This window comes from Rosa chinensis, chromosome 4, assembly GCF_002994745.2.
Source record: "Rosa chinensis cultivar Old Blush chromosome 4, RchiOBHm-V2, whole genome shotgun sequence".
Lineage (NCBI taxonomy): Eukaryota > Viridiplantae > Streptophyta > Magnoliopsida > Rosales > Rosaceae > Rosa > Rosa chinensis.
In genome coordinates, this window is record NC_037091.1 from 8515628 (window position 1) to 8587453 (window position 71826).

At 39.1% G+C, this 71826-nt stretch overlaps 4 protein-coding genes, 3 long non-coding RNA genes and 1 pseudogene across 11 annotated transcripts in view; 4 read left to right on the plus strand and 4 right to left on the minus strand.

The window, feature by feature from the left end:
• LOC112198066 (malate dehydrogenase) overlaps positions 1–158 on the minus strand; it is a 2726-nt gene extending 2568 nt beyond the window's left edge. The window contains exon 1 of the mRNA XM_024339084.2: positions 1–158. This exon is cut by the window's left edge and continues 5 nt beyond it. Within this exon, the coding sequence (XP_024194852.1) occupies positions 1–38 (38 nt within the window). The 5' untranslated portion in view covers positions 39–158.
• Positions 159–4342: 4184 nt separating this feature from the next.
• LOC112200330 (pre-mRNA-splicing factor SLU7) lies at positions 4343–9043 on the plus strand. 4 transcript variants are annotated; one of them, XM_040517619.1, is made up of 10 exons: positions 4343–4508; positions 4855–5030; positions 5128–5240; positions 6309–6722; positions 6825–6960; positions 7062–7361; positions 7899–8115; positions 8396–8499; positions 8594–8662; positions 8812–9043. In XM_040517619.1, the coding sequence occupies exons 1-10, from the start codon at positions 4493–4495 to the stop codon at positions 8887–8889; spliced, it is 1623 nt and encodes a 540-aa protein (XP_040373553.1). In that variant the 5' UTR covers positions 4343–4492; the 3' UTR covers positions 8890–9043. The 4 variants fall into 4 exon arrangements, with proteins under 4 accessions (XP_040373553.1, XP_024197121.1, XP_040373554.1 ...); XM_024341353.2 differs by having other exon boundaries at positions 4867–5030; XM_024341354.2 differs by lacking the exons at positions 4343–4508; positions 4855–5030 and adding an exon at positions 5464–5530.
• Positions 9044–9414: 371 nt separating this feature from the next.
• On the plus strand, positions 9415–10209 carry LOC112198737. Its single transcript, XM_024339858.1, has one exon. It carries the CDS (start codon positions 9415–9417, stop codon positions 10207–10209), a length of 795 nt encoding a protein of 264 aa, XP_024195626.1.
• Positions 10210–26078: 15869 nt separating this feature from the next.
• On the minus strand, positions 26079–27868 carry LOC112200954 (anthocyanidin 3-O-galactosyltransferase F3GT1). Its single transcript, XM_024341966.2, has 2 exons — positions 27264–27868; positions 26079–27175 (listed from the first exon to the last, which is right to left on the minus strand). Exons 1-2 carry the CDS (start codon positions 27763–27765, stop codon positions 26304–26306), a joined length of 1374 nt encoding a protein of 457 aa, XP_024197734.1. The 5' UTR covers positions 27766–27868; the 3' UTR covers positions 26079–26303.
• Positions 27869–28583: 715 nt separating this feature from the next.
• On the plus strand, positions 28584–29792 carry LOC121052686. The gene is made up of 3 exons (XR_005809795.1): positions 28584–28713; positions 28930–28994; positions 29659–29792. It is a non-coding gene; the product is annotated as an uncharacterized LOC121052686 (long non-coding RNA).
• Positions 29793–32177: 2385 nt separating this feature from the next.
• On the plus strand, positions 32178–34523 carry LOC112196022. The gene is made up of 6 exons (XR_002934882.2): positions 32178–32255; positions 32569–32638; positions 32749–32836; positions 33459–33705; positions 33811–33916; positions 34169–34523. It is a non-coding gene; the product is annotated as an uncharacterized LOC112196022 (long non-coding RNA).
• Positions 34524–39280: 4757 nt separating this feature from the next.
• LOC112198586 lies at positions 39281–44226 on the minus strand (annotated as a pseudogene).
• On the minus strand, positions 40218–42701 carry LOC121052580. 2 transcript variants are annotated; one of them, XR_005809522.1, is made up of 2 exons: positions 42296–42701; positions 40218–40924 (listed from the first exon to the last, which is right to left on the minus strand). It is a non-coding gene; the product is annotated as an uncharacterized LOC121052580 (long non-coding RNA). The 2 variants fall into 2 exon arrangements; XR_005809521.1 differs by having other exon boundaries at positions 40218–41104.
• Positions 44227–71826: the final 27600 nt, after the last annotated feature.

Sequence of the window (71826 nt, forward strand, 5' to 3'; positions counted from 1 at the left end):
GCTCCGGTAACTAGGACGCGAGCTGGTTCTTTCGCCATGGATTCAGATGAAGAAAACGAAACGATCTGAAGATGCTAAAGTTGATTTGAGATCGAGAGAGAGAGAGAGAGAGAGAGAGAGTTAGAGTGAGAGTAGAGAAGTTAGAAGGCGGGGGGTATTTATGGGCGAGGAAATGATGTTGCCGAGGATATGGATACGTGTCCGAGGGGATAGCTTGAAACGGCGTCGCTTTTGGAGCCTACGAGGGGTGGGGAATGAAACGACGACGTAGAGCGGTTTGGAAAACAAGGAGACGCTTTGACGGCGTCATGACTTGGGGTTGAACGGGAGGGATATTCCGTCTAGATTCGGACTCGTGATTTGTCGTTGGGACAATGGTCATGAACCATGCGTAGAGCTAGAAAAAGGTGTTTTAAAGTTTTCTAACCATTGGTCCTCGTCTGATATGATAGGTGGAGCTTGATGTTTCTATCTACTTTAATTTGTTATCTGGGTTGAGGCCCCCTTTGGGCTTGTCCCTTTAATGGATTTATCCGTTTCTCCAAAAAAAAAAAAAAAAAAAACCATTAGTCCTCGTGGGAGATGACGTTGGTTAAGCGATACCAAGTCAAATTGTGAGAGAAAGAAAAATCAAGTGATAATAGAGGCTAAAAATGTATGTCCAAGACAAAAAAAATTCAGGCCAAGAGAATAACAGATATTTCAGATTAAATTGATTAAAAAAATGATAATTAATTTGTTCAAAGTAGATTGAATACTAATGTAAATAGATTGAGAAGACAGATGACAGATAAACCCAATTGTAGTCATCTGCATGAATCTATGCTTCATCTTTTTAGGGATTGCAAAAAGGCTAAGGAAGTTTGGAAAGATGCTAGTGTTCCTGTTACTATGCAAAGAACTTTCAACCTTTATGGATTGCTGTTAATCTTTACCAAAGCAACTAAGCATTTTGGCTTTAATTGGTCTCAATCGTTTGTGTTTATATGTTGGTTTAGGGGTCATCATTTGGCCCTTAGGCCCTAAACCCGCCCCGCCCGTAAGGCCGAAGCCCGACCGGGCCCTTACATTAGGGCGGGCCGGCCCGACCCTTTTTAAAATAGGGTAGGGTATGTGCCATGAGAATGAAACCCGGCCCGACCCGTTTGAGCCCTTTAGGGCCAAACCTGGCCCGCCCGAATAAGCCCTAATAATTTTCTATTTTTTAATTATGTTTTTCTTTTTTCTATAAGATGCAATTTATCTCTTTCTTTGCAATTGATTTCTTAAGCTTTGTTTTCTTTAGTTTTTATTTTCTTTGTTACATAACAATTAATATTAGGAGATTTAGAGAGATAGTTAATTGAATATAACCACCTTAACTAATATTAATAAATGTTATAAGTTAATTCCTACACACACACATATTAAAGGGGCCGTGACCACTTACCCAATTTTAACCTAAAAATTGCCCACTTGCTTCACTAAGAGTTTTTTGACCCCATTTACCCAATTTAAACGCAAGTGACATTTTTACCCCCAATCAAATTATTAAACTACAAAATTCTCTCTCTCCTTCTATCAGACTCTCTCTCTCTCTCTCTCTCTCTCTCTCTCTCTCTCTCTCTCTCTCTCTCTCTCTCTCTCTCTCTCTCTCTCTCTCTCTCTCTCTCTCTCTCTCTCTCTCTCCTCCTCCTCCTCGTTGGAGCGTCGGAGGACAAGAATCCGATCCAGGGCGGTGAAGACTTCGATGCAGAAGTCGTCGCCCGGCGAGTCGATGACGGTGACGAAACCTTTCCGGCTGATTTTGGGCCAACTCGGATCTGTTTCTCCATCCGAATCTTGGCCGGGTCTTCCTTGGGAACCCGACGGCGACGAAGACGTAAGGTGGTTGAGGTTGAGGTCGGCGGTGGTGCGGTGGAGGAAGAAGCCGCGGGAGACGAGCTCGTCGGCCCAAAGCTTCAAGATCTACCTGTCCGATATCGAGTTTCTTCATCCCCAGTCATTCTGATCTGGTGCCCAGATCATTTTTTTTTTATAGTGTGAACTCCGAGAATGGTGAAGGAAAAAAAAGTTAACGTGTACAATTGAACATATAAATTGATCAATTGTGTTTTTAGTGTATTCATTTTGGTTCACTTGAGGGCAATAATATGATTATTAGGAGACAATAATATGCGTATTGGGGGGCAATAATATGATTACTGGAAGGTAATAATATGATCAATTGTGTCTGTAGTGTATTCATTTTGGTTTTGGGAGTTTATACAATTCACTGGACGGAAATAATATGATTATTGGAGGCAACAATATGATTTTTGGGATGCAATAATATGAGTATTGGGGGGCAATAATAACATTACTGGGGGGGCAATAAATTCAGACACTGGAATCCCGACACCAGTCCTGTAGCCGGATTCCTGATTCCTGTCACCGGCAGCCGGATTTCGGTCACCGGAGTCGGCGGCCGGCCACTGGTCACCGAAGTCCGGCAAAGTGGAGGATGACTTCTCCCTCTAAGTGAGAAAGAAGGAGAGGGAAAAAAAGTCCCAAAAATAAATAAAAAGAATAAAAAAAGAATTAATTGGGTAAAGGGGAAATAATCCCTTAGAGTGTTTTGAGTAAATGGGGTTAAAAAACTGTTAGTAGAGCGAGTGGGCAAATTTTAAGCTAAAATTGGGTAAATGAGCATTTCCCCTATTAAATATGATAAACTAAAAACAATGTCTTATATTACCTATATAACCATTGAGCCACATTTTGAGGAAAAAAAAATAATGTAAGTTTTTTTTTTTTTATTAAACAAAATAAGGCCCTTTTCGGTCCTATTTGGCCATATTCAGAAGGTCGGCCCGATCCGGCCCTTTCGGCCCTAATAGATCGGGCTTTTAGGGCGGGTAAGGATCAGCATATTTAAGTCCCGGCCTGACCCTACTCGGCCTTAAATTTTGTTGACTTTGACTAGGCCCGGCCCGGCCCGACCCTAAGCCCTAAAATTTAGGGTAGGGCCGGCCCTAGCCCGGCCCATGATGACCCATATGCTCGTTTATTTGGAAATGGAGAAACAAGATTATTTTTATAGTGATTTTAAAGGTCCTCATAATACTTCCACCATTATTCTTCAATATTTGCTGGAATGGAACAATGTTAATATGAAGCAATATGGAGACTCTAGTACTAGGGTGGAAATGATTGGTTAGAAGAAACCTAACAGAGACCACTTTAAACTTAATGTGGATGGTTCTAGGAATGAGAAGGGTTATAGGTGCTAGTGGAGTTATTAGAAATAATGAGGATGTTCGGTGCAAGGGTTTTGTGCAGAATAATGGTTATGGGGAGATCTTGCAAGCTGAAGCTTGGGGCCTTATGAGTGGTCTTCGAGTTGTGGTTAATATGCAAATTAAGCATCTGGATGTGGAATCTGATTCTGCTACTCTCATAAATCTTATTCAGAGTAATGATATTGATTTACACTCTTTAAGGACTCATATTAAACTGCAGATCCTTGATAAATCATTTTGAGTTCTGCTCCATCAAGCATATTCATCGAGAAAGAAATATGGTGGGAGAGATCTCACCTAAGCATAGTTTGGACAATGAATTAGGAGTTTGCAGACCGGACACAAACCCTCCTTTTGTTAATCAAGTTTTGATGGATGATATTGATGGCCTAGTAAGGCCTAGAAATATTGTAACAGCTATGGCTAAGTAGCAGTTGTTTTTTTCTTTTTTGTTATGCTCTTAAATGGCTCCATGTGACAAAAAAGAAGAAGATAATTAATGTCCATTATTATTTTGGTCCAGTGATATAAATTTTTTATTCGTAAGTGAGAGGTTTTGAGTTTGATTCACAAAACTAGTTGTTGTAATATTCTTCTCTAATCTCTGGTTAGTTAATGGTTAGAGATCGATATCGTTAAATATTTTTTTATATCTGAGTTGTTTTAATTGTTTTTCACACTTGATTGACCATTAATTTTCTTAGCAACCACTGAGTGAACTAAATGAACACTACTTAGAAACTAGTCTTTTATTACGTAGAATTGGTTTATCATTTCGTGCCACTAACATATTTATCAATGTTTTACATAGAAGCTGTTACAAATGTTTTTGTAATAGAGAAATCATTTACAAAAGTGAAACAATAATGATTTAGGAAATTCATTGTTGTTTAAATTTTCTGTTTTCAATATTTGAGAAAGCATTTGCTAATTCTCAAAAAAGAGAGAAAGCATTTGGTAGAATGATTTGTGAATAGGTTTGGGTCTACGGGCCCGAAAACAAATCCAACCCGTAAACATACCGACCCGGCTCAAATTTGTAACCGTTCGTGTCACTATATGATTCTGCGTCGTCTAGAAACATCCACAGCATTCTCCCATATTCAAAAAACCACCTGGTCCTCCATCCGCGGTGTTTCCAGACCTCTCCTTCAAAACTCTCCATCGCTCCCAAAATCGCTTCTGGCGTCCCAAACTCTTCATCCTCCGGTGATCGATCACAGTCTTCAGTTATGGCTACGGCGTCAGGTAAGGCCTCCGATTCCCTTTGCCGCCAATTTCCGGAACCGCTAGCTTCATTTGAAAGTGACATTGTTACTGGATTTGTTTCGGCCGGAAACTTCAATTGTTATGTTGAAATTGAGCGAAAATACTCAATTTAGGATTTTTTATTTATATATATATATATTAGGATTCTGGCATGAGATGTATACATTTTATTTATAAACTTGTATCAATTAGAGTTTAAGACTGACAATACTAAACTTTTAATTGAATATACTGAGTGTTTACGCCAGATTAAGCTAGTTGCATAGTTAGATAAGACTATACCAACAATGTTATATTAAAATATGTAATTTGCATCATTCTATGGGTCTTATTGCAGTGGCCTTCAAATCGAGGGAGGATCATCGAAAACAGATTGAATTGGAGGAAGCACGTAAATCTGGGCTAGCACCAGCTGAAGTTGATGAAGATGGGAAAGAGATCAATCCTCATATTCCTCAGTATATGTCATCTGCTCCTTGGTATCTTAACGCTGAGAAGCCGGTAATCTCATGTTCGAAGATTCCTGCACCCTTTATTATATTTATTTTTGATGTTAGAATGCATAACTTACATGATCTTCCTTTATATTTTTCTTTAGAGCTTGAAACATCAAAGAAAATGGAAATCAGATCCAAATTATACAAAAGCCTGGTATGACAGAGGTGCAAAAATATTTCGGGCTGATGAGTACCGGAAAGGAGCTTGTGAAAAGTATGTGGATCGCTTACTGCTTGTAACATTGGTTCCTGATTGTTTTTCCTGCAATCACCTCATATCTAGCATGCTATCTGTACTAAGATAATGCTAATAAGATCCTCAGTTATTATTTTCTGTTGCTTATTAACTGTAATGGCTGTTAGATGATCATGGTTTTTACAATTGGTAAGCCATTTTATGCACAGTTGATAATTTGATAAATTGTTTTTCATTATAGGGAATTACAAGATTGCTGATGATGTTATGAGCTATTGACGTTGTGTATCCACCCATGTCCTACACTGGTTTGTTAGCTCATCAAAGAACTTACTATTTACTTAATAATTTTAAATTTACCAGGGTGTCTCATAAATAGGAATACTTTAGCAATAGTACTTTATACTCGGCTCATCATTAACTGGACAGGTTGAAAATATTGATAAAGAAGTTTAGTCTGGTAACTAACCAAATGCGGTCTGATTTCTAGATTGGATTTATAAATACATTAATGGCATGTTTTTCTGTATCAAACTGCTAAAGTATTGTCGTGTCCAGCATTCATTGACAATTATAAAAGTTCCTTGTTCAAGAAATAACTGGTACCTAGAAATGCTGTGTAGAAATTTCTTTGCTCTAGACTGTGAGGTCATTCACATTGGCGTTGCCTGTTGAGGCTTAAATGTCTTGAATTTAGGACACATGCTTCTATTTGATTGACTGAATTTATAGGTTCAGTTAAAAAAATTTAATCTACAATTCAGTGAGATTGGATGCGAGAGGAAGTAGAGAGCTACAAGAGTGGTCTGCTCTCTCCTAGCCTTGCTTATTACGGGAGTAGATAAAGCTTCGAGGGCTTAATTAGCTTTCACTTCTTCAGCATACTATGTTTTGCAGAGTTATATTTTTGCTTGCAAGCAAAGTTTGTTCTCTCCTTTTTTACTGATCGGATTGATGTATTTTAGCTCATGAAAGGAAAAACTCAACTCTTCAAAATAAGACTGGCCTCCTTATTGTATTCTGTTTTATAGTTGGGTTATATGTGTTATAAATTTACCCTGGGTTTCTAAGATTTGCTTTTGGCAGCTGTGGGGCCATGACACATAATGCAAAGTCCTGCATGGAGAGGCCTAGAAAGAAAGGAGCAAAATGGACTAGCATGCACATTGCACCTGATGAAAAGATAGAGATCTTCGAGCTGGATTATGATGGCAAAAGGGATAGATGGAATGGTTTTGATGCTGCAACTTATGCTCGTGTCATTGAGAGATATGAAGCAAGGGATGAGGCTAGAAGGAAGTACCTGAAAGAGCAGCAGCTGAAAAGGTTAGAGGAGAAAAATAGTAAGCAGAATGGAGAGGGGGAGGTCAGTGATGACGATGAGTATGAAGATGCTCTGAAGGTTGATGAGGCCAAGGTTGATGAAAGCAAACAAATGGATTTTGCAAAGGTTGAGAAGCGTGTTCGCACAACCGGTGGTGGAAGCACAGGAACTGTCAGGTATGTACTGGGAGTTGTCAAAAACACACTTAATTTTATGTATATTCTTCCTCCGAAAGATGATACAAGCATTGTTATAACTTCAAATGATCTTTGGTTCAGAAATTTGCGTATTCGGGAGGACACAGCGAAGTATCTTTTAAACCTTGATGTCAACTCTGCTTATTATGATCCCAAAACTCGGTCCATGCGTGAAGATCCTCTTCCTGATGCTGACCCAAATGAGAAGTTTTACGCAGTAAGTGCCTATGGAAATTGTGGATGATTTTTGGCATATCTTTTCAGCTTATTTATTTTTATAATGTAGTGAATTACAATGACATTTGATTATTGTCACAGGGAGATAACAAATACAGAGTGAGTGGGCAAGCTTTAGATTTCAAGCAGCTTAATATTCATGCATGGGAGGCATTTGAAAAAGGACAAGACGTGCACATGCAAGCTGCTCCATCTCAAGCGGAATTGCTTTTTAAGAACTATAAGGTCATTAAGGAGAAGTTGAAGTCAAAAATGAAAGATGCCATTATGGAAAAGTATGGGAATGCTGCAACTGTAGAAGAACTTCCTAAGGAGCTTCTTTTTGGACAAACTGAGAAAGAAGTTGAATATGACCGTGCTGGAAGAGTTATAAAGGGCATGGTATGTATGAAATCATATTCATTTTCAAAAAGTCCCTCGCGTTTTGTGATTTGTCATTACATTGTTTATTTATATTTATGCAAGAAAAATAAACAAACAGATGAAAAGGCTTTGCTTTCGGACTGTTGAACCCAAATGTAGTTTTTTTTGGAAAGGGCTTGCAAGTGTTTTGCTGTATGTAGTTTTAGCTTAATCTTTTAGGAATACTGGAAAAAAAAACAAAAAATTTTGTTCGCATAATTCTATGATGCAAGTGTAATTACTTTGCATCAGAAAAGACTATATAAAAATTTAGGAATACTAATAATTTACCTTTTGATTATACTCATCATTGTGTATGATTCTTTTCACTGTCGTATGTTTCACTATTGTTTGCTTGATTGCACTCGTGAACTTATCAGATTAATTGATCTACCTAATTGTCTCCTTGGTCAGTTTTTCCTCTTCAAAACATAGATGATAGTCCTGATAGCTCCCTAAACCTTAATCATTGAATGCTTGTAAAGTCAATTTAACAATGTCTTATGGTTTTCCTAGGAGACATCCTTGCCGAAAAGCAAGTATGAGGAGGATGTTTACATCAATAACCACACAAGTGTCTGGGGGTCATGGTGGAAGGATCACCAATGGGGCTACAAGTGTTGCAAGCAAACAATTCAGAACAGTTATTGCACTGGTGCAGCTGGAATTGAGGCATCTGAGTCAGCTGCCAACCTAATGAAGGCAAATATTGACCGCAAAGCAGCATCTGAAGGTTTGTATCTTGATATACGTTTCTATTTATCCTTTGGCTGTTTAAGAACACTATTTTTTTTTTTTGGTTCTTCCAGTGTACTCTTAACAAGGAATTTCATTTTGATTTCCTTTTTTATGCTTGCGTTCAGCACTTCCTTTATATTGACTGCAGTTGTGTGGTTATGATATTGTTCCAGTTGTTTACCTTCATCTCTTTATAAGTCTTGCTACTCTTCGTTTTATGTTTTGATATAAATATTTACAATTTCTTTCTAATTGGATTTTCGATATTGGTCCAGAGACCTCCTCTCCAACAGAAGAGAAAAGGCTTGCTACTTGGGGAGCTGATATACCTGAAGACTTGGAGCTTGACCAGAAAAAACTTGGTGATGCTCTTAAGAAGGTAATTTTGATACGATTCATATTCATAATTTAGCATAAAATAGCTTTTATGTTTCTGAACCTTACTTGATTTGCTGATCTGTGTTGCTTGTCAGGAGGATGAGAGAAGGAAGGAAGAGAAGGATGAAAGAAAGCGTAAATATAATGTTACATGGAATGATGAGGTCAAACTTTCTTATTATGCTTGAATTGTTGATACTTCTTTTACATGCCTAGTTTTTTAGTCTTGGCATGTCTCCCTTTTTTTCCCCCTCTTTCTGGAGTATTGGGCTTCTTTGATAAATCTCTTGACACGATGAAATGTCTTTTGTAGGTTACTCCTGAGGAGATGGAGGCATATCGGATGAAAAAGGTACATCATGATGATCCGATGAAAGATTTTGTGCGCTAGGATTCATAGCTGTCATGTGGATACTGTAAGCTTCAAAGACTTGATTAGAATCCTATCGACTAGAGAAACATTTATCCAATTCTGCCGAGCCATTGTCATATTGTGAATGCCCGGAAAAGGAAAATGAATTCAACCCTTTCTCATTGATATTGGATTCAAATCTTTCCTGAACCAAATGCTTCTTTGTTTTTGGTAAACTTCTCAGTTATTGAGCCTCAGTGTGTGTCACATTGTGCATAAAACCCTGGTTATTAATATTTAATTGAATGGTATTTTAGTTACTATGGGAATGGGGAAGCTAGGAATATACATGATTTTTATGATTTCACGTTGTTACCACTTACCATAAATATACCAACCATATATTGGAAGGACCAGATAATAAAATATCTGTTGCTACCATAAATATACCAACCATATATAGGAATTAAGAAGGACACATTGAATAACTAAAGGGCCGCCCAGCACCGCTAGGGTTTGTGTGCCGCCACCAAGCAAGCTTGCAGCTTAATCTATTCTGTAGCCATGCTACAGGGAAACATTTTGATATGGAATTGCAGAGGCATAGTCTGCAATGAGACACAACGAGCCCTTATCGACTTGGTCCAGTTGAAGAAACCGAATCTGATTTTTTTGGCTGAAACCCTTGCGAAACCGTCTTGCATAGACTCTATAACAAGCCGGCTTGGCTTTGCTGGAAGTATATGTTATACACACGAAGAGGGATCCCAAGGTCTGGCTTTACTCTGGAGCAATGGGATTCATGTTGATCTGCGCACAAAATCTCCTCATCACATTGATGTTGAGGTTTGTGAACAAGGAAGCCATGCTTCTTACCGTTTCACTGGAATTTATGGCTTCGCTGCACGGGGAGAACGCAATAGAACATGGGATTTAATTCGAACCCTAGCGGCTGAAAGATGTGATCTGGCTTGGCTCATGGCAGGTGATTTTAATGAAATCATGTGCCAGGCTGACAAGTCCGGCGGAGTACCACGAGCTGTTGCACCCATGGCTTCATTTAGACATACGATGGTGGATTGTGGCCTCGTTGATATGGGATTCAGTGGCAGTAGGTATACTTGGTCCAATAAGTTTACCAAAGAACGTCTTGACAGAAGTTTTCAATCAATTCAATGGAGGGATTCTTACCCTTACAGTAGGACAATCACACTACCACCAAATGAGTCTGATCATTGCCCCATCCTTGTTGAAGTGCGATCTGAGCAACATCATTTCAGGAAAGCTAGCAGAAGATTTAGGTTTGAAGAAATGTGGCATGGCAATGAACAATGCCATGCCATCATTCAAAAGAACTAGTCAACCCCTACAACCGGCAACATGGTGCATCAAATTGGATAGAAAATTTCTAACACAGGTACACAACTCTTGCGCTGGCATACCACAAAATTTGAGAAGCAAAAGGTAGAGCTATGTGTAATTCGAGAGAAGCTAGAGGATATTATGAAGCAACCCTTCTCTTCAAACCAATATGAAGAGCAACGTTTGTTGCATGTTAAGCATAGTCAGATTCTCTCTCAACAGGAAAAATATTGGAGACAACGTTCTCGAGCTGTTTGGTTAAGAGATGGTGATAGGAACTCTGCCTTCTTTCATCGAAAAGCTTCAAACAGAAAAAGCAGAAACTCAATTAAAGGGTTAGTCAATGAAGCAGGCCTATGGCAGAATGAACCAACTGAAATTCGAAGAATGATTCTAGAGTACTACAAGGGAGTCTTTACTACATATGGCATTGACGATGCTGCCCTCTCTGAGTTCTTTCGTGCCACCCCAATGAAGGTTCTGCCACACATGAACTCGGACCTATTACTACCATACACAGATGATGAAATAAAAGGTGCTCTTTTTCAGATGCATCCTTCAAAAAGCCCGAGACCGGATGGTATGTCTCATTTCTTCTTTCAAAAATATTGGGATATTGTTGGTATGGATGTTTGTGTGGCAATCAGAAATTTTCTAGAAGCAGGTGATATTTGGGAAGCTTCCAATTTCACGCACATCTGCCTTATTCCAAAAGTTAAAACTCCCACAGAAGCCTCTCACTTTAGACCTATAGCTTTGTGTAATGTAATTTATAAAATTAGCTCAAAGGTCATAGCCAACAGACTGAAAAGGTGGCTCCCTGAAATCATCTCTCCACTACAAAGTGCTTACGTCCCAGGAAGACTGATATCTGACAACACTCTTGTTGCAACAGAAGCTGCTCATTTTATGTATAAATTGAGGACTCAAGAGGAGGGTTTCTTTTCTCTCAAATTGGATATCTCAAAGGCCTATGATCGTTTGGAATGGATTTTTTTGCAGACCATGTTAACAAAATTGGGATTTCATCCACGGTGGATTCAAATGGTGATGAGTTGTGTCAAGTCTGTCACTTATGCTATCTTGGTTAATGGAGAACCAACTGAAGTGATCACACCAACAAGAGGCATCAGATAAGGTGATCCGCTGTCACCGTATTTGTTTATTCTTTGTGCAGAGGGTCTCTCTGCCCTCCTGTCTCAAGCAGTGGAAGCAGGCGCACTTCAGGGACTGAAAATGTGTCCAGGGGCTCCCACTCTACACCACTTGTTTTTTGCAGCTGACAGTTTTCTCTTAGGAGCTGCAACTGTAGAAGAATGTCAGACGATTAGACAGATTCTCAATGTCTATGCGCAAGCATCAGGTCAAAAGATTAATTTCCAGAAGAGTAGTGTGGTGTTTAGTAAAAATGTACTAGACACTTTACAACATGAGTTGGCATCCATTCTAGCAGTGAAGAAAGTTGATGAGCATGACAGATACCTAGGTCTTCCTTTAAGGGTTGGAAAATCCAAAACTGCAAAGTTCCAATACATACAAGAAAAGTTGAAGAAGAAATTAGTGAATTGGAAATCCAAAATTCTCAGTAGTGCAGGTAAAACAATTCTTATCAAAGCAGTTGCGCAAACAATGCCACTCTATGCTATGAATTGTTACCTATTACCTAAAGGTCTATGTGATGATATTCATAAACTTTGTGCCTCTTTTTTCTGGGGTGACTCTGATACAAAAAAGAAAATCCACTGGAGAAGTTGGGAAAAGTTATGCCTTACTAAACAAGAAGGAGGTATGGGATTTAAGAACATTTATGCTTACAATTTGGCCATGCTTGCTAAACAAGGGTGGAGAATTATTTCCAACCCTCAGTCTCTAGTTGCTCAGCTCTTTAAAGCCAGGTACTTTCCCAATTGTTTTTTCTGGGACGCCGAGTTAGGTGTGGCACCTTCATTCTCATGGAGAAGCATTATTGAGGGCAGACCAGTGCTAAAAGCAGGAGTCAAATGGAGAATAGGTGATGGTCAGCTAGTAAGCATCTGGAACGATGATTGGATCCCAAATTGTCCAAGATATTTAATCCAAAGACCGTTGAGCTCTCCTTTTGATAAGGTGGCTAACTTGATAAATGAGCATGATTGTTCCTGGATTTCCACATCAGTTCATATGCTTTTCCCTACTGATGTGGCTACACGCATCCTTGCTATTCCCTTAAGCAAAAGAAGCACATGTGACAAACAGTATTGGCAACCAGAAAAGAAAGGTATCTTCACAGTGAAATCGGCTTATTGGGTGGCTAGGGCTCATGTTCTTGGCAATGCTTTAGCTACTACATCAACCGGGGATCCCTTCCAAGAGCTGTGGAAAAGACTATGGGGAGCCAAAGTGCTGGGGAAAGTGAAAATATGTGTGTGGAGAGCATGTCAAAATCTATTGCCCACAAGGGCACGTCTTCTCACCAAGGGCTATGAAGGTGACTTGAGTTGTTTGCTTTGTAAGCATAGCATGAAAGACACTGTGCATCTTTTTTGCAAGTGTCCTGTTGCTGTTGAGTTCTTCTCCATATTATCTTTTCAGCTTCAAAATTCTATTCTCTCCAACATGGTGTTTAAAGAATGGATGCTTGAATGAGCCCTACATCTCAAGCAGGAGGGGTTTGAAGGACTTCTCATGGGCATCTGGTCCTTATGGAAGAACAGAAATGAAATGTTATGGGAGAACACTTCGAAACCTGCTTCTGCTCTTTTCCTAAGCTCTATGACATGGTTAGATGAGTACAAACAGGCTAGAACTTCTCCTATTGCACCTCAACTGAAGACTAAAGCTTGCTGGCAGCTTGCACAACATGGTGAAGTAAAAATTAATGTTGATGGAGCATTCTTGCCTACTCTAACTCAAGGGGGTCTTGGCGGGGTAATCAGAGACTATAAAGATCAATTTGTTGCAGCTTTTGCACACCCTATTCAGTTTGTTTCTTCAGCCAAGCAAGTGGAGCTTTTAGCTATCAGGGAAGGGCTGGATTTCATTCAGCATTTGCAGCTCACGCATGCTACTATAGAAACTGATTGTCTTGCAGCAGTACAAGAGATCACACATGAGGGTGTTGCTCTCTTTGAGTTTGGTAGTATTGTTGATGATACATGTACAGCCCTACACAACCTGCCGCAAGTCAGGATCACTTTTGCCCCACGGACATGTAACCAAGTAGCACATAGACTAGCCAACCATGGATTCGAATCTGATCAGAAACAAGCCTGGTTTACCCAAGCTCCTAATTGCATTAGGGATGTACTACATCATGATTGTAACCTATTGCCATAGTTTGCAATAAAATCAGTAGCTTCTTTCAAAAAAAAAAAAAAAACAAAAGAAGGACAATTACAGGGACAAGATAGCAAATTATTGAATGGACCATTCATGAATTAAACTCGGCTACCATCATGATGCCATCTTTAATTTTCCATAATAGAGATTCTTTTTTCACTCGCGGTCTACTAGCATAAGTTTTCTCTTCGTTACAGGAATTTTGAGAAATCTTGAATTTGGACTCAAAGATGATGAGTTGTCGGCAGCTGATTAAAAAAATAAAGATTTTTATTTAAACAACGGTTAGAGATAATCTAACAATAGCCTTATAGGGCTTCTCCAACCATTAAGCTATAAGTTAAAATGGCTTTGGCTTTTTGGGTGAGCCATCTCCAACCATGCTCAATGTGGAGCCATTTTGACTCATGAGCCAAAAGCCGAGTCAAAATGACTCAACTTTGTAGAATGAAAGCCATTTCTGTGAGGGGAGAGAAATGGTGGGCCCCAGCTGCATGTGCTGCAATTGCAGCTGAAGAAATCTAACGGTTAGAAATCGAACGGCCCAGATTCAACTTCATTAATTCTATTTAAAATGAAAGGCCCAGATTAATTCTTCCTAAACATAAAAAAGTATATATATATATATATATATATACTGAATTTGGCTTTTGACTAAAGATTGTTGGAGATGCAAAATAAGAATGAATGGTGATGACTTTAGGGGAGTCAAATTTTGCAAATGGTTTTGGCTTTTGACTCCATTATTGGAGATGCCCTTACTTGGAACGAATTCTTAAGGCCAATAAAATGATTTCAACAAGTTTCATACAGTCATTCCATCAAATGAAACAATACACCCCACAATAGTTGAATTTTGAAGATAAATTGGGATTGAGGTATCATTAGCCGAAGAAGGTTCTGGCCAACCTACAGGGCCAATTTGACGAATGTCAACGAGATAGCTAAAAGTTTGAATTTATCACATCAACAACATATCCACTACATATATATCACTAGAATAATAATCTGAAAAATCTTTATATGATTCATAGTAAGGGCATTTCTAATAAAGACCACTTTAATGAGGACTAGTTGAGTAACGATTTGAGAGACCCACTTTTTGATTAGATTACGGCAAATGAATCGTTAGATGTTTAAGTATACATGAGTAGATCACTTCAAAAATTTTCTTCCAAATTGCTAATCATTAAAGTACTGCATATCAAATCAATAGACCAACCAAATCTGTCAAACATGAACCGTTCATGTTCATAACTGATAAATCACAATTATGAATGCCTTAACGATTTTCAATGTGGTTGAAAAATTGCACAAATGATCTACATATGAATATCTAAACATCTAACGGTTGATTTGCGGAAATGTGATCGAAAAGTATGTATCACAAAAAAGTCATCAATTAGTCTTCATTTTAATGATAACCTTTCCCTCATATTATGTATACCTTTTTGGTACACAAAACTTTTCCAAAGAATCTTATTTTACTTGAATTTTTCCAAAGAATCTTATTTACTTGAATTATTGCTCTGTTTGTTAGTAACTAAACCAGTGCTAGAAGGATTCATTCTACATGACGGGTAGAAGCTGTCTTTGTTGATGAGCGGTCCTTCTACTCCATTGAGAAGTACAAAGGCATGCTAAGAAAGGTCCTTACTTGACTAGTTGACTTTCAGCTCAAATGGTCAGACTGCTTTTCATTGGCCACAATGCGAGAAGGTCTTAGACTTTCCCATCCTCCATCACAGATTTTCTAAAAGTAGAGATTGATCCACGCCTTTTTGTTGGAGCACCTGTAAGGACTTGCGATTCTTGGGAACTCTCTGCGTTTGCATCTAGCCTACATGCCACACTGATGTAGGACGAATGACAGTCCAAATTGAAGAGCAGTTCGATCGTGCAAAATGAGGAAAACCCTAGTTACTATTGCAACTTTTGCATTCCGTGTCCGATTCGATCGTGCCATAGCTTTCTGAAAAGGGAATCGCGCCAGGAACAAAACTCGTCGCTATGCCACGACATGTGGGCTTTTTCGGGCTTTCGGGGCCGTTTAGGGCCTCAAAATTGCAATTTACTATTTTTTAGAATTTTCAGTTTCCTAGTTTGTTTTGGGTTTGTTTTATTTTTACCCGTGGGCTTTAGGGTTTCATTGTTAGTGGCCCTAGGGTTTCTTTTCTCATATATAAGTAACCTTAAATGGCTGCAGAACCTATTTTTTTTTTCATATTATCAATCAAATTGAGATTTATCTCTTTTATCTCTGGTGGACTTCAAAACCTTTGTTCTAGGTTTATTGCTTGTAAACCTTAAGTGATGTTTCCGACTGCGTCACACATAGGCAATTTTGTAACATACGTCTTTTCATTTGTAATAGCATAAGCCTTCTCTATGTGACATCTCTGATATAGTAGCATAAATCTTCCTTTAGTAATATAAATTACGAGGAGGTCCTAAGTTTGACTAAAATATATGAGTTGTTATTGTTTTAGGGAAATGATATTTGAGAGAGAATTGATGTGTCTTTTCATTGATAATAGGGGCCTCTTTATATAGAGGATTACAATGCATAGAATCCGAATCATACAAGGAAAGATAATCATACATTAAATAGGAATCCCTAAGATTCTCTGAGATTATCTAATTAAACCATATTACCACTAGGTCAAGTAACCTAGAGTTTGGGCCAGACACACAAATAGGGATTTACTTGAACACTCCCCCTTGTGTCGTCCAAACGTGATGCTTCTCTCGTTGCCTCGCTAAAAACCTTGCCGAGTAACAAAAACCCAGTGGGACAAAAATAACCTCGGTCGAAGGGGAAAAAGAGCACAACACACCCTTCACGTTTCGAGATCATAGATGTAGACACCTCCCCCTGATGTCTGCATCTCCCCCTGATGACAACTGTCATTGGAGTTCGGATAACTTCCGCAAACGATGCTACAAACATGTTTCTCGAAAGTGGAATTTAGGTAATGACTTAGTGAGCAAGTCTACCATATTCACTACTAGAATTTACCCAATTGGTGTCAAACCATTTTTGTCACCTATTTTGAAAATTCCGTCACCCAAAAAGTATGGGTGACAAAAAAAGTTCGTCACCAGTTTCATCACCTATAGTGCGTGACCAATTCCTTTAGGTGACGAAATGATAAGTTCGTCACCAAAGTAAGTTTAGGTGACAAAATGCATTTGTCACCCAATCCATGATATTCTGTCACCCATTGTACTTCGAAATTGGATTGATTTCAAAAATTGGAGCCAAATTTTTTGGTAACCACCAAATCTCACTCAATGGGTGACGGATTTCATTTCGTCTCTATTTTTAGTTTCACTGATTATTTGAAAATTTATTTCATATTCATCAATTTTATAGCTTGTTGCATGGCCTAGCATAAATTTCAATTCAACTGTCATATATTGCATTTCAAGGTGGATACAAACTGAGTATTCTAATAAAAAACAAATATGTATAAGTGTTGGACCTTACTTTACATCCAAAATGTGAAACTCCTAATACACATTCCAATCCTTTCTATCATTCTCTTGCTCATTTCATCAATATTATCATCCTCATCGCGACTAGGAAGGTGCCTTTGAGTCTCGACCTTGCAGCAATACAATGTAGCTCAAAAAGTTTGCCAAACTGTTGTATAAGTTGATACAAAGTTAAAGAAGATTATACAGGTACCTATAATATCCCAAAGAAGAGGGTTTGTCAACTAACATGAAATACAAAACACTCCCATATCATCAATCTCAAAAGATGAAACTTGAAGCTTTCAAAAATATAATTCCTTGACTGAAAGTGATACAAATTATAAGGAAATATATCAGAACCGACCTTTAATGGAGGAAAATACTTCATATGCAGATGATAACAAATGATGAAGATGATGACAAATAATGTAAGTGAAAAAAATAAAAATATGTTCAAAATTATCCCAAACTTGTTGCTTGACTTGTGGCAAAAAGATGGAAGTTCAAAATTATCCAACTGTGGATAATCTCAGGAGACACACACACACACACATAAAGCATTAGATCCTTAGGAAGTAAGCACGTCCAACACACACACACACACACACACACACACACACACACACACACATATAAAGCATTAGATCCTTAGGAAGTAAGCACGTCCAAATAGTCGGCGGCAGCAGGCAGCAAGAGCCAACTGGAAACCACAACAAAGATTACAACATTACAATACTTTTCAAATGCTAATAATAAGATATAAAGTTTATATAGAGAGTCATATGACTGACCTCCGAAGGACCAAAGAAAACTTTCAAGTTCCCATCACCTAAGAGTTGCAATCTATTGCAACCAACACAAAAATACTTAATCATTGATGTGATAAAAGAAACTGTATCAAGATAATCATCTATTGAGATATACTGTAAGCTTGCTTCCATCCATCCAACACTGTCTACACTGTAAACCCTCCCTCAAACTTCACCATATATATCAACAGACTCACTGATTGATAAACCCACTACTAAATGAACCAAAATATCAAACTGAATTAGCACATACTTTTATATCTGATGGGAATCAGCACAATACTTTACTCAATCGTAGGCATGGAAAAAGCTGAACGAATAAAATATAAAAGCAATTACTGTTTTTTGAACTCCATATTAAGTATAGAACCTTGGCATCATCTGTGGGTGATGATCAAACTGTATTAAGTTTTTAAAACTCCATATTAAGTTCCTTCACATCCACTTTAGCAGAACAAGCTGAACACTTAAAGTGCTCCAATTTTTTTGCTGCTTCCATTGACATGTTCTCGCAAGCTGGATGGTACCTATAAGTTCAGTTGTAAAGTAAATTCATGAGGATTCAGAAAATTTAAAAAAATTAAAAAAAAAAGTTGAGTGAGGAGATCAATCCATCAGGATGTTCAAAATGAAAAGGAGGAGGTTCTACTATATTGCAACAATAACTATGTTTCATCCCTAACAAGATTCAACTATGATAACATGAGCAGTGGATCATCATGGAGATGGAGTTTTGAAACCACTTCTCAAGCATAACCAATAACTTCGAAGAAACACATTTAAAAACTCAAATCCACAAACTCCAATTTGCCAAGAATTACTTAGAGAAATTACTTGTTTGTGCATTTCATACAACGCAACATGAAGTCGTCCAGATTAATAGGCATCTCACACTTGCAATACCTTCAAACCCAAAACAGGAAAAATAGAACCATCATAAACCACATTCACAGCCACCACATTCTCACTAAAACCACAACAAGAATCAAAGATTAAGGCCCTCACATAGCAATATATACAATTGCCAGAAGCCGCTGCACAAAAAAAATTCCCAAAACCCCAATTTTTTCAGATAACAAAACCACATATATATACCCTCAGATTTGAGACAGCCATTTCATTAACACAGACACTTAATTTGAGAAATACCCATCAACAATCTATGCAAACCCAAAAGAAAACTACAATAAGAAATTGAAATAAACTAAATCTTCCAAAAGTAAACTTAAATCATAAAGAATCTAAGCTAAAGTTACTTACTTGATGTGGGAGTAGTCGGAGCCGAAGAAAATTAGTGATGCGATGCAATCAATTTCCTTACCTCACTTTGTCGACTCAGTCAAGCCTCAGGAGGAGTCCAATGAGAACCCATACGCCAACAAACCGAATCGGAAATTGTTCGAGTAATGAGCGATTTGATTAGAAGGCGGAAGGCTACTATTTGATTAGGGCTCGACTTACGGATGGTGGTGGTGTCGAGAGAGAGAGAGAGAGAGAGAGAGAGAGAGAGAGAGAGAGAGAGAGAGAGAGAGAGAGAGAGAGAGAGATCTAGAAAGTGAATGGATGAAAAGCTATTAACTAGAGTGGCTCTCAAACTTGGTGGATAATTTCATAACATTTACCACAACGACATAGTTTTGCATTTGTTTCACTTTCACTGACGGAAACATACATCACTAATTCTATATTGTTCGTCACCAAAATATATGCAGCGTGGTTTCTCAACAGAGCAAAAAATTTAGTGACGAATTCGAAATTTTGTCACCAAACCCCTTATGGGTGACATATTTTTGGTTTGTCACTAATACTTTCGTGACTAATTGGGTAATTTCTTGTAGTGATTGTCCTCAGATTGAACCTAGTTCACTTTGATCTTGAGGAGAGTCTGTTGTTGTTGATTATCCTTGGTGTTATCGTTTTAGATGTAGCCTTACTTCATTCGTTCAAAACAAGCAGCATTATCCTGAATGCTTGTTGGCTCATCTGTGGTAGACTTCAAACCTCAATTATTCGAACATACGTAATTATTTATCTAATCCATATATATTCACGAACCACTTTGTGAAGAGCAATGATCTCTGCATTGTTCGAAGATATAGCGACTAGGGTCTATTCTATAGACCTCCAAGATATCATGGTCTTTTCCCATGGTGAACACTTAACCGGGAATGACCTTTGTGTGGGTCAGAGAGATACCCAATATCAGCAAAACCTTCCAAAACACTTATGTCGATTTAGGGTGGGGATAGGGAACGCAGGCCAACGTTGGCGGCGTTTCTGGTGTGTGATGGGTCCAAATCCATCATCTTTCTGTAGGGATAGAACAAGCCCATATCAATCGTACATCTCAAGTACTGAAAGATATCTTTTACACCAATCCAATGACATCGTGTTGGCGCAAAGCTATATCTAGCTAATAAGTTCATTGCAAACGAGATGTCTGGTCTTGTGCATTTAGTTAAGTACAATAAAGCGCCTATTGTACTTATGTAGGGCACTTCCACCTCTAGCACATCTTCGTCATCATCTTTCGGACGAAGAGGATCATTTTCAGAATCAAGATTACAGACGATCATGGGGGTGCTTGAAGGTTTGACCTTGTCAAAATGCCTAAGCATCTATCAACACGATGCTCAAGTTTCAAACTGAGACATAATCATGTTCTCCCAAAATCCTTCATCTCAAACTCGGATTTCAAGTGTTCAGCAGTTTCCCTTAACTCTTTAAGGGCTTCCAATGAAGATCATGTCCAACATGAACCGCTATAGAATCCGAAACTTGTTATGGAAACGAGTGAGCATATCCTTTTCCAATCAAGTAGTCATCTTAGTGAGCGTTTCAACCTTATTGCAAACGCGCTCCGTGGTCTGGAGCCACTTGACTTGGGTAAATGAAGTTCACCATGAACCTTCATGTACATTCCGTATCTAGATCCCCATAGAGATACGTAGTGACCACATTTGTAAGCTGCATGTTCAGTTATTCGGAAACTACCAAACTGACAGGGTAATGGAGTGCAATGATATCCATTACGAGAGAATATGTCTCATCGTAGTTGATTCCAGGGCGTTTTGTGAGAAGCCTTGCGCCATAAGGCGAGATTACCATATCTTTTTCTCACTATGCTTTCTAACAAAGACCCATTAGTTAACATGTTTTATGTTAGGAGGTGTTGACATCATTGGCTCAAAAACCTTCCTCTTCGTTAGAGAATCCATCTTAACCTGGATCACATCTTTCCATTTAGGCCAAATTTCTCTACGTTGGCATTCATTCATCAACGGAGTGTGTTTCGATGTCATCAGACTCAACAAACTCATGCGCAACGAAATGCGCAACTACATCTTCAATCATGATGAAGTTTCTATCCCATGTCTCATGTACACTAGTATAATTTTCAAAGAGCTCTATATTCTCAGGAATAGGTTCTGACATTGAGGCGTCCCCCAACGATAACCATAATCCGGAAGATTCTCATGAGACGGATTTTGAGTCTTGATGATCAAAGGATTGGAATGTGCCAAAGTATCTTTCGAACCCATGGGCATCCCACGCATCCTAGTTGGGGCCATGACCTGTAACACCAGAGTGCCACTCTTTTTGGCGTTGGCACCATGCTTACCTCCGTGTAGGGTGGCGCTACGTCCTCTCATAGGGACATCCATCCTTGCAGGCATGTTTGCAGCATATTTGTGTGATCTCATCACTTTAACGGGGATCAAGATGAGACATAGTGGGGACAGGCCACGACAATTCCTGTCGTTCCTGCTGAACATTCGTGTTCTTATCTGCCCCTAACGACGGGAAGATTGTCTCATTAAAGTAACAATCCGCAAATCTAGCGGTAAGGAGATTGCCTAGCAAATGCATTAAGTGGCGGACGATTGTTGGAATCTCAAATCCAATGTAGTTGCCCATTCGTCTGTAAGGACCCATCATAGAGCGCTGTGGCGGCGCAATTAGCACATAAATGGCATACTCAAATATGCTTAAGTACGATACTTGTACCCAGTCACTAGCTGTAATGCAGAGGTAAATTGAGTGGCAGTGGGTCGTAGATGAATTAGCATAGCTGCATGCGATATTACATCACCTCAAGTGGATATAAGGAGATTGGTGTGCATTACCAATGTCCGGACTACCATCGTAGTCTTTTCCGAGAGACCATTTGGGTGTGTTTATGAGAATATGATGTCCGACATCAGTCCCAATGAAATAACCATCGAAAGTCTTCGATGTAAACTCTCTAGCATCGTCAAGTCCAATTGACGGAATAGGACGATCTGGGGAGTGAGCCCGTTGTCATATGATATTTGCTAGAAGTGTAGCATAAGAAGCATTACAAGTAGACAATGGCACAACATGTGACCAGTGTGTTTGATTGTCAACCAATCATCATGAGATATTTAAACGTCTGCAAGTTGGTTGAATCAGTCCATAGAATCCCCATAGATTCTATGTAAGAATAGAATGAGTATTTTTATATCCTTTGCATAGGACGGTCTCAGTCCTAATTTCCCTAAGGACCAGGCTTTGTAAAACGAGCGAGAGGCTTTAGAAGCAACCAATGAGAATTTTGGTTAGGTCTGAGCGTCTGAAATGATATTTGAAGCAAGTTGGTGATTGCAGCATCACCTGGGGTGCCATCACCATGATGGACACCATCCATCGCGTGATGGATAGGGACTACGCCAGCCCTAGGAAACAGTGTCGGTCACACTTAGTCCAGGAATCAACTTTTGATTCATGCTTCATTTCGCTCGAAAGAAAGGATGTCCATGTGAAGTCTTTAGTAGACAGATCATCATATCATGACCAGGATGACCTATCCTGTCGAGACAAAGCCAATATGTGTCTAAATCCAAGAGATCTTCTCTCATAACTTCATTGGATTTAATAGCTCGAATAGTGACATAGAGTCCAATAGAGAGACACATAAATTTCTCTAAGATGCGCATTTGTTAGCAATCATTAGAGGTATTGCAAAGGAACTCATTTCCGTTCTCTACATGCGTTTTCGCATGGAATCCGTTGGCTATTCATAGGTGCGATTTGCCCTAGGAGTGTAGAGAGTTTTTGCGATAGTAATTAAGGTGCCTTTTTGGCAAAGGGAACTTGGGCTATTCCATGTCCTTGAATTAATACTGATGGCCCAGCCATTGTAGTCACAAAGAAGTATGCTATGAATCAAAATGGATTCATAATGAAAAGAACTCGAAATTTTATTCATAAGCTAACAGAGTTACATCATTGTCTCTTTGACCAAAGAAAATCTAATCCAAAATGCTAGCTAATGCAAAACAATGGTAGTCGTCTAATTTCTTTCGGTAATTCCAAAATAAATGTGACCAGGTGAGTAAAGAGATGTCAGTGGAGTAAAGCTCGCTTAAGTACCACTAATCTCAGAACCTTCCTAGACATCACACTTACTTTGGGGTGAGCCTACTTTGAAGAAAGACTAAACCATTGGCATCTACTACAAAATATATGGCAATTGCTTATTACATATCTTGGAAAATAAAAAGACTTAAAACATAATTGGCGATCTATTGATCCCAGCCAAATTTGTAGTCTTTAACCCTTCACTCTAGATCATCTTTGTGATCTTCTTGTTCCACATAGTGAGCATCTCTTGCTTCACAATATGCTTTGTAGGCGGTGACAATTTCTTCACGAGCTCTACTAATGTGTGCCCAATGACCAAACACTCCACATCGAGAACATACATCTCTTTGCTCAAACTCCATTGATTGAGGCGCTTTGAAAGCGTCATTTAGATGACTCTTAGTGTTAGTGGCGCCACCAACATGGCCAGAGGCGTTGCCTCCCCCTCTCTTTCCACATTGACCTCTTCGGTTCCATGTTCGCCTATTTTGGCAATTACCTTCTCAAGTAGAGCGATTATATGGACTATGACATCCAGAAGTCTCCCTAAGATTAGAGTTTCGCTCTTGGCGCCCTCTCTTAAGGGCGAAACTATAATTGGATTCTAGAATATGCTCTATTTCTATGGTTCTCGAATTATAGTTCTTCACAAGAATGTTGTCATGCTTTTCAGCGACAATTCATAGCTCCAATGAGCTCATGAAACCTTGTGATCCGTCTTGCAATAACATTGATTCGATAGTTCTTACTATCCATCAATACAGAGACGCAGAAGGTAGAGAGAGTCTTCTCAATCAACATCGCATTTGTGATCTCTTTACCACAGAATTCCATTAAGGATTTAATGCGAAGTGCTTCCGAGTTGTAGTCAAGAACTGATTTGAAATCATAGAAGTGGAGGCTATGCCATCTCACTTCTAGGTCAGGAACCAGGAAGTCACAGACGTTGCCAAATCTTTCTTTGAGTGAGACCCACAGCCTTCTGGGGTCTTCTTCATTCATACACTTGTACTGGAGCGAATCATCCATATGACGAGTCATTAGGATGATGGCTTTCACCTTATTTGCCTCTAAGGCTGCTCTATTTGCTTCCAAAGCTTGAGCTTGCTCAACAGTTAGCATGTCCTGACTAGGCTCGAGAATCATATCCAGGATTCCATCGACCTTGAGATGCTGGAGGACATCACGAACCCACCTGTGATATCCAGAGCCAGTTGTTCCCAATAGAGCAAAGTCCAATTTGTTCAGGTTACTCATCATGAAAGAGAACAAGAAAAAAGGGTTGGTTTCGGAGCATAAAAAGCTACCACAAAAACATATAAAATTCCTAAGCGTAATCGCTTCCAAGAAATTAAATTCCAAGAGGTATTGGATTGGATAGAAACAATGATGCAAGTGGTCGATCATAAATTCTCTACAAACTCTAAGTTTGGAGATCTCAACAAGCGCTAAGTTTGGAGTGAGCACGAACCCCCACAGTTCGGCTTAATTTGGTCTCCCCTATGATGAAGAAAAGGGGGTAGAAGAAGGGAGGTTGCAAGTCCCCGAGAAAAGAAGAAGAAAAAATAAAAACTTAAAAAACGGGAACTTTTAATAAAAAAATACCTTCGAAATAGGTCGTCGGAAAATTTGACCGGAAAAAGTGGTCGGAAAAAGTAGCAGGAAAATGGTCGGAAAAGTGGCCGAAAAAGTCACCGTCGGCGTTTGGAAAGTTGACCGAAAACAGTCAATCGGCGTTGACCAGAGTTGTGCTGAAATGGCGCTGGTTCGCTTCTGAAGACGTGCTGATGTGGCTGATGATGTGGCAGGGTCTGTGGCAGTGGGCCTCTGGGCTGCGTCATGTGCTTGGGCCGGTCCTTTTCTTCTCTTTGGGCCGCGAGTTTTTTTTTTTTCTTTCTGCTTATGCCGGTTTTTCTAGATGAAGATCAGTCAGCTAGTTCAGTACTGTTTAGACCGGTTTTTGTTATGTTTCTTTCGGTTCATGAAATTTCAGATTGAGGGGCTTCTTTTGACAAAATTTGGTGAAAATTGGATATTCGGAAGATGGTGAACCAGTGGAATATTTGTTGCGGGTTGTATGGAGCTTCCGGTGGCCGGTTCGGTAGATTTCCGGCCGGTTCTTAGGGTGGTGCCGCCGGTTCTGGACTCCTGGGATCGAGTTCTTCAAGGTGTGAGGTGGATGTAGAAAAGACTTCAAGGTTTTGTATTCGGATTCAAGGTTTTTAGTTTCTTGAATCAAGGTTTGGCTATTTGTTTCAGGGTTAAGGGTTCGTGCTGATAACGTGTTTTAGGGAAACGATATTTGAGAGAGAATTGCTGTGTCTTTTCATTGATAATAGGGGCTTCTTTATATAGAGGATTACAATGCATAGAATCCGAATCATCTCAAGGAAATATAATCATACATTGAATAGAAATATCTAAGATTCTCCGAGATTATCTAATTAAACCATATTACCATTAAGTCAAGTAACCTAAAGTTTGAGCCAGACACACAAATAGAGATTTACTTGAACCGTTATTAAATTATAAAGATGATGAGCCCTCCTCAAAATCTAGTAATTAATTCAAAGCCTTTTACATCGATCAAGTCTATGGTGATCCATTCACTTAGTTCAATTATGCAAAGCAATTTAAATAATGGAAATTATTCTACACACCGACGGTGTAAGTGACCCAACCCTTATAAAATAATCTCAACCCTTGATATTTATTATCAACTTTATTTTTAATAAACAAAAAGTGTATTTAATGCAATCTAACCATTCATTTATGTTGGTGCAAGTGCACGGCGGTGTTCTGAATAATCTCTCTTTAAATAAAACACTTTAACATGCATGAGACATTGAGACATCGTTCAGGAAAATATTAGCATGCAAAACAATAGACCTTGTTAAAAGAAAACCTTGAGTACATCATTAATGCATTAAAACATGGTTAAAAGAAGACCATGTCTTGTACCAAAAAGAAGACCAAGACATATATAGGAAGGACAATCAGATCTGGAGAGACCAGAACATTAATTATTGATGGATGAGTTAAACTCAGACGCCTAGGTCATCATGATGTCAGACCAACATTAATTAAACTGAGATGCCATCATGATTTGATGATCTCCACCAGAGCTTTCAAGTCCTGAGTTGAACTCCCATTGGGTCCAACAGCCTCTTGAGCAAGCTGTTTAAGGACTCCAACTCTGTGTCTCATTTCTTTTCCTCGCTCAAGCGATAGAGCTTGTTCCAATACCTTGATTGCTCCAGATTTAGTGAAAACGCCACCCTCGATTCTCATACCAATCTTCCATACAACTTCTACGGTCCGCATATTCAGCGTTTGATCATCAATATGAGGCCTCCCAACCATAGGCACACCACAAGTTACACTCTCCAAAACATCATTCCAACCGCCATGTGTAACAAACACCCCTATCGACGGATGGTTTAGGATTTGCACTTGGTTCACCCAGGGAACAACTTTTCCAGTAGATGTTCTTTCGATAAATCCTTTGGGAAAGTCCTCTAGGTTTCCCCTAAATGACCAAAGAAATGGGAATCCCCCCTCCTCTAATGCCTCGGCTAATGCTGCTACCTCTATTGCGGGCAGTGCTCCCACACTTCCAAAGCTGATGTATGCTACTGATGCAGGCTTGTGGTTGTCCAGCCACGGTAAGCATACATCTTTCTCCTCGTCATCATCTAATTGTGCTGATGGTACCGGCCGGACTAGATGTAGTGGCCCAACAAGGAGCAACTTCTTGAGTCTCTTCTTTAGCTCCTCGGCAACTTTCAAGTCCATTGTTTCAAAAGAGTTGACGGCAACCGCAGTTGCTTGTGGCAGCTTCTGTCCCATTTTATGCAACATATTTGCAAGTGGCGACTCTATGTTTCCAAATACAACTTCCTTCGATAAGTCAGATGCTCGGAACTCATTGGAGAATCCTGGAAGGAAGTCCAGGGTCTTGTCTTCTTGCCCTACAGAGGTACGTACACATTAACGTTATGAATGGAAGTTGGTCTATACAAAATGATCGATGTATTGGACGCAAGGTAAAAAACTTACCAGGAGCTCCCACTTTTTCTCTGATCATATCAGTCTCCAGATGAACAAGCAGCGAGCGTGGTCCGCTCCATGTAGTCACCCAAGGGACGTTCATTTTCTGGGCAATGTCCCCGGAAAACCAGAGAAATGCATCCGAAATCAAGCAGCCAAACTTGTGTCCTGTTTCTGCCTCCACTTCTTTGAGTACCCTCTCAAAGCTTTGAGGTGCTTTGTCAAGGAACAACCCAATTTGCTCCAGCGGAGGTCCAGAGGGGGGCACGTAACCCTCCGGTAAGCCATCCCATACATTGTAAGGCTTTACATTATCCAAGCCCTTGTTGTTGGAACCCGAGAAGAGAGAGCTATTTGTTCTACAAGTGCTGAAGAAGGTGAACTTAATGTCCGGGGCAACGGCCGAAATAGCTCGTATAAATCGGAGAAGAGAGTTGGGATGGAAGGCGAATGGAAAATTTAAAACTGCCACAGGGGATTGAGGATTAAAACTAGCAAGTTTGTGGCTCATTGTTCAAACTTTCAGCCTTTTAAGTAATAAATGAACTGAAATGAAGAGGATGGACTACAACTTCAAGGGGAGATAGATTAACTTTGGTTGAGTACGAGATATTGTCTTGGGGACATATATAGAGAAGACTTGATTGTCATAGTGACATTAAGTAGCTGAAAATTAAGACATAATTAATATTAAATGACCTGACCCCAGCTCATGAGGAGTGGTAGTTCGATTTTTACAAGAGAAGAGTAGCTAAACATGCATCAATCAACTTGGCCAAAGAGAGGTTGTGATCGGTGACCAAAATATAGCTCGATAATTGGACCCATGGTTTAAGTTCCGGCTGTTTTTGTGCCGGCACCTAATGTTTTGCCGATGAGTTGGTTATCTTTAGATATGCCACGTGATAACCTTCCCTGCCTTTTGTTGGCTTACCAACAATGAATGGACCAGCAGCTGCACTCAACATTGTCAATTCAAAAAAAAAGAAAAAAGAAGCCATTATTATTCTAAATATACTAAAGGCAAACTACACTGTTGCTGTTGCCCTTCATAAGCCGTTTTGGTGTGTCTGCTGGAGCCGAGCCGACTGTTGAAAATGAAAAATTCTAGTATACTTCGATGTATGTCATACATTAACTCTTTCAAATATTTTAGGCCATTAGATATAATTAAAATATGAATATATCTAACGGTCTAGAATATTCAATAGTGGTGACCTGCTTACCTGGTAGCCTATGTAAACTTTTTTTTTTTTCAAAGATCTCAATCACATATCCACGCTAAAATTTAGAAACCATAAATTGAAAAGGAGAAGATGAAGAAAAGAGGAAGAAACTCGTCCAGTTTTGTAACAAAATTCATTCAGTTTTTGTCTTGTTTTGTTCTAAGAAAAAACCCTCAAGTGAAGAGGAGAAGACAAGAGGAAGGAGGAAGAGAGTTGAGGAACATATCCCACTCGTAAGTTTTCTTCAATTAACCTTCTTTGCTTCTTGCCATCCTCAAGTAATCATTGTTTGCTTCAATTTGGTGTTCAATTTCCAACCGTCACCATGCAATCGCGATTCCTATTCTCAAGTTTATCAAACCTGAGTCCATCCCAGTGCTTCGATTCCTATTTTCAATGTTCAATTAAGCTTGATTCATTAACCTTGTTTGCTTCGATTTTGCGTTCAGTATATTTGGGAATAGCGAAGACAAGCTGTCACCCTCCAAGATTATATATTCTATGCAACAAGCCTGTAAGTACATAAAAATTCATAATAGATGATCTATCCCAAGTCAAAATTATCAAATAGTCTGGAGCACAGTCCATGAAATTGGCAATTTCTGATTAGTTATAAAGGCTCGATGGAATCCTTCGATTATAAGACTTTAAAGTTTAGTTGGTAGGTTGCGCCATTATCATTTAGATGATAATGGTGATCCATTCTTGTTGACTTGATTGAAGAATAAGACATCTTGGTGGCTTTTAGTTCATGTATATTAGAGGCCATAGCTTGATTTTTTTTTTCCCTTTCCGTGCTGGAGGCAATGGCTTCTGCTAGTGGACATCATAGTCTCATCCTTGGCAAACATAGAACTTATTGACCTCATGTTTATATCATATTTAGAGGGAGATAATAGTCTAGGCAATATCTATTGTTTGCGATAAAGATTAGAAAGCCCGTTAATCTTGTATTTCTGGTATAGTTTAGGACTCACTGCCTAGTATGTTAATCTTACAAGTTACATTTAATTGTTACAATTGCATTTCTTTATGTGTCCTTCTCTAGATGTCTGATGCTATTTCTTTTTTTTAATATATATGCCTTTTGTGTCAACATTGTTGGAATATATGAGTTGAGGCTTGTTCTTACTGTGATAAAAGTATGGTTGGTTAGCTAATTTTTTCGCTTGTTTCAGTGACGTGACATACTAATGTGGTGGGAGTTGGTTGCATATCCATGCCTTGTCTACAAGTTATTTTGTAAATTATAATTGCTGGCAAAGTGATTATGATAAATGCAGATGAGAAGCTCAATATGAGAGTCATGTAAATTAACATATTAGAAAAGAGATCTGATTTGTTATTATAAATCTTACATGTCCTAAATTTCAAATCTATCTTTAAGGAATATATGGTTATCAGAGAAGGGATGTTTCATGTTAATACGAATGGAGATGAAAGCAGTTTATCAGAGTATTCATATACAATCTCTAAGGAGTTGAGCATCAAAGCAGAGGATATCCAACATTGAAAGAAAGGAAATTGATCAGATTCAGGATATATATATGGAACTACCAACGAATCCTTTTGTATAAATCTGTCATTCATTCATAAGATTAGTTTCATCAAAAGATTGAGGTCACAAACACAATGAGCATTTCAATCAGAAAAAATGACAAATACGAAACTCCCAAAATGACGTTAGAATAACAAAGTCTGAGTTAGTGAGTTGTGTATCTCAAGCCTTCTTTTTCCTGCCCAACATAGGTCTCTTGCCAATCATTGAACTACTCGTCCTGGAAGTTGTCAGCCACCCACGCAGTATGGCCAAAACACCCAACCCCGGGAAAGGGAAGTACGTAAACAACAGCTTATCAGTAGCCTTGCCAAACTGAATTAGTTCTGATAATATAGTCACATGAAATTTCACAAAAGCAAAGAATATCAAACAAAATAAAGTTGCAGAGATAGACAATCCAATATAAAACAAAATTTCAACAATTCAACTACCCTTCTGCCGTTCTTCGATAATGTTTTGATTCGATTGAGAGGATGTTTGGTTTATCAAGTTTATGTGCTAGATCTGATATAAAATTTGTGATTTTGAGTTATGGATTCAACAGCAGCAGCAGAAGAAGAAGAGGTATATGTTTGATTTGAGTTTCTTTCAGTTGTCTGAGATTGTGGTTTTGAGTGAGTATTTTGTGTATTTGTATATTAAGATGTGAATGAAGGTGATTTGGCTTTAAGCTTCGGGTTTGGGTTGATGATAGTGTTGCTATCAAAATTGATTAAGATAGAAAAGAGTGGTAGAGGTTATTGAATTCTTTTTTTCTGAATAATTGATCTGATTTTGTTTAGAACCTGCAACACTATGTTAGATAGATGCATCAAGCTCAGATGGCTGTGTGTAATATGCAACTTAGCTTTCCCATTTCATGAAACCTTATTCAAACTTAATAACATGTCAATACCAGACATCAATAACAAATATAACTTGATTCTCAGTTGAATAAGCTAATAATTTATTATTTGCCCGCTGAAATATCGAATTTCAGATCTCTTTTCAGAACTAGCAACGCAACAGATATCACACCAAACCAAAGATTGTCAAACCATTCCTGAATACTTTCCTCTCTTGCAGGTAAACTTCTCTTAATTTTCTGCTTCAATTTGTCTTCTAGATATATGAATTTCTACATTTGGTGTTCTTAGAATTTAAACCAATAAATATTGAAATCACATGTTAATAATATAAATCATTAGATCCAAAACTGAAAATCCAATTGAATAAAAATGAGATTCTAGGTTTTAGAAATTTTGATGATTCCCAAAATAATTTCATTAATTCACCCTTGAACTATAGCCTACGTTGCCCTTTGATATCTGGTGTCCTACTGTTTGGATGAAAGAAATCACTAACTAGATAAAAACGTTAATTACTTGATCATGAAAATCAAAGGACTTTTTACTCTCGGAATATATCACATGAAAAATCTGGGTTAACTTCTTTGTAACTCACACTTATTTTTCCTTCTTCTGAAAATCTCATTGATATTGGAAAAATGCAGTTTGATCTTTAATCCTATAATCTAGAAACTAACATAACAAGAACTTTTCACACTTTCAGAGACAAAAGTTTGCACTGGAAATAAAGAGGAAAGATTACGTTTTTAATCTCCTTCACCTGTTTTGTTATTTAGTAAATGATTCTATTTATGGCTTTCAGTAGAAAATACTGGATTTATGATTGTTTTTTATTTTTATTTTAGACAGTCCAACTCTCATATAAGAAGCTCATTATAGGATAACTTAATTGAACTACTACACAATCTTCAGAAATTTAATTCGTCAAAGAAGTTCAAAATCTCTACTTATGTTTACTGGTAAATACGTTAGGTGAGACCACTCTTTTCAATTTAAATCATTAACAACTTGATGAACTGTAATATATATCATCTATCATAAGAGATTGATTCCTTACCAAGACCAAAACTGCTATATATTTTCTTTCCATTGCAGGGCATTTTAAGAGCACTGATTGAAAATTCCGGAATTTTTTACTTTTGCATCAGAAGTTAACATTGATAAAAAATGCAAAAATTAGATTGGAAGAGAAACGAGTTACTCCATCTATTGATGTAAGCTTCAACATGCTGGTCTTATATGGTTTTAACTTTTAAGAAAGCTAATTAACCACAAAAAATGGAAACAATCATATTTCTTTCTTGCATCTTTGCTTCTCAGATATTCCTGTTAAATTCATCAACTGCAAGTGCCGTCCAAATACAGGGTAACATCAAAACTCTTTAAATTGGATTTATTCCTGTTTTATGGTTTTCTTCACTTTCTCAACACTCTAATCTTTGTTTGTTGGTTATACAAAAGAATACTATATGTAAGGTCAAACAATATATCTGAATTTTCAATTAATATTTCGACTCTAGCAAAATATCCCACAATGTTCAGTTTTAGATCAAATTATATTACTGCATTTGTAAAAGCTTAAGAACTTCTCACCTGGACACCCTTTGTCATTATACTATGCCTCTCATTTTTTTTTTCTTTTTATAATTCCCTTGAGTAACTTATATCTTTATTTTTAGTCCCGCCCTTCAGTATCATGAAAAACAAGAACTTTTTGTTTGAAGATTTAGCAATACATTACTAATACAAGTAAGAGGTTGTTATAATCACATTTAGTTACCAACTTTGCTCATCCTATGACAGTCACTTTATCATTATCTGATCAACTCCGTTTCTAACAATACTCTTTTTTCAAACAGATGTTAAAAAGCTTCACATCTAAGGCATTGACAATTTCCAGATTGCACAGCATTAGTTGTGTCACCTACAGAGCCAGAACTTAATCAGGTATTAGCTTTTGTTCTTATTCTACGTTCCTGATTGATTGCTTTGTACTTTTGGTTGTTTGATTTCAGAACTTTGGTGTTTTGTGATTGAGTTTAGCGATTTACTTGATGTTCTGTGAATAATCATTTTCTGTTCATTACTTTTATTAATCAGTTTGCCATTTCCTTCGATCTACAAACACATAAGTGAAACAAACTTTTACATGCTGAATTGTGTCACAGCCTACTCAAATTCCAAATCAAAATCCTTCAATCACTTGCTATACTACTACAACATCTGTTGGCTACCACTCTCTTTCTACATGCTACTGATCCATATCAAAAATTGTGTCGCTGCCTACTCAAATTTAACAATATATATATATATATATATATATATATATTATATATATATGTTAATGTGTATATGTTCTAGCTGCTACTGAGTATCAACTTTCAATAATCAAATTAAAAATTTAGGATTCAGGGTTAAGGGTTTGTACAAAAACTTCTCAACTGCATAAAAGTTTTTGACGATTTAATATCGAGATCTCTTCTATTGTCCTAAATAATGATCAGCTTTTACTTTATATTTTAAAAACATAGATAGCATGCATAAGTGACATTTACGGTTTACAGTGCAGTATCTCATGATCTGAAACTTGATCTGGCTTCATCAATGGTTTAGTGTTGTCGTAACTCTGGTTGTACTTTACCTGGGTAGTATAAGTCAACCAATTGTAGTATCAAGCTATTGGTTGACTTATACTACACGCGTAAAATTACAATCAAGAACCGACCCATCCAAGTTAGCCAGCAAAATTTTGGTGCAATCTTTGAAATTGGTCTGAAGAAAAAAAATGCTGCAATTGATTGGCTTATACTACACAGGTAAAGTTAGAATCTCTGCGAATGTGATATAATGGTTCTCTTTATTTAAGAAAAGAAAATTAAATTAGTTTTAGTTATCTGTATTAACTGAATTTCAATGGTCAGATCGTGGAATAAGCCACTATTCCAGAGAAAACGACAGCTGTGTCTCGGTTTCTTGATTTCAACCGCAGGAACAAGATAATCTTTCATCATATCTGTCTACCTATGTGTAAGATATCTGCCATAATTTGATTTGATTTCTCAAGGAAGACGAAGAACTTTTGGGTGGTCTCTCATAAAGTTAATATCTTTGCATATAAGCATCAGTATTGCTGAGGCCGAGTTGCCTCCCAGCTCCTACAGATCTATTTGTGTCTGGCTTTAAACTTCTGTGTTCTATTATATGAGTTGTTTAATTTGTTTCATTAGTGTTGATGTTTCTTATAATAATATAGTTGTTTTAATGAATACTACTTTTCAGGGTCTGTGGATCTTTCCAAGTATTAGCCTTTGATGAAGATGTTGCTGAGCTCGACTTACTGAATGAGCTAGGGGATATACAAAGATTAGCCTTTTCTACTTTCGAGAGGATGGATCAGGAGATTTCTCAGTGATCATGAAATTGTTCCACAAATCATAGCATTGGGCTTTCTATGGGAAGACAAGTAGAACATTAAGTGATCGACTCTTCTAAAACTTCTAACTTTGTTACTGTTGGTATTAAGGTGTGAATGTGAAGTGAGAGAGCTAGTAATCTAGGAGTGAAGGAGAATACTTGACCTGTGAATTTTTGCTATTTGGATCCTTTTTGTAATGAAACTGTAAGCTTCATTTGATTTTTGTTAATTGTTAGTTTCATTGAAAACAAAAAAAAAACTGTTATACGACTTGAATGCAGTTATGCTACCCAGAGCAAAGTGCGGAATCTGTAACTAGTAATATATATAGTTGGGAACAAGGATGGGAGGATGGGAACCCACAGTGTCTGGGAATTTCCATCCCTAAGATGTATTATTAAGGATTAAATACTTGGCCTTCTAATTTCACACGTTTAGTCTTTGTACTCTCAGATTTTGGACCAATAGGTCATTTTCATTAATCTCTGTCCAAAACCTCCGTTAAGTAGCTGACGTGGCAATTCCTTCCCCACTAAAATGTCTATCTCCCCTCCCCATCGGCACAGCACTTCAACCCCATCCTCGCCACCTCCACCACCATCGCTTCAGATACGGAACATCCTCAAGTTCAGGGCAATTGTTCACAATCAAGAAAGAGCAAAGCCACCTAAGCGCCGCTTTCCTGCAACCAAATCAATGTGAAGCAGACCACCATCATCTCCAAGCTTCAAATCTCCAAGCAGAACACCCATCATCTCCAAGTCTGAACAATTACTCCAACATTAGAGAGAGGAATTTACAGGGGCTTGAAAGATCGATATGGGTCTCGATATGGGATTTTCATCAAGAATATCGATATGGGTCTCGATCTTCGAGTGCTTCTGTAAAAATACCAGCAACAGGTGGAGACGGCGGACACGACGGAAGTGAGCGGAATAAGATACCATAATAGGTGGTAGTGGTGGTGGCGCAGCTACAGTGGCGCCATTTTTGTGCGCTTCGTCGTGGTTTGGCCTTAGAGGCATCCCTCTTCTCAATCTCTGCTTCTCTCCTCTCCTTTCCCCCAACAAAGGTACTCTCTCTCTCTCTCTCTCTACACAATTTCTGCACCCAAAATCACAACCAATCTGATTCAATTTTGCGTCTTCAATTAATTTAGGGCTCAGAGTTTCCTAGAACAATGCCCCTTCGATTTGAGCTTTCGTGCAAAACCCAACTTGAAAAGACAGAACCCTTTTCCGCCAGAGGTGTTTGGGCTTGATTTTCCCAGGAAAGTAGTTGTAGAACAAAGCGTTTTGGTCCGGACATTGCTCCTCAGAAACCTCATTAACGACTGCGGAAACTTGTCTGACCCGGACTCGATATGGGCTTCGTGGGTAGCTTCATTTCCTCCCACCAAGCTTCTCTCTCTCTCTCTCTCTCTCTCTATCAAGCTCAAGCTCAAGATTAATGGAAGCTCTCTTGCTCTCTGAAAATCTGAAATGGGTGACTCTGAAGCTCTTTGCTCTATTTTGGCTTCAGTTTTGGTTTCTTCTCTTTTTGGTTTTTTGGGTTTTTCTTGGTGTAGCAGTGTAGGTGAAGGAGGAGAGAAGAGATAAACAGAAAGAAAGAAAAAGAAAAAAAAAGATAAAGAATAAATAAATAAAAATTATAAAAAAATAAAAGTGAGGGTAGAATAGACATTTTAGCAGGGAAGTAATTGCCACGTCAGCTACTTAACGGAGGTTTTAGATGGAGACTAATGGAAATGACCTACTGGTCCAAAATTTGAGAGTACAAATACTAAACGTGTGAAATTAGAAGGCCAGAGTCTGAAGTGTTTTTTAGTCGAAAACTCAAGGATTAAACAGTATTTAATCATATTATTAATGTTATCTTTAATTTTCCAAAATAGAGATTTTTCCTTTTTGTTCATCGTCTAATAAGTCTTCTCTTCATAATAAGAACTTTGAGAAGTATCGAGTTTCATTAAGAGTTGTCATTATGTTAAAAAGTGTATATTGTTGGTAATAGTCTAACAATAGGTCTTAATAGGGTACAAATTTTTTTTTTTTGAAATTAAACTTCATTGAATTAGCGAGAAGTCTCAATAGGGTACAATTATTGTTTGAGCAAATTAAAAAGCCCAAGAAAATGATTTCAACTAGTTTCATTCAATCAAAAGAAACCCTAAGTCGAGCTAAGACCGTCTGCAAATCTCGTTCGTCCAACGGCGCGCGCAACTTCTAGAGGGCCTCCGGGCTCTGCCAGCATCTGTGTGTGGTTGCCGGACGGGTACTCTAATGGTCAGGCTCAGAGGAGGTGATTTGGATGATTTGCTCGAAGTTTGACAGATCGTGCCTTGGAGGCGGGTTTCGATGCCGAATCTCTGTGTTCGTGGCGGTTGGGCATCTCCGTGTGCGTGGTTGGCCTGCTGTGATTCTGGGGTCGGTGACAGTGATGAGGGCTTTAGGTGGACTGCATCGGGCTGGATTCCGGATAAACTCAGGGCATGGTGTCTCAAGTTTTGTTTGGTTTTCAGCCGTTTGGGGTTCATGTTGGAGTTATGGTGACTGGGCTTCGGGATGCAGTGACGATGTGGGCTGTGGCAGCGCCGGACGTGGTGATGATTGGTGGCGGCATAGGACGAAGATGATAGCTTGGGTTGGTTTGCTTAGGCTTAGGTGAAGCTGTCCTTGGGCTGTTCCTATTTGGGCCTAAATAAATTGGGGACCAATGCACTTTTTGTGCTTCTAGTGGGTCTTCTGGAGTAGTACCGAAGGAAGATTCATGCTATTTCAAATGTATTTAATGTCAAATGAGTGCCCTAGTTTCTATGTATCACTGTGGGTACTAGCACAACTTCTTGCTTACCCATAACTGGTAGCAGGAGGGTATGTAATGGTCATTCTGGGTTGTGATCAATATATTGACTTTTTGCCTTGATTAAAAAAAGAAACAATACATCCCACCATAGTTGAACTGTAGAGCTAAATCTGGATCAAGGTATAATTAGCCGAAGAAGGTCCTGGCCAATTCCCGTGGCTACCTTGATCAACGTCAGCGAGATACGCTGAAAGTAGTTTGAATTCTTCACATCAACAACATATTCCACCATAGAACGCACTAAGATAATTTTATCCGAAGATCGTGGTGAAATAGAACGCGCCTCACGCTCCTAGTTAAAAGAGAAAAACCTGACAAAGTGTGTTCTCTCCCGGCCGAACACGGCTGGCGGTCTCGCAGCTGCGTTCCGGCCCAGCAGAGGATTGATGATGAGGAGATGGAGTGGGCTTTCAGGGTGGCGATATGGTCCAGAGAGGGTGGCTGGTTTTCCGATTTCGGGTGGCACGGATCGAACACAATCTGTCTTTCTCAGATCTAGGAAGGAGGCAGGGGTGCAGCAGCGACGAACTTCGGCTTTCCAGTGGTGGTTTCTAGCGTCATCGATCCTGCGTGGGTTGTGGCTGTGGTGATTCAGATCGGATCGAGGTTGCGGAAATCTCGAATGGGATCTGCCTTTGCTTTGGTCTGGGACAGTTTTGTGGCCGTTTGCCTGGTGTAGGGGCTGGTTACGGTGTGACAAGGCGGGAAGCAACGAAGGGATTCGGCGCAACGGCGTATTGTTGCGGGGCGGCGGCGTGGTGGCGACGGGAATGGTTGCATGCTGCGCTTGGTTTTGGCTGTGGGAGGTGGTGTTTGGGCAGGGCCATTGTTCTTGGGTCTCTCTGGTGGTCTTTGGTTTCTGGTTGCTTAGGTTTTCTTTATTTGTTTTTAGTTGTTGTCTTGGTGAAAATAAGTCCCTCCTCTTGTAAGCGAGGGTTTGGGGTTGGTTGTTTCTGTGTCGTGTCGATGCCATTGTTTTGGTGTCATGGTCGGTCTGCTCTGTCTTGGTCTGGTCTTTTGTCGGTACTTTCTGGTTATCAATGTGATGGTGAATCACCCTTACACGTGTTCTGGCTGTTTTGTTCGAACAGGTGAAACCAGTTCATCGTAATGTTGGTGGCTGGGTTATATAGGTACAGATTTGGTTGGTACTCATTGTAGCTCGCGAGTATGGGCGTAGAATTTGGTTAGGGGTTGGGCCTCTTTGGCTCATGGAGGTCACTTATGGTGACGGTCCCGTAACTATAGATCCAATACTTTGTAATCTTTTTTGTTGTTAATGGAATTTTCATCTTCTAAAAAAAAAAAAAAACATATTCCACCATGTCATGTGTATATTGCCAAAATAATAATCGAACAAAATTATTATTCTGTCCCAACTCAACTTTCAACACGAATCATCAGACTATTTTTCATTGGCCACAATGCGAGATGGTCTATACTTTCCCATCCTCCATTACACAGTTATAAAAATCTAAAAAGTAGAGATTGATCCACGCCTAGAGGCCTTTTTGTTGGAGCCCCTGTAAAATGTCGTGATTCTTGGGAATTCCCTGTGTTTGCATCTAAGCCTACATGACACACAAACAATTTAGTAGCATAAAAGCCTACATGACACACAAACAATTTAGTAGCATAAGCTTTGCATTTGTAATAACTTAAGCCTTCTTTATGTGACACCTCTGATATAGTAGCATAAGTTTTTTTTTTTTTGTAATACTTAAAGATAATGAGTTGTTATTAAATTATAAAAATAAAAAAAGATTTTTTAAGAAAATTGTTGAACATTTCCTAAAATGAGCTCTCCTTAAATTAATTGAGAGCCTTTTCTTATCATTGACTTGCTTCAATTTCGCGAAGCAACTTAATTAGTAACACTTTAACATGCATGAGACATCCACCTTGAGTACATCATTAATGCAATAAAACAGGTTTTTTTTTTTGGTTAAAAGAAGACCTTGTTATTAAACCAAAAAGAACATCAAGACATATATAGGAAGGACAATCTCTAAGACCAGAACAGAAATTATTGATAGATGATATAAACTCAGATGCATTGGCCATCATGACATGATTTCAGAATTCAGACCAACAATAATTAAACTTCGCAATCATGATTTGATGATCTCTACCAGAGCTTTCAAGTCTTGAGCTGAACTCCCATTGGGTCCAACAGTCTCTTGAGCAAGCTGTTTAAGGACTCCAACTCTCTGTCTCATTTCTTTTCCTTGCTCAAGCGATAGAGCTTGTTCCAATACCTTAATTGCTCCAGATTTAGTGAAAACGCCGCCCTCGATTCTCATACCGATCTTCCATACAATTGCTACGCTCCGCATATTCAGAATTTCATCAGCAAAATGAGGCCTCCCAATCATAGGCACACCACAAGTTACACTCTCCAAAACTGATTTCCAACCGCCATGTGTAACAAACACCCCTATAGACGGATGATTTAGGATTTGCACTTGGTTCACCCAGGGAACAACTTTTCCAGTGATGTTCTTTCGATAAATCCTTTGGGAAGTCCTCTAGGTTTCCCCTAAATGACCAAAGAAATGGGAACCCCCCTTCCTCTAATGCCTCAGCTAATGCTGCTACCTCCATTGGAGGCAGTGCCCCCACACTTCCAAAGCTGATGTATGCTACTGATGCATGTTTGTGGTTGTCCAGCCATGGTAAGCATACATCCTTCTCCTCCTCGTCATCATCTGATTGTGCTGACGGTACCGAGTACCGAAGTAGATGTAGCGGCCCAACAAGAAGCAACTTCTTGAGTCTTTTCTTCAGCTCCTCGGAAACTTTCAAGTCCATTGTTTCAAAAGAGTTGTCGGCAACCGCAGTTGCTTGTGGCAGCTTCTGTCCAAGGACCAAAATATCGAGTTTCGAGGAAATATCGATGGTCCCGAAAACGGAAATTTCGAGGATATATCGATTTCGATAAAAAATAAAGCAAAATAATGGAAATTTGAAGAAAAATATGGAAATTTTAAGTGAAACTTTTGGATATGTTTGTTTTATCAGTTGTCTACTATATATGAAAAGAAAACCTTGAATAAACATTGTTATATAGTAATTTGTTATAATTTAACATACAACGGTCATTGCTGAATCGTCGACAACTCAGAAATTTTTTGAAATAAACATCTAATTTTTTTTTTATGGCTGGAAACCCAATGGGAGGCTAGGCCATCACGCCTTATATACATTCTTTATACATATCATACATTACACCTTGAATTACATGAGTAACTTAGACCCACGTAGAAGACCTATGAGGTACAAAATCTTCACTATCTTCATCATCTCTATATGTAGAGTCTTGAGTGTATTGTGAAGAATAGTCATTAAATGATACCTCCCCTCTGTAGTTTTGCATGTATTGACTTACATGCCAACCATATGGGTCCGGGGGGATTGGCTGCGGGTTTTGGTGCTGGTAGTTATAGTAGGGATCATGCATTGCTTGACTTTGGCCATAACCATAATCATTTGAAGATTGTCCTTCAGATTGTGTCCATGAGTTGTCACTTGATTGCATCTCATAAGGCGTCATGTATGCTGGCTAAGGCATTGCCAAGTTTTGCCCATAAGAGTAAGGTTCATAATTGCTTCCTCCCACACCAAATGAGTCAAAAGTGGGAGATAAAAATCATCTTCATGCCTTGACATGCTTCCTTGACCTCTTTCCATTGGTGTATAGTGTTTTCCTATAGCACCAATACCCGATCCTGCTCTCCTACTCCCATGATCTTCATCTTGTGTTGCATGTGTGAAGTTTGGAGAGAAATCATGAGAAAGGAGAAATCATGCAAGAATGGAGAGAAATCATGAGAAATTTCGGAAGTTTCGGAAATATCGCTAATTTCGGCGATATATCGGAAAATTTCCAAAATTTCGTCCGAAAGTTGCTTGGTATGTTACCGATATATCGGACCCTAAAAAAAAATGAAATTTTCGACAAAACTACAGATTTTAGTGGTTGCTACACATGGTCAAAGTAAAGCTAGTTTAATTATATTGTTGATGCAAGCTGGGAAGCAACAGATATAAAAAATGAAACTTGTTTATAGATTCATGATAACAAGAAGACAAGAAAAATGTTCAACCCGGAGCTTGCCCAAGTCAAACGGTGGCTAACAAACAAAAAAAGATGGTATATTAATTGATCTGTTGAAGTACTGATGCCAACAACAAGACACAAGTGCAGCAGCAAGGTTTAATTAAACACTTGCTATGGCAAAAATAAAAACGTGCTGCAAGTCATGGTTTGCTTTGAGTTTCTTTCATATGCAAAAGACAAAAGCCTTTAGAATATTGGGTATTATTCAAAGCATGAAAGCTGCCGTACTTTTGATGGCAAGAATCTTCAATCACATGTATTGCATATATATATATATATATATATACAGATTCTATCCAGAGCGGAGCTCCGCTTTGAAAATTAACGTGTGAAGTTCAAGTTTTTGGTCACTTTTCGGTCGCATATCCACATCTCGACTGTTCAGTTTTTAGGTACTAGTGTATAGATCGTCTTTGAAAATTTTCAGCCAAAATGATGATCGTTAAGGCATTGATAAGTGCCTTAAAGCTAGTACGGTTCAGATTGACAGATTCAGTCATTCCATTGGTTTAAACGAGTTAGATGCCTTAATGATCATCAATTTGGCTGAAAATTTGCAGAGATGATCTATACAGTAGTACCTAAAAACTGAACGGTTGAGATGTGGATATGCAAACGAAAAGTGACTGAAAACTCAAACTTCACACGTTAATTTCAAAGCGGAGCTCCGCTCTGGATTGGATCTATATATATATATATATATATATATATATATATATATATATATATATATATTGCAAACGGTGATGAATGGTGGCAACTACAAAAACAAAATGCAGCAACTAGTTCAATAAAATAATTGCTTTGCCAAAGGACAAAATGTGCTGCAGATTAAAGCTTTAGCAAGTGGGCTGCAGAATGATCGGTGTTGAATACAAACCATGATGCTACGTGCTCGTCTCTCAGTCAGAAGGAAAATTACAGAAAGAAGATGCTCCAGCTTTGGATTTCAACTAAACCCAGACAATTGACAATCAGAAATATGAAGCAATTGATTATGTCGTACCGGAATGGAGAGTCGCACTGGCTATTTGCTTCTGCACCTAAATCGTCCAATCGCCGGAACACGTTTTCTGAACCCACGGCACCGGATCTGGGTAGAATTGATTAAGATCAGTCAGAGTGTGAACAAGAAATTGGAGCTACCAACGAGGATATGAGGACTGAAGCTGCTACGTAATCGAAGACGCAAGAGACAGAATGCAAGAATGGGGTACATGTCCAATCCATTTATACAAGCCTCCGCGATGCAGCTTCTTCTCCGTCTTGGACTACAATAGCTGATGTCCATCTCTGACTTGACCTCTAACTCAGACTCTGATGACCACGCCTAATTTCTCTCAGTCTTATCAAATCGATTGGGATGAGCACGACGAGCTGTTATGCGGCTAGAAGCTTTTCTCTTAGCTATGTGGTTTGGGCCTAGAGTTTCAGATCTGGATTTAAAATTGGGTGTGGACATAAAAAGGATGGGTGTCCAATTGCTGAATTGCGGAAACCAATTTCCGAACAGTTTATCCCGATGTTTGGGCCCGGCTAAATTTGTTATCAACAACACAAAAGCCCATTTACACGGACCAGTAAAATATTCAACACATCGGGGTGCCCAAATTAAATTCCAGCGTCTACAGAAGAAATACACTTGACGGATTCAAAAAAAAAAAAAATATGTACATCCGTTGACACAAAAATTATCTCAACACCAGAAATACAAACGTTTCGAACTACAACGGTTTGATCCCTTTACAGGGTATGTAGGCAATCTAGCGACCCACTAGATGCAATCGCGAGTCCAAACAAAATCCCTAACTCCCTAGTTCATTCAATTCGAATCCTTGGCCTCATCAGTCAAATTCCACCAAACACCAGGAAACGTCAAATCCAAAATCGAATCCCTGGTTCACTTACACCAAATTCGTCCAAACACTATTCCTATTCCAAAAAGCAATACCCTCCAATGGGTCATTCACCCATTGGAATTCTTGAACTACGAATGGCTTGATCCCTCTCCCAGGGTACGTAGGCAACCCATTCAGACATCCGGGTGCAGCCACAAAAATAAACAAACACACACATCCCTACAATTGATTTCTTCACAATAGGAATCAAAGGGTGTTTCCCTGTAATGGGATTGTAATTAAAAGACACATTCTGTCTTGAATGGGTCGAACCCGAAATAATTAAAACTCTGTTCACTAAATGAATACGAGTGAAATTATGTTGGGTGACATTTACGCTCACTGTGTGCAGATTTTCTCTCAAAAGTAAGTCAGATGCTCGGAACTTATTTGAGAATTCTGGAAGAAAATCCAGTGTCTTGTCTTCTTGCCCTACAGAGGTACGTACACAGTAACGTTATGAATGGAAGTTGGTCGATCTATACAAAATGATCGATGTATTGGACGCAATGTAAAAAATAAAGGATATATCCTTACCAGGAGCTCCCACTTTTTCTTTGATCATATTAGTCTCCAGATGAACAAGCAGCGGGCGTGGTCCACTCCATGTAGTCACCCAAGGGACATTCATTTTCTCGGCAATGTCCCCTGAAAACCAAAGAAATGCATCCGAAATCAAGCAGCGGAACTTGTGTCCTGTTTCAGCCTCCACTTCTTTGAGTGCCTCTCAAAGCTTTGAGGTGCCTTGTCAAGGAACAACCCAATTTGCTCCAGCGGAGGTCCAGAGGGGGGCACGTAACCCTCCCGAAAGCCATCCCATACATTGTAAGGCTTTACATTATTCAAGCCCTTGTTGTTGGAACCCGAGAAGACGAAGCTATTTGTTCTAGAATTGCTGAAGAAGGTGAACTTAATGTTCGGGGGCAACGGCCGAAATGGTTCGTATAAATCAGAGAAGAGAGCTGGGATGGGAGGCGAATGGAAAATTTAAAACTACCACAGGGGCTTGAGGATTAGAACTAGCAAGTTTGTGGCTCATTGTTCAAACTTTCAGCCTTTCAATAAAGAAATGAACTAAAATTAAGAGGATCGACTAACAACTTTGAGGAAGGGAAGACTGAAAGAGAGCAGTAGCCAGTTATTTTTTTTTTGGAATACAAGACAGAAGGAACAAATACTATATAATTATGCATATATATATATATATATATATATATATAGAGAGAGAGAGAGAGAGAGAGAGAGAGAGAGAGAGAGAGAGAGAGAGAGAGAGAGAGAGAGAGAGAGAGAGAGAGAGAGAGGACGTACTTGATTAACAAAGTACAATTTTCTTTTTGAATAGAGATTGACCAAGTACATAAGAGGAGCTGAAAATTATGACATTAAATGACCTGACCCAGCTCATTATTATAACTATCCTAAAGTAGAATGAGATTTTGTAATGTTCATTCAATAGTGTTGTGCCTCTTTTGCCCTTGCATTTTCTGAAAATTTACTCTGTTGCCATGGACATGTGTTGGCAACCTGTGTTGATTAACAAAAGGGTTTGGAGGGGACAGAGTCTCTTTATTCCGAACCAGCTATTTGAACCTCTTTGTTAACGGAGACACAGAGAGAGAAGAGAGCTGGGTAGAAGAAGAAGAGATTTCAAATCGAATTTTCAGAGTAGCACATCAAAGAAGTCTTTTCCATAACTCTTTCCCATCCACTGTTATTCAAGTCAACATCAGTGCTTCATTGTTGATTTCTACAAAAATCATGCTCACAGGTAATGTCTATAGCATGCATGGAGTCAGATTGCTTAATTACATCTTTGAGTTTTGTCAATACTAATAAACTCGTTAATTTTTGTGTCTGGAAGAAGAGACATAGAGAGCCAAGAGAGCAGAGGAACAAGGGACGGGGAAGCTCTCAGGGAAATCATCAATCTGGGCAGTCCAACTAATTCGATTTCTTGGTAATTGATTCAAATTGAATCTTGAATTACCCAATTGGTTGAATTTTGATATTTTGTTAATTCATGATTGATCAAGTAGTTTGATTGTGGTGGTTCTTCCAAGTTCAGTATTGAACTGATGCGTATATATATTGGGGAATTTCAAAGAAGGCTTAAAAGTGTCAAAGATCGGCTCAGAGAGATGACGCTGTGGTTCGAACAAGTCATGCTTGAAGATGATGATGAACGAGTTTGGGATAACGTACCAGAAAATTAACAACAAGATCAGATTATCAATACTGAACTTACTGATAAGCATGTTCAAGGTCTTGAAGATACTGCAGTCACTAAGCTACTGGTACCGAATTCGATTCTGAATAATGTGATTAATGATTCTTTGGTTGGTTATTTGTTGATTCTCTGCAGCTTCAGTAATTTCACCTTACATCTGTTACACCATCATTCGTTTATTTTGCTCTGTTGGTGTCAATTTTGGCATCAACGAATCAACGGAAGTTCTGTTGAAATCCAAGTGTAAAGTGGTAGGGTTGTTTTCTTCAAGTGGGCTTATCTTTTCCTTCGATTAGTTTGACCACATAAGCGGCCTCAGTCTTCTACCTCGTGTGACTAAAGATATGGCCTCGGTGGTCTTGTGCCTAGTATTGGTCATCCACCTCTTGTGACTGAATTACTGAAGATATGGCCTCGGTGGTCTTATGCCTAGTCTTGGTCATCCACCTCTTGTGACTGAATTACTGAAGATATGGCCTCAGTGGTCTTGTGCCTAGTCTTAGGCTTCCAAGCTCCCATGTTGGGTGAAAGTGATATCGTGCGGCCTTGGGCTCCCTACGCCGGATGTTGGGCCTCCAAGCTGCCTTGTTGGGTGAAACTGATAGCCTCACCTTGGGCTTCCTTCACCTGATGTTGGGCATCCAAGCTCCTTGTTGGGTGAAACTGACGTCTCAGGCTTCCTTCACCCGATGTTGGGCATCCAAGCTCCTTGTTGGGTGAAACTGATGGTCTCGTCTCAGACTTCCTTCACCTGATGTTGGGCCTCCAAGCTGCCTTGTTAGGTGAAACTGATGGCCTCGCCTTAGGCTTCCTTCACCTGATGTTGGGCCTCCAAGCTGCCTTGTTGGGTGAAACTGATGGCCTCGCCTTAGGCTTCCTTCACTTGATGTTGGGCATCTAAGCTCCTTGTTGGGTGAAATTGATGGCCTCGCCTCGGGCTTCCTTCACCTGATGTTGGGCCTCCAAGCTCCCTTTTTGGGTGAAACTGATCGCCTCGCCTTGGGGTTCATTCACTTAATGTTGGGTATCCAAGCTCCTTGTTAAGTGAAACTGATGTTGGGTGAAACTGATGGCCTCACCTGGGGCTTCCTTCACCTGATGTTGGGCATCCAAGCTGCTTGTTGGATGAAACTAATGGCCTCACCTAGGGCTTCCTTCACCTGATGTTGGGCATCCACGCTCCTTGTCGGGTGAAACTGATAGTCTCGTCTCGGACTTCCGTCACCTGATACTGGGCCTCCAAGCTCCTCCAACTGGCAGAGCTTCATGGCATAGATATTTTGCCATAGTGTTGGGAGAGAAGAGAGAGCTGAAGTCCCTTTCAACCTTGTGAAGGTTAGGTATTTATAGGAGAAGAGGGTTGAGGTGGAAAGGGAAAGGCATGGGCTCAATCCCATAAAATCGGGGTGTCAGGCCCCACTATCTCCTTACTGACACTTCAGGATGGGTTTGACAGAGTTGGTGACAAGTGTTACCACGTAAACCACCCTCTGTCCTCGAATCACTGTTGACATGACAAGAGAGCCATACTGGGTGTCGGAGCTTGACACGTGGAAAAGTTGGTGAGAATTGGTCCTTGACTGTGTCTAAGTGTGAGCCTGATGGTCAAGGCTTTAGGCTTGGAAGTAGTGGTCATGATCCTTAGAGGTCGAGGCTTCTAAGCCTTGGGAGTCGAGTTCTTGGCCTTGGGGGTTGAGGCTCCTGATTCCTTTGGACTATGCTATTATAATAGCTAGGTCACGATATGCTTTGACCTTACCGTCTAAGACGACAAGTCAATAACATGGTGACTGTCTAAGGCCTAAGAGGTGGAGGTCCAAGGTTAAAGACTTGACATACCATGGTTAGGCATCTCACTAGTCATAGTTATTTATGTCTAAGGATTCCTTTTCTTTCTAGATGAAAGGTTTAAGTGCGTTTAGAGTCCTACGTGGATTCTTTGACCTTTCAATGCGTCCTATGTGGAATAGGTTGAAAAGTCAAAAGTATTTGTCGAACCAAATTATGACATCAACATACTCTTCTTATTAGATCTTATTTGAGGAGATGAATTCTTAGTTTCAAACTTGGCATCTCATTGACTCATTTGCAAAATCCCAACAACCACAAGAATTCTGTCTCTATTAGGCAAGTCATTTTTATCTTATGTGTGTCTCTGTATATGTCTTTGTGTATATTTGAGCTTCTGATCAATCAGTGATTGGATTTCTCTTTGTTTGGTTATGATTTGAAAGAAGTTTTCCATTTTACTAATAGATATTGTCCATGCCAATAATGCAGATTCTGTTTTTTTTCCTTCTTTTCATTCTTAGTTTTGTGAATTCATTCTTTGTTCTTTTTTATCTTGAACAGTTGCTGGGTTTGCTGGTTTAACATTTCTTTTACGAATTGGTTCTCTTAGTGGGAATGTAATGACTGAAGCAGAAATTGGTCACTGATCCAAATGGAATATAGGTTTCTTCCAGAGCCTTACAAACCTTCATTTAAATCTATAGTCCAAGCAAAGTTGCATTTTCAAAACACGCTCACCTTTACTATACTGCCAAACATACAGATAATTGCTTAGACACATAAATGACAGTATCAAGCCATTGTGTTAAATAAATTTCCAAAAACAGAAAGAGAAAAATAAAGTTACGATATGAAGTTCCTTAAAAAAAATGGTATTTGTACCTCAAAAACAACTTAGCAGATAGCTTTTCAGAGTGCAGCATTGGTTTCCCATGGCAGATGGTACCAAAATTATGGTCTGTTATAGGCTTAACACCCTATTATGGTTTTTTGTTGGCTATATGATTATATGAATGTGGATCTCAATTTTTCGATTTTCTTTGTCTGGGAATATAATACATGCATGGTCATATTGAGGTCTGCCGGTTGAATGATTTAATATAAAGAGGAAATCAGAATGTAGTCTTGCATGGTACTGGTCAGTGTTCATCGTCACTATATAACTAAACAGAATATGATCATATGTGGGTTTTGTTTGTAGTTTGTTTATTGCACTTGATAAATTATATCATAGCATTTGTATCTTTTCTTTGCTGGTATTGGGCATATAATGAATGGTTTTTTTTATTTTTTTGAAAAGGTAATTTCATTAAATCAATTAACGAGTACACTCGTTTTGAATGACATCCCTTATAATGTCGGGAGCTTGGACGAACCATGATTGGCTATCACGAACCATGATTGGCTATCACTATTCCTCAATGCGTGAGAAGCTAATAGGTGAGCAACCGTATTCGCTTCTCGTTGTACATGAGTAACCTGGAAACAAGTATTTCCCTGAAGCAGGCTCCTAATCTCATCAATCAAAAGGCGCATGGTCGATAGATCTTGATCTTCTTGTTGCAAAGCTTGAACCAAAAGAGCGCAGTCACTCTCAAAAGTTACTTTTGTGTACTGTAAAGTCTGCGCTAGCTGTAAGCCTTCTTTGAGTGCAACTTACTCGGCATGAAAAGGAGAAGTAAGTTGTGCATGAAGGCAGGATGTGCCTGCCAAAAAATCACCCTCACTGTCTCGTAAAACACAGCCAGCTCCTGCACGTCTACTGGAAGCTAAGTATGCTCCATCACAGTTCATCTTGAACTGTCCTGCTATACTCTTTGTCTACTGTTAACAAGTCAACATGAAGCTCAGGGTCTAGTATGGAGTCAACAAATCAACCAATAAAATGCTGTCCAGCTGTAATACATGAAGTGGGCATCTATTGCTGATGTGGATTTACAGACTGTCATAGCTACTAGATTTTTTCATTTTCGTTGCTTTATTTCTGTTACTATAAATAGCTCTTGGGTTGTAATAATTACTTGACTTTATTAATTGGAAAATCTCTCAGATATTTTGTCTGAAACTCTCTCTCTTTCTCTCGGTGAGTTCATCTTCTTCTTCCTTAAGCTCTAAGCTTGTAGAGTCATGGCAGCAATGTTATCATGGTATCAAAGCTTCGGCTCTTGATCCTGTGTGTTATTTCATACCAGTAGTTGTAGTCGATCTTCTTCTCGCTTCCGCATTTAAGCTCATGTATGCTTCGTCAGGTGAAACCCTAGATCTGTGATTTCTACTTCGGTTCTATTTTTCAAGCTTCTATACCTCGTCGAGTAGTTGATCTTAGTGATGGCACCTACTGGTGAGCTCATTCCTTTCTCTAATTTCTGTGATACTTGAGATGATGATTTTTTAGTTGAGATCTGCAGCTAATTCTAGCTATTCATTACTTCGATCTGTGACAATCGTTGACAAAAGTGCATAATCTGTTGAGATGTTTATCTGATTCTCTTGGTTTGTGAAGTTAATGATGAAATTGCTTCAAGTTTGCTATAGATCTGTGATAACATAATAGATTGATAACATAACTGTGTTTGTTGTGAGCAAAATCTTTAATAAAAGTTGTATAACCTGTTTATTTGGGGTAATCTTTGAAGCTATGGCCATGTCACAATCTGAAATCAACTCTCTGCTAAGCACAATAACTGTTCGATTGAGTGAACACAACTTTGTAAAGTGGAGTTTTCAGTTTCAAGCTGTTCTTGAAGGCAATGATCGTTTTGGATACTTTGATGGTTCATATCCATGTCCACCTCGTTTTGCTCTCACTGAGGAAGGTGAAATTACTAGTGAGATTACTATGGCCTATAAATTGTGGAAGAAAACAGATAAAGCTCTGCTTGGCCTTCTAATGGCTACTCTTGATGATGATATCATGGAAATTATAGTTGGTAGTAAGTCCTCACATGAGGCTTGGCTTGCATTAATTGAGAGATTCTCTACTGTCTCCCGAGCTAACATAATACAGCTCAAAACTGATCTTCAAACTATCAAGAAAGGAGCAGACACTATTGACAAATACCTTCAACGCATTAAGCATGCAAGAGACCAGCTAAGTTCTGTGGGAGTAACACTGGTTGATGAGGATATTGTGGTTGTCACACTGAATGGTTTACCAGATGAATATGCAATGATAAAGACTGTCATCAGGGCAAGAGATACTCCAATCTCTCTGAAAGATTTCAGAGCTCAATCACTGGCTGCTGAAAGAGATATTGAGTCACAGCTTGTGCCTCATGTCTCAATGTTTGCAGTGGTTGCAAAAGGTTCATCTTATAGAGGCAACAATAGCTCACAATTTTCTGGGGCATCGAGCTCTTACAATGGTGATAAAGGAAAAGCATTATGGAATGATAACTTTTCTAAACCTCAGACCTGGAGCAACAATGGAAAATTCTCCCAAAATAACAACTCAATTGGTGGAGGATTTAAGAGTTATAATGGAATTGAGTGCCAGACTTGTGGGAAGAAAGGACATGCAACAAGTAACTGCTATCAGAACATTGAATGTCACATTTGTCACAAGAAAGGTCACATTGCTAGCAAATGCTTTCAGAACCCTGCTAATACTCAAGGAGCTGAATATAGAAACAATGTTGGTGCTTCTCCTGAGTGTCAAATTTGCAGCAGGAAGGGACACACTGCTATCAACTGTTTCTATAGAGGTGATATACCTTCTGATCATCCTTCTCTCTCAGTGGTGGTGTATCAAATTTGTGGATTGAAGGGACATGTTGCACTTAACTGTCATCATAGAAGCAACTATGCCTATCAAGGTTCTGAGCCTCCAGCTTCACTTACTGCTATGTCTGCCCACACTGGCTGTACTGGTGCAAGTTCTTCATCTTCATCTTGCACTAACAATGCTGAGGTGTGGATTGGTGATATTGGGGCAACTCAATTAAATGACATCTGATCTGAGAAACCTATCCATTGCTCATCCATTTGACTCCAACAACACCATTACTATTGGTAATGGAGAAGGTTTGCATGTTAAGCATATTGGGTCTGGACAAATTACACCTGCAAAGCACACTTTTAAATTGAATACTGTGCTTTATGTTCCTAGCTTAGCAGTTAATATGCTTTCTTTTAATAAGCTATGCAAAGATAACCATTGCTTCATTACCATGGATGATATGGATATCTGTGTGCAGGACAAGGCATCAAAAGCTCTTCTTTACAGAGGAAAGAGTCATGGAGAAGGTCTTTTTCTTTTCAAAACACCAAAACTCATAGCACCTGTTCAGCCTACTCATACTGTATTTGTTGAAGCTGCTGTTAAATGCTCACTCTGGCATCAAAGGCTTGGACATCCTTCTTCAGATATAGTGTCTAAAATGTTGACTTTGTCTCAAGTCCAGTTTAATAATGACAAAGTTTCTCATATGTGTTCTCATTGCCTTAGTGGCAAAATGCATAGATTACCTTTCACTGAGTCTGTCTCAAAATCTGTCACACCTTTTCAGAAAGTCCACTCTGATCTTTGGGGTCCTGCTCCTTGTTTGTCCCTTGAGGGTTTCAAATACTATGTAACCTTCATAGATGATTGTACCAAATTTGTGTGGGTTTATCCACTTATCAATAAATCTGATACTTTTGCCACATTTTTCAAGTTTCATAGCTTTGTGCTTACTCAATTCAAGTACAATATTGTTTCTCTTCAAACTGATGGTGGAGGTGAATATAACAGCAAAGCTTTCAAAAATTTTCTTGATCTTAAAGGGATTGTGCACTTCATTACTTGTCCTCATACCCCACAACAAAATGGGGTCGCAGAAAGAAAGAATAGACATATTGTTGAGACTTGTATTACACTCATGTCTGCAGCACAATTGCCTAAACATTTCTGGTACCATGCTGTTGCTCATTCTGCATTCCTCATAAATAGAATGCCTTGTGCATCCTTGCATATGTCTTCACCCTACATACAGTTTTTTGGTTCTGCACCTGATCTTCGTCATCTAAGGATTTTTGGTTCTTCCTGTTATCCTTTTCTTCGACCCTACTGTCATGATAAGCTTGAGCCTCGAACCACTAGATGTGTATTTTTGGGATATGCTTTGGGGTACAAGGGTGTTTTCTGCTTCAGCATTAAGAAAAATAAACTTTGGATGTGCAGACATGTTATCCATGATGAATCAGTGTTTCCATTTCACACTCATAGTGCTGCTCCTGCCTCTACTCCTCGTGTTGCACCTGGTTCTTCTTCTCCCCATCTGCAGCCTCTTCTCTCTTCTGATCAGCTACAAGTGGTCCTTCCATTTGTTTCTCAGCCTTCTGCTGGTATACCTGCCTTGGCTGATGAGGGGGTTAGTATACCTGGCTTTTCTTCTAGTTCTTCTTCAAGTTCATCGAGTGGTGGTACTATTGAAGGGAAAGTGGTGAAAGTGGAGGCAATTTGAATGAGGATGGCAGTGGTTTCAGTTTCAGTAATGGGAATAACAATGATAGAAATGATACTACTTCTGAAAATTCTGAGAATGGTACTACTTCTGGTATACAAGGTAATGGTCAAGTGTTCCCACAAGAATTGTAGTTTATTGTTGATCCTACACTTGCATATGACAATCACTCCATGATGACTAGGGCCAAAAATGGGATAGTTAAGAAATTTGATGAGTTTTGTGCTTATTCTTGTGTTGTTCAACACAATTTACTTGATGAGTTGTCTTTCTTTAGTGGCCTTAGTGCTGTTTTTGATATACATGATCCTGTTGAGCCAAAAAGCTTTAAAGCTGCTGTTGGTATACCTGAATGGGATGTGGCGATGAATGAAGAGATTGATGCTTTGAATAAACAAGGTACATGGCAACTTGTTCCATTCCCTGAAGGTAAAAATGTTGTTGGAAGTAAATGGGTGTATAAAATAAAAAAGAATCCAGATGGGAGTGTTTCAAGATATAAAGCAAGATTGGTTGCTCAGGGATACAGTCAAGAAAAAGGCTTGGATTATGATGAAACTTTTAGTCCAGTTGTAAGGCATAGCACAGTGAGAATTATTCTTTCTCTAGCTGCAATGTATAGTTGGGAATTACGACAACTTGATGTCAAAAATGCTTTTCTGCATGGTGATCTTAAAGGAGAAGTATATATGCATCAGCCTCATGGTTTTGTTGATCCAATTCATTCCAATCATGTTTGTTTACTCAAGAAATCCTTATATGGTTTAAAGCAGGCACCAAGAGCTTGGAATGAGAAATTCACTAACTTTCTTCCTGCCTTGGGATTTCAGTTCTCTCATTCTGATCCGAGTTTATTTGTTAAGAACACAAGTAATGGAATTATTGCACTTCTACTCTATGATGATGACATAGTTATTACAGGTTCTGACAGAAATGGTGTGTCAATTGTTATATCTGAACTCAGTGATGTATTTGACATGAAAGATCTTGGTCCTTTGTCCTATTTTCTGGGAATAAATATTCAGTACAAAGACAAGGGTATCTTTTTATCACAGGAGACATATGCAAAGGAGTTGATAGCCAAAGCTGGTTTAGAAACTTGCAAAGAGTGTAATACTCCATGTTTGCCTCATTTTCAGCTTCTCAAAAATGAAGGTACACCTCTGTCAAATCCTACTCTCTATCGGAGCATTGTTGGTGCATTACAATACTTGACATTTACCAGGCCTGATATAGCTTATGCTGTAAACACTGTATGTCAATTCATGTCCACTCCAACTGATGTACACTTTGCATCTGTTAAGAGAATCTTGAGATATTTGCAAGGTACTATGTCTATAGGGCTGTTCTACAAGTTTGGTAATAGTGTTGCTTACATCAATGCTTTATGTGATGCTGATTGGGCTGGAGATATTAATCAAAGAAGACCAACTACAGGTTTTATCGTCTATCTTAGATATTGTCCTGTCTCATGGCAATCTAAGAAACAAGGGTCTGTCTCTAGAAGCTCTACTGAGGCTGAGTATAGAGCACTTGCTAATACTGCAGCAGAGATTTCATGGATGAGACATATTCTCTGTGATCTGCAAGTCAGGATTCCAGCTCCACCCTTGTTGAAATGTGATAATCTTTCTGCTCTTGCTCTATGCTCAAATCCAGTTTTTCACTCAAGGATTAAACACCTTGATAACGATTTTCATTTTGTCCGAGAGAGAGTTCAAAGACAAGATCTTCTGCTTCAGTATGTACCTACAGAGAGCCAAACTGCTGATGTTTTTACCAAAGGTCTTCACAGCCTAGTGTTTAAACAGCATTGTATCAATCTCAGTGTGCTATCTCCCACTGAGATTGAGGAGAGGTGTTAACAAGTCAACATGTAGCTCAGGGTCTAGTATGGAGTCAACAAATCAACCAATAAAATGTTGTCCAGCTATAATACATGAGGTGGCCATCTATTGCTGATGTGGATTTACAGACTGTAATAGCTACTGGGGTTTTTCATTTTCGTTGCTTTATTTCTGTTACTATAAATAGCTCTTGGGTTGTAATAATTACTTGACTTTATTAATTGGAAAATCTCTCAGATATTTTGTCTGAAACTCTCTCTCTTTCTCTCGGTGAGTTCATCTTCTTCTTCCTTAAGCTCTAAGCTTGTAGAGTCATGGCAGCAATGTTATCATCTACAACATGCCACTGGTCTTGCATTAATGAATGGTTGTATAAAAATAAAAATAAAAAATAAAAACCCAATTTACATACTTTTTGTTTTTGGTACAACCAATTTACATACATTTTATCAATATTGAAACAATATTTGTGAAACAATTTTTCTTCATTCTAAACTTGCCTTTACGTTTTTCTCAAAAAAAAAAAAAAACTTGCCTTTACGTACTAATGCTTTGAGACTGGCAATAATTCATGGTGAATGAAATACTAATTACCGTTTATTTTTTTTTGGATATGCCTTTTGGGGTCATTAGCTTTCGTATCTTGACTTCTCGCGGTTTCTATCTTTATTTTTTCTTTTATTTTTTTTGTAAAATATAAATAGATAAGTCTGTTTAAGATACCAGCTTTTACTTAGGATTTTCGCTTTTGTAATATTTATACAAACCTATAAAGCTTAGCTAGCAAACAAACCAATTACCTAGTGAGGAATAGTAGTTTGATTTTTAGAAAAGGAGTGAGAGAACCTAAACATGCAGCTGATCCATCAATCATGTTAGGCGAAGCGAAGTTGTGATCACTGACTCAAATACAGCGTGCAGTAGAAAAAACGACATTCATAAAATGTCACATCTTTCTCATCTTTCCCATGGTTTAAGAACTCTTATAAGTTCCGGCTGTTTTTGTGCCGGCAGCTACTGTTTTGCAAAAAAGTTGGTTGTCTAGATAGATGCCTCGTTATAAGCTTCCCTGCCTTTAGGCTTACCAACCAAAATCACCGGTTGGATATAATAATTGGATATGCTGCACCCAACATTGTCGATTAAAAAATAATAGAAACATTTTTCTTCAAAAAGAAAAAGAAAAAGAAATAATAGAAACATTATGTAATATATAGTTATTATATAGAATAAAGGGTTCGAGTTAAGAGCTTATTATAAAAAAAAATCTTTAAATAGAGATTCTTCTTTTTACCTGCCATCTAATAGCATAATATATATTTTTTTCATAAAGGGATGGTACGGCTACCCTCAAGCCTTGATTAATGAAACTGTCGAATATAAGAAGGAACATTGAGCCTAAACCCCTGATTTACAATAAGCATCTAGAGACGTATTAAAATACTATCAGGAATCTCTACCAAATAAATGTATTCAACTGGACACTAATTAGGAAAGAGTGTTCTACTGGCTATTCTATTTGTTTTGACGTAGCAGTGACATAACGGAAAATTAATTCGATATGTAACGCCATTACAATGTAGCATAATTACCATAAGCACAGATTTCCTACCATGTTACCGCCAGAAGATAAATCCGACGACACTTAGTTTCACTTTGTCACTGGGAGGATGAGACCATTTGACGAAGAAAAGAACTCGTCGCATATCCAGAGCAGACAAGGCACACAAGGTGTGCAGCTCGAAACACAGCCCACTTCGCCAACCCCAACTCAGGAAGGACTTAATACTGTCTTATAGCCGCCACTAACTAAACAAAAATAGCAAAAGAAAACAATTAAAGTGAAATAAGGCCAGTAGTGGCCCAATGTCAACATCCAGCCCCAATCACCAACCGAGCGCTCATGTCGCCACAAGACGCCACTCTGCTCTAGCTAAGATCCAACTCTGGCCTAATATCAACCCTCAGCCACAACGCAGATGCAGCTGCCTCCTTACACCAAGATAGGTGAATAAAGTCACCCTCCAACCCCAGCCTCCGAGCAATGGATACGCCCACTAAACAGGCCTCCCGTCCGACTGCATCCATCTTTCATCAGCGTGGCCAGAGACCGGCACAAGCACCGCGATGCAGCTTGACCAGAATGAGAGAAATTTCATGTGATGCCCCAGAAATTCATATTTATTTTCTGAGGATTTTCCGGAATTTAAATTATGGGTATCGGACGGTTTCGTGGCTCGTGGACGGAGCGGAAGTGTTTCGGACGAATTAATTATTTGAAAGGTATGACTTTAGGGGGGATTCAAGGTTGACTTTTGATATGTTGGGATTCTTCGAAAACTTCCTTCACGAAAGTCGTAGAGCGCGTCAATACGAGTTCGTGGACATGGGCGTGTCGAGAGTGAGGCACTGCCTAGAGGGACCCAACAAGCAAATCTCCCGCCTAGTGCAAATCACAAACTCATTTCTCCCGCCTAGGCACATTCACACAACAAAAATAGGCAATTTCGTTGTAGGATCTTACAATTATGTATATCTGCATTTCACCTAAAAATTGGCCATTTTGGCCCTAACAACTCATTTTGTGAACATCTAATTTTCTTCCAGACTTGCACAACACAAATAAAAAATGTGTTGTATGATATTTTGCTCATACAACATATACAACTATACTGTTGTACAAGGTGAGTCAAAATTTCGACCCAAATTTGGGCAAGGTGGGAGGGAAATTTTTTTTTCATTCAGACAACAGACAAATCCTTATAATCGTTGTACAATAATCTTGGACCAAAAAAAAATTGATGTACTACCTCCTTATACAACTAAATCTCATTAAACCTGTTGTGTGAAGTAATTTCAGTGATCACACAACGGAATTTTTTTTTTCGTTGTCTAAAAAGTGTAGTGTGATAAGGATTTTGGCATAGTGCCCTGTTGTCTAAAGTTAGACTTTGAGTGTGGTTTGTGGGGTGAGGCATCTTTCATTGTTGTGGTAGTAGAGGCCACTTTGATTGTGATTACAATGACAGGTGATGACGTGTGTGCGGGTCAGGCGGGACCAGACCTTAGCTTGATTTTGTGTTTCCAGGTTCGGTAGACACTTATTAAGTTGTGATGCATAGGTTCGAGGTGAGTTGAAATGAGGGTTTCCTTTTCAATTCTTGTAATGCAAGGTTTGCATTATTGATGATATGATGCAGAAACTGTTGTGATAACAGGATTCTGGACTCTTGTGTGATCTGTGTGTAGTGCTGCAGTCACAGAGTCTTTGTTGGATAGTGTACGAGTATGAGATCCATGAAATGATTGCGTTACCACCGAGCGGTGTGGTAAGGATTCCTAGTGCTGTGATACTAGGTAGGGTACCTGTATCTGTTGTTCATCTAGGTATGTTGTACGGTGAGACAAGAACAGGTTGTTGAGGAATGAGAATTGGATGTGGGGATGATTTATCCGTACTTGTTGGGGTAGTACGTTTAAATTTCGGGATGAAATTTCTTTAAGGGGGGTAGAATGTGATGCCCCAGAAATTCAAATTTATTTTCTGAGGATTTTTCGGAATTTAAATTACGGGTATCGGACGGTTTCGTGGCTCGTGGACGGAGCGGAAGTGTTTCGGACGAATTAATTATTTGAAAGGTATGACTTTAGGGGGATTCAAGGTTGACTTTTGATACGTTGGGATTCTCTGAAAACTTCCTTCACGAAAGTCGTAGAGCGCGTCAATACGAGTTCGTGGACATGCGGAACGCGAGAATCGAAGTTCGTATGAAGAAGTTATGGGCTTCGGAAAAAACTTTCTATTTTGGTATAAAAGGACAAAAAATTCCGGAAATTGCAAAAAAGGCCAGGTTTCCATTTTGGGAAACCCAGCTCGGTTTTCTCTCTCCCCGAGCCCGAATCGCCTCTCCATTTTCGTCGGCTTCGTTCTCCCTCCTCCGGTCACCATAGGATGCGATTCAAAGTGGGTTCTCTTCGCCTCAATCCCCTCTTGAGGTCTGTGGAAGAATTGGAGCATGAAACGAGCTGTGGAGGGCGGTGCAAGGCCGGAAAGTTGGGCGGCGGCGATGCTTCGAACCCAGATCAGAATTTCTGATTCCGGCCACCTTTTCGGGTGTTTCTTGAGGGCTTTTGAAGCCCATAAGACGTTGATGCTTCTTCCAAAGCGGCTTGGGACGATTTCACTTGTGGAGGACGAATCGAAGCTTTGAAATTCTAGGGTTCATCGAATTTCAGATGTTGCGAGGTAAATTCCGGCCAAACGGCTATGATTTAGACTTTATGTTAGTTATGAAAGTTTAAATTGGAGTTGAGATGAAGAACTTTGGTGTTGGGAGTTTTGTCAAATTCCGACTTTGGTCCGGCGGCGGTGCCGCCACTGTGGTGGTGTTTTCCAGCGGTTTCCGGCCACCTCAGGGATAGTTTCTGTTCTTGAGTTCGATCTACTCGTCGATACGAGCATTTCGATATATTGTTTGTAATTTTTGGAGATCGTATGAGCATGTTGTGATTTTTACGGTTTCGGACCGTTCGATGTTTCGATCCGTGAGGATTCGAGCTTCCGATCGGCTTGTGGTTTTGGCATATCGATCGTAGAAGTATTTCGGAGACATTGGGTGGTCTCGGATGTGGTTTCGCCTTGATTGGCGTCACTTTGGGGATTTTAGTTCAAAACAGGGGTTTCGGACTTAAATCGTTTGTGGATTGTTGCTAAGTTGAAACCGTATGTGATTAGGTGCTTGACGAGGTATCCTTGGACGGTTGTTTTGTGGTGTGACTGCCTTGTTCAGTATTGAAGACGCAGCGGGAGTTTCGAGGTGAGTAATCTCACAAGGTTCATTATGAACAGAATTACCATTATTGTTTTGGCGTTAATTATTTAACTGCAAACTATAGTTGGTATTAGTAGGCATTCCTGAGCGAATGACTATGTATATAAATATTTACGTGAAATATATATATATATATATATATATATATTCTTGTGGATGATGTGTGATGAATAATATGCATGATGGGTTCATATTATTGTTGAATGAGACTTTTCATAGAAACAATATTGTGGAAAAAGATGTTTTCTATTGTTTGAAAAACATTGAGTTTGATGTTACATTTTGGAGTCAAGCGTGACTCATTTTAAATGTATTGGTCTTTGTACTAAGGGTCACAGATGGTGAGCAGGGATGGGGAAAGTTGGAACTAGATGGTCGTAACGTTTTTAGGTCAGGTGTGACTTACTTAACGTTGACTTGAGACCAGATGGGGTCTGAAAAGCATGGGTCGCAGATGGTGACCAACGGTTGGTTCTAAGACCAGACGGGGTATGAAATCAAGAGTCACAGACGGTGATAGGTTGCAGATGGTGACCAATGATTTATCTATGTTATGAGCCTAGTTACCATATTGTCTTGGAGTTATGGAATTAACTGTGACTATAGATGTATTGTGGCATTTCTGAGTGAATGATTATGTGTGTACATATATATATTATGGGATATATATATACACACACACACACACACATGTATTCATGTATTGATGGCATTTCTGAGTGAATGATTATGTGTGTACATATATATATATATATATTATGGGATATATATATATACATATGTATTCATGTATTGATGGTATTTTTGAGTGAATGACTATGTGTGTACATATATATATATATATTATGGGATATATATATATATATATATATATACGTACGTATTCATGTATTAGTGGCTTCGTGGTGAATCTGTGTTGATGTGTTGTGTGTCTAGGTTGGACTGATTTGTTGTTGGTACATCATGGGGTTAGTGGGGAGCTATCTGATGCTCATGAGTACGTGTTTTTAAAAGAGAGTTTCGGGGATTCTTTCTTTTAAATGTCCTGGGAGGACTTGTGAATCATATTCTGTATGTCACAGATGGTGACAAGTCGCAGATGGTGACTAATGGTTGATCTGAGACCAGATGGGGTCTGAAGATAATATGTCACAGATGGTGATAGGTCGCAGATGGTGACCAATGGTTGATTTCGAGATTTGATGGGGTCTGAAGATCATATGTCACAGATGGTGACAGGTCGCTGATAGTGACCAAGGCAAGAAATAAGGAATCACGCAGTTAGCCGGGCGAGTGGTTACGATAAGCTAGAGCGCTAGTATGTCTGCCATGGTACCTCATGGATCTAAGTAGATTACTTATGACTCCTGGGTACGTATTTTGTCGAGGTTGGACTAAGAATCATATGCTATTTGTTAGGTTAACGATAGGTATGATTGATGTGCGTATGTGTTTTATCCAGGTTGGATAGATTAATCATATTTGAATTGTTATGTTAACGATTTATATGATTTTGTCACCGTGTGACTTTTGTGTTTTCCTTTTTGGAAAAGAGTTTTGTTTTGGGAAGCATGGTATGTTTTCCTTATTCTCGAGTCGAAAGGTTTTCCTCGTGTTGGCGTGAGTTGTGCGGGATTTTATCCCGTAATTTGGTGTGAGTTATTTTGAGTTACTCATACGGGCTTGCAAAAGCTTACCGGGTTTGTTGTGTGACAACCCGGTGCACTATTCAAACGGTGTAGGGGTTAACCTTGCAGGTCAGGGGAAATCGTGGCTGAAGCTGAGGTATCTTGTTGGCAGCAGAACTGGTAGGAAGCAAATTTGATTTGGCTTTGCCATTGTTATGACTTCCGCTTTGTAGTGAACTCTGAGGAGTATTTACGTTTTATTTTGTGATGGCAATTTAATTCGTAAGCTTATGTAATATATAACTCTGTTGGGCGAGTGTATATTAACTTCGATTGGTTCAGGGCATCAGTATGTACTTGTTTTAAGGGAAAGATGTTCCAGGTATTTGTATTGATGACTGAACGTTCACGCATATATAATTATGGGGTTATATATATCGATTTTTATTTGTGTAAAAATCAGGGGCGTGACATTTCAAGTAAGGTTTCTAGAGCTCAACGTGTGAGGCATGTAATAAAAGTTTTTTCTTCATAATAGGAACTTCAAGAATTCTTGGATTTGACTCAAATATAAAGAGTTGTAATTAAATTAAAAAAAAAAAGTATCTTTAAAGAAAAACAATTGCTGGTAATTGTCTAACAATAGGTCAATAGCTTTTATAGGATACAACTACTAGAGGAATGCTAACAACCTTTTCCTCCAACCTTTCCTTTTCTACCTTCCCCACTTATCTTGTGCTATGTGGATTCATTTATGATTACAATCTATGTATTTACTATCTTGAAAAAATAACTAATTTCATTCCATGTTTTACCCTTATCTATTAATATAAAAAAAAAAAAAAAATAACTCTCGACTCTTTTGTTTTTCTAATTTTTTTTTCTAACGTTTTTTTCATTTCTTATACTTATTGAGTTTTTCAACGAAATTTTTTCTTTCATTTATTTAGTCATGTTCCATAATATTGAGTCTTTTTTTACATCTTTTTTTTTTTTTTTTATATAAAACCCACAAAAAAAAAAAAAAAAAAATGGTAAAGCTCATTCACATGGCAGCTGCAAATGTGTGTGTGTGTGTGTGTGTGTTTTTATTTTATTTTATTTTATTTTTTTTTAACATTCCCTTTGATATATGTATATAAGCAAAGCAAATGTTTGGCCCTTTTTTTTGTTTCAATTCTGTTTTTTTTTCTTTTTTTTTTTTTGGGGGAAAAATTTGAAGTATATGTTCTTAAATATATATGTATGTATTTATAATATGTACATACTTTTTATGTAAATACGTACATAAGCCCAAAGAGTAATATAAATTGCAAATAAAAAGGATTCACAAACGAAAAAAAAGTTGAGAAACTAAAATTAATTACTTAATTAAATGCATATGAAATTAAATAAGAGTAAAGAGGGGAAGTAAAAACTTGTCTTTTAATTGTATTAATTATTTTAATTTTTTAAATAGTGGAATACACATGGCATGCAATGAATGTGGAATGTAGAAAGGGAAAGGTTGAAGGAGAAGGTTGCTAGCATTCCTCCGACTAATATTCCACTCGAGCAAATTAAAAAGGCCAATAAAATGATTTCAACTAGTTTCTAGGCCAAGACATAGAATCACACACACACAAAGCTAGTGTTTGCAAAGTTGCAAGAGAGGACTTGATTATATCCATTTGCAGTCCATTATTAAGACATAAATGACCTAAGCCCAGCTCCTAAAATGGGACGTATAATACTGTGAAATATTTCAATTAGGGAGACTATAGGGACCTACTATAGGGACTTCACGAGAAGAGTGACAATCTACCCATGCAACTGCTAGCTTTTTTTTTGGTCAATGAAAGAAATGTATTAGATAGTCCAAATGGTACATCCAAATACAAGAGGTACAAAAGACCTCAGCAATAAGAGGCACATAGGCCCCAACAACAAGAGGCACATAGGCCCACCAATAGAGGCACTTAGGCACAGCATAAACAAAATACAACCCATAATGTGTGTGGCCAAATTACTAGTCAGAAGCCCAAAGGTAAAAGAACGAAACCCTAAACTTTCTAATAGCCACCATATCTTCATCAGCCGCAAAGCCTTCCTGCCATAGTAATCAAGTTGTTGCTTGACGTGAATTCGCCGCCACAACATCAGATCGTACCACCTTCTCCACTAGTTGTGACATTTGCCGGGCTCAAGAACACCCAATAGAAACCGAGTAACCGAAGAGGGAGTGATTACCGAGGTAATTTGGACATCCTCTGTTGAGATAACAAAAATTCGCCAACAGGTGAAAGTTTGTTTAGAGGTGGTGGACCATGGAGCTGATCTGAAAGCTAAATTGGTCAAACCTGTCAGACAAGAACAATAACAAAGGAGGAAAAAGATATGTGCTAGAAAATTGATGAAGAGTGGATGTGAAATAGGATTTGGGTTGTGATGATGGAGTGAAGAGATGGAGAGGTGATGTGGTTGGTGAGGGTGAGAGCTCGCCCAGTCATGGCAAAGCTCATGATGGCAGCAACAAGTTATGGGTAGATGGAGAACTTGACGGAAATAGAGGGAAGAGAAAGAGGAGGAAAAGGGTAGATGTGGTCAAGAAAAAGGCTGGGTGGATGGAGTGGAGATGGAGATAAAAGTAGTGGTGGTGGTGGAAACGAAGGTGATGGTGAGACTCTCAAAATGATGGCTGATTTGAGAAAAATTTTAGAGAGAAGAAGGACCATCTCTCTCTAGAAACTTTCCGTGTGTTATGCAGCTACTAGCTGAGACGTTCTAATCAAGGCAACTTCTGGAATACACTCAGAGGTATGTTACTTCGACTGAGTTGGCTCCATGTGGATGAGAAATTTTGTACTATTTGACAAAGCTACTATAACTAAAAAGCTACATGACGAATCGAAAAGCTACTCATTTTTCATAAGAGTTATTATCATTCATCAACAGGGCCGGTCCTGAGTCTTTCGAGGCCTCGGGCGAGAATTATCATTAGGCCCCTTATCTCTAAGGGGGGAGTATTGTATTTGGATTTGTATAGACTTTTTTTAAATGACAGGCTTTTTGAAAAGTCCACATATTCTTTAAAAAGTTGATAGACTGCTATTGATTTCTTAAAATCATTGATTTTAGCAACAAACTTTTTATTGATTCTTGAAAATCTATATACTTTATTATGAATGATTTCTATAGATTTTCTAATAAATAAAAAATAAAAATAAAAAACACAACCAATGCAGTCCAAATGCAAAGCAAGATAATAACTTGTTGCATCTTTAATGGTCAAGTATCTTCTGGTAGAACTTGACTCAAATGAATGATTATTACTCTGTCTAGCTAGTTTGTTCTCATTTCTAATCTCCCAATCAACTTCAAGATACAATATAGATCACTTGATGTTTATGGTTAATTATTCTCATCAATTTTGTTTTCACCTATTAACATATATCATAAAAATATTGATCAATGTCTTGATCTATAATCAATCAATCGAAATTCAATTGTTCAAGCTTTCCTTGAACCACGATATAAATTCAAATCGATGAGAATAATTAATAAGACAAAACCCAGTATTTCATAGCAACACTATTCAAGGTTTTAGGGGTAGATCACAATATTTGGGTCTTAGGGTTTCATAAATGATTATTACTCTGTCTAGCTAGTTTGTTCTCATTTCTAATCTCCCAATTAACTTAAAGTACAATATAGATCACTTGATGTTTATGGTTAATTATTCTCATCAATTTTGTTTTCACCTATTAACATATCATAAAAATATTGATCAATGTCTTGATCTATAATCAATCAATCGAAATTCAATTGTTCAAGCTTTCCTTGAACCATGATATAAATTCAAATCGATGAGAATAATTAATAAGACAAAACCCAGTATTTCATAGTAACACTATTCAAGGTTTTAGGGATAGATCACAATATTTGGGTCTTAGGGTTTCATAAATGATTATTACTCTGTCTAGCTAGTTTGTTCTCATTTCTAATCTCCCAATCAACTTAAAGATACAATATAGATCACTTGATATTTATGGTTAATTATTCTCATCAATTTTGTTTTCACCTATTAACATATATCATAAAAATATTGATCAATGTCTTGATCTATAATCAATCAATCGAAATTCAATTGTTCAAGGTTTCCTTGAACCATGATATAAATTCAAATCGATGAGAATAATTAATAAGACAAAACCCAGTATTTCATAGCAACACTATTCAAGGTTTTAGGGGTAGATCACAATATTTGAGTCTTAGGGTTTCATAAATGATTATTACTCTGTCTAGCTAGTTTGTTCTCATTTCTAATCTCTCAATCAACTTAAAGTACAATATAGATCACTTGATGTTTATGGTTAATTATTCTCATCAATTTTGTTTTCACCTATTAACATATATCATAAAAATATTGATCAATGTCTTGATCTATAATCAATCAATCGAAATTCAATTGTTCAAGAAAGATTAGAGAAAAGAAAAGAAGAAACAAGAAAGAGAGATGATAGATAACCAACCTCTTTGCGCGCAGAGAGAAAGCTTTGATAGATTTAAAAAAAAAAAAAAAAAAAAAATCTTTGATAGACTTTTTCAAATCTTTGGTCTAGTGGCAAGAAAATTATTGAAATTTGGTATGTATAATTAACAGTACAAAGTCCATGATTATCCTTGATTTTCTAATTCCATAAGTATGAATGAAATTTTGAATACCTCTAAACTTTTATTCATTTTTAAAAGTCCTAAATGAATACCCCTAGATTTTAGTGGAATTCATAAAGTCTTTAAAAATCTTAATCGAATACCCCAAGACTTTCATGGACTGCTGAAAGTCTATATTGAATATACGCAGATTTTTAAATTCCATAGATTTCTTAAAGTTCCACTAATTCCATATACAATACACCCCCCTAAATTGTTAAAGGGTATTCTTTTTTTAAAAAAAAATCTCTAAATTGTTAAAGAGTCTATATAAATCCATGTTTCAAAATTTATTGAGGATTAACACATCTATACATAAACAAAACGAAATTTCTCTCTTAATTGAAAAAAAAAACAAATATATTATGAACTGTCAAACTCTGATCTAACTTTTAAACCCTAGCTACATAAAGAGAAAACAATGAACAGATGCTAAATAGGGTCCCTTCTCTGTTATGAGAGTTAGGGTTGTCTTCGTCTTCAACGAGGTTAAAGTGGTGTCTGTGGCGCCGACTAAAGCTGTATACTTTATGTCCTGGTGTCTTCACTTGCTTGTCAAAGGCTGGTGTGCGTGTACCCGTGCTATTTGTGCAATGGAAGAGGTCGTTGGTAGTTTTGCTAAGAAGCTGGCCTTGAAGGATACGGAGGTGGAAGTGGTCTTGCGGGAAGACGGTTTGGACGATGGTCCTCGGAGGTTCTTTCTGGTGGCGGAGTTGTTGACGGTTAAACCATACAAAGCGGAGGCGTTGATCAGTATGATGAAGGGTTTATGGATTCCGAAGTCTGATCCCCCGGATCGTGGTCGAATCACGGCCTGTATCTTGGATGTTCGTCAGAGATTGCTCTTTTCATTCAAATCAGAAGCTGATCTGAAATGGGTGCTGAGGGGTTGCCCATGGTCGTTTGAAAAATCTATGCTGGCGGTGGCTATTATGGATGGTATGGAAGATCCAGTGCAGGTGTCGTTACGAGTCCAGTTCTTTTGGATTAGGGTTAGGGGACTGCCTCCCCTCCTAATGGAGGATTCCAGATTGGTTAAAACTGGTAGATGCATTGGAGAGGCGATTGGGTGTTTCGTTAGGGCTGTTCGAGGGAGGGGGACCGGTGGACTGGGGAGTTACCTCCGGATTAGAGTGGGCATTGATGTGGAAGAGCCCTTGAAGAAATGGGTGCATTTCAAACCAGCAGGTTGGTCGGAGAGTCGGAGGTTCGATTTGGAGTATGAACGCCTACCGCACTTTTGTTTTTTCTGCGGCCTGCTTACACATACGGGGAGGAGCTGCCCCAGAAGGGAATCGGGGGAGTTCACTACCCCTGTCTATGATGCTCTACTCAACGCTGAGAAAAAGGAAGACTGGCTGTTGCAACAGCGAAAATCAGTGTCTCAAGCTGGGTCCTTTAGTGGGGGTGGCTGCAGGTTTGGTTTGTATCAAGAACGGAGATCGGGGTGGATCATGCAGGCACCGCAGCTTCAAAGTATTGGCCTTACCAGAACAAGAGAAGAGAGAGATAGGGTTGACCCGTTGCCGGCGGTGGGGAATAACTCAGAGATGGAGATCGATACTCTCGATCTCCCAGAGTCAGGTGAAGAATCCCAGGTGAGGAAGAAGAGAAGATCGGAGAATGGGGACGGTCTGACACCGGCACCGTCGCAGGGTGATGGTGATGTGCGTAATTTACGGGACGTACCTGTGTCTTGGAGCCCGGATTTGGCGTCCGCATTAATGGCACAGGCGGGAAAGGAAATGGGATCGGGCAGGGATTGTGCTCAGAATCAGAACTTGATTGACGATGGGTGTTTAGATCCCCTTATCACGTCGTTGATTTCGAAGAGTATAAATGTGCCAGTTTTAAATTCAAATGGGCGGGATAAGAAGCTGACCTCATCGAAAGCGTCATTAGGTTCAGGTGGGCCAAGGACTCTTATGGGTCTGCCGACCTTTTAACTGGGCCTGTTGCTAACCTTGCTGCTGTTGGGCCTAAGGGTGGGACAGTTAAGGATGTAGGATTAGTAATGGTTGGGACCGCTGATGGTGTGAAGGAGTTGCATAACAAAGGAGCATTGAAAAGTAGGGGATCACCTCAACAGCTGTCTGGGAAGTCAGAGAAACCTAGTTTTGACGTTCGAAAGTTTGCTATTTCACCTCAGAAGAGTTCTGGACGTACTCCCAAACGTTCCTCCGTGATGGGTCCGGTTTCGACCCATCACGAGCCATGAATATACTCTGTTGGAACTGCCAAGGACTCGGGAATCCTTGGACAGTTCTTGGGCTCAAAGGGCTGATTGCCCTCAACTTTCCCGACATTGTCTTCCTCAGTGAAACAAGGTGTACTGCTAAAGAGATGAAGAAGTTGAAAACCCAACTGGGCTTCCAGAATGTGTTTCCAGTGGATTGCAAGATACTCACAAAGCCAAATGGTAAGAAAACTCGGGCAGGGGGTATCTGTTTATTCTGGAAGGCGGATCTCGAGGTTGAGTTACGGTCGAATTCCGAGTATCACATTGATGTGTTGGTAGGAGGTAGAAATGATCAAAATCGTTGGAGGTTTACAGGAATTTACGGTCATCCTAAGGCAGAGTGTAGAAGTCAGACTTGGGAGCTATTAGGAAGACTAGGACGTCATAATCTATGGCCTTGGGTAATAGGAGGTGACCTTAATGAGATTTTGTTGACTAGTGAGAAGGAGGGAGGTCCTTCTCAATGCCCTAGACAAATGGGGGCGTTCCATGATGCTACTGATGCTTGTGGTTTGGTTGACCTACATTTTGTGGGTCCTCCATTCACTTGGAGGGGTATACGGGGTGGTGAAGTAATTAAAGTGAGGCTGGATAGATTTTTAGCGACTAAAAGGTGGACTGATCTTTTTCCTGCCTCCAGAGTGGTACATCTCAACCCAACAAAGTCTGACCACCTTCCTATTCTTTTGGAAGTACGTACTTGCAGACCACGGAAGAAAAAGAAAAAGAAGAGGTTCAGATTTGAGGAACAATGGCTACTTGATGATGAGTGCAGTCAGATAGTGCAACAAGGTTGGGAGGCAGTGTTCGATGCGGACCCGTTTGTGAGGGTCTGTAACCGAATCAAGAACACAAGGCAGGTTCTTGTAGATTGGAGCAGGTGCAAGTTTAATGGTTTGAAGCGGGAAATTTCGGATCTACGTCAACAGCTAGCGGTGTTTTATGGCAACTCAGGGTCAGCACCGGTGGAGGATGTAAGAGTTCGGCTACAAGCACGGCTGAATGATCTCTTATTACAAGAACATACCTATTGGCAGCAGCGTTCACGAGTAATGTGGTTGACTGAGGGTGACCTGAATACTAGTTTTTTTCATCAACGAGCCTCCAACAGAAAAAGGAAGAATATGGTCAAAGGTTTGCTAAATAGAGACGGAGTGTGGTGTACTGATGATGCTGACCTGGAAAAAATCGTTTTGGATTATTTTGGGCACCTGTTTACTAGTTGTAATCCTACAAATATTACCACCTTTACTGACCTCTTCCCACAAGTGGTTTCACCGGCCATGAATGTTGAGTTGACTAAAGTTTTTGCGGAGGAAGAGATTTTTGCGGCTTTAAAACAGATGCACCCTTCTAAAGCCCCGGGTCCAGATGGCTTTTCACCATGTTTTTATCAACGTTTTTGGCACATTGTTGGGAAGGATGTGGTTGCTTGTGTGCGTAGATTTATGGACTCAGAAGACCTCCTCCGGCAGGTAAACACGACACATGTTACCTTGATCCCAAAGGTGAAAGAGCTGGAGAATATGTCCCAACTTCGTCCCATAAGCCTCTGTAACGTGATCTATAAGTTGGGGTCCAAAGTCCTAGCCAACCGTCTCAAGCCTTTGCTTCAGGATATCATTGCACCTAACCAAAGCGCTTTTGTCCCAGGGAGGCAGATTTCAGATAACTCATTACTGGCTTTTGAAATCTCTCACTTTCTGAAGAGGAGGTATGGCAATGCTCAAGGGTTTGGGGCTCTAAAATTAGACATGAGTAAGGCCTACGATAGGGTGGAATGGCAGTTTTTGGAATCGGTGATGAGAAGTATGGGTTTTAGTCAAGTGTGGACTCAATGGATCATGAGCTGCGTGACGACGGTGTCCTATTCCTTATCCTAAATGGAGAACCTAGAGGGCACCTTGTTCCGTCTAGGGGATTGAGGCAAGGGGATTCGATCTCCCCCTATCTGTTTCTTCTTTGTGCAGAGGGATTGTCAAGGTTACTGAAATTGGCAGAAGAGCAAGGACGACTTCATGGCATTTCGATTGCAAACAGTGCTCCATCTATTAGTCATCTTTTCTTCGCCGACGATTCGTTCATCTTTCTACGAGCTGAAAAGGAGGAATGTGAAAATGTGAAGGAGATTCTGCAAGTGTATGAAAGGGCCTCGGGACAACAAGTTAACTTGCAAAAGAGTTGTATTTCCTTTTCCAGAAACACTGAGTTGCGGATCCAAGAAGCTTTGGCTGAGATAATTGGTGTGGAAAGGGTAGACAAGCATGATAAGTACTTAGGGCTTCCCACGGAGTTGAGTTATTCTAAAACTGAAGCATTCCAGTTTATTATGGAGAAAGTACGCAATAAGATGAAGAACTGGAAGGACAAAATGCTTAGTGCTGCAGGGAAGGAAGTTATGATAAAATCTGTGGTTCAATCGGTGCCTACATATGTTATGTGCTGTTTCGAATTACCAAAACATCTCTGTTTTGAGATGCACAAGTGTATGTCGGATTTCTGGTGGGGTGACTCGGACAAGGGTAGGAAACTCCACTGGATGGCATGGGAGAAGATGTGTATACCGAAAGAAGAAGGGGGAATGGGTTTCAGGAATATGGTTGCCTTTAATCTTGCACTCCTAGCCAAACAAGGGTGGCGGCTTGTTCAGTTTCCGGACTCTCTCTTGGCAAGAACCTTAAAAGCGAAGTATTTTCCTACCACAGATTTCTTGCGTGACTCGTATACTTGGAAAAGCTTGGTGAAAGGAAAAACAGTGTTAGAAAATGGTGTAAGGTACCAAGTTGGATCTGGGCAGAATATTTCGGTGTGGAATGATGCTTGGGTTCCACGCCCTAATACCTTTCGACCTATTTCTAGAGCGGTGGAGGGTCTGGAGTCATTGACGGTATCGGACTTGATCGATGCTGACAGAAATGAATGGATCATAGAGTTGTTGGAAGCGTTGTTCACTCGTGAAGAGGTGCAATTGATCTGCAAGATACCGCTTAGTATACGAAATCCGGTTGACAGAGTGATTTGGCATTATGATAAACAAGGGTTATATAGTGTCAAGAGTGGATATCATGTTGCACGGCGATTGGGTTATGAAATTCACCAAGCTTCTACTTCTTCGAATAACAATGACATGAGGGTGTATTGGAAGAAGATTTGGCGAGCCCGTGTGCAGCCTAAGGTCCGGGCCTTCGTGTAGAGGTTGGTCCGTGGCATTTTACCCACAAAGTCTGTCTTGGGCGTGAAGAGAGTGGTACTCCCAGACCAGGTTTGTCCTTTCTGCAAGGGAGAAATCGAAACTGCGCTTCACCTATTTAAAGATTGTAATGTGATTGCCTGTTTTTGGCTTCATACAACTCTAGGCTTGCGTGCCCGCAATCATCAGGCGTCATCTCTTCCAGGTTGGTTTTTTGATATGATTGACTTACTTACTACCTCTCAGCTTGATATGTTCTTTATGGCTTTATGGACTATTTGGGTAGAAAGGAACAACTTGATTTGGAATGGTGGTGTGTTCATGCCCATGCATGCAGCGACGTGGTCATTAAACTTATTGCATGAGTATCATAGACTCCACCCTCTTCATGACTCTATCAAGGGACGAAGAAGAGAGGCAATTAATTGGGTAGTCCCACCTCGAGGTAGACTGAAGATAAACATTGACGGTGCTTTCAGGCGGGAGTCCCAAAGTGGGGGAATTGGTGTGATAGTTCGGGATGAGTTTGGCTCTTTTGCAGGGGCTTGGTCGAGCTTCCTGCCGCATGTTAGCTCTGCCTTGCATTGTGAGGCTGAGGCTTGCAGAGCAGGGTTACTTATGGCTATCCACCAAGGGTGGAAGGAAATTGAACTAGAATGCGATTCCTCCATGTTGGTTACTGCTCTCAATTGCCAAGGAGTAGATTATTCTGAGGTTAGTCGGATTAAAGATGATTGCAAGGAATATTT

Excerpts from the sequence above, each read along its gene's own strand:
- LOC112200330 (XM_040517619.1), top strand. Across the intron at positions 8,116-8,395 it reads CCGCAAAGCAGCATCTGAAG|AGACCTCCTCTCCAACAGAA; the intron begins GTTTGTATCTTG and ends ATATTGGTCCAG. Across the intron at positions 8,500-8,593 it reads TTGGTGATGCTCTTAAGAAG|GAGGATGAGAGAAGGAAGGA; the intron begins GTAATTTTGATA and ends GTTGCTTGTCAG.
- LOC112198737 (XM_024339858.1), top strand. The coding sequence starts at position 9,415 with ATGCTACAGGGAAACATTTTGATATGGAATTGCAGAGGCATAGTCTGC.
- LOC112200954 (XM_024341966.2), bottom strand. The coding sequence starts at position 27,765 with ATGAGCCACAAACTTGCTAGTTTTAATCCTCAATCCCCTGTGGCAGTT. Across the intron at positions 27,176-27,263 it reads AGAAAAAGTGGGAGCTCCTG|GGCAAGAAGACAAGACCCTG; the intron begins GTAAGTTTTTTA and ends GTACCTCTGTAG.